Genomic DNA, 71,188 nt, shown 5'->3' with positions numbered 1-71,188 from the left:
AGTATGTTAGTAATTTTTCCAAATATCCTCCTTAGTGATCATGGTTTGACTTTGAACACTATAGTGAATGCTAGACATAAATGAATTTGCATTGATGACCGATTTAATGAGATATAAAATATTTAATTTGTTGTTATTAACTATCGTGATAGTACATGTTTAGATTTGAATGGATGACTAATTTAATGAGACATAATAATTAATTTGTTCTTAATGAGAAAAGCCAAGGTTTGCCTCGAAATATTTATTGCTAGGTAGCGGTTCCCTAGAGATATCGCACTTAAAACAAAACGCCCAGGAAGGTTAGTATGTAGCTTCCTTCCTCACGTGTCCTTGGAAATGACCCTGAACTCTGAAATATATCCTATGCTCCCGGTTCCGAAATTCTGAAACCTAAAACGTCCTCGCGACATTTAGGCGTAAATTTAGGGGTGCATGACAAACCAAAATCTCTATTCCATAAATAATTTTTCTATTCCAGACTTATTTCTGTAATAGAAATCTGTTTGATAAAATTATTTAATTTTTCTATTTCTAAAATATATTTTTGTTCTAGAAATAGGTTTGGAACAGAAATTAAAAGTATTTTTTTTTTCTATTTCTAGAATAGAAATGAGAAATAATTTTTTTCATCATTCGTTCTTGTTACAAATTGGTTGTCTATCCATCGTGATCGACCATTGTCTATCATTCATTGCCGTTGGACGCCAAACACCGGCCTCCACTAGCCGCCGGTTGTCGGTTGCCGGTCGCAACCGCCTCGGTCACTAGTCGTTGTCGCCTCGTCACCGAACGCCATTCGTCAATTGCCGGCTATCGTCGCCACTAACCACTACCGATCACTAGCCACCGATCGTCAGTCGCCACCAACCACTACTAGTCACCGCCATCCGAAAGGAAGAAAGTTTATATCGTTATCAAGCGAATTTCTATTTTGGGAAGATAAATTTTGTATCGTTATTAAATGAATATTTTTGCCTAGAAACCCATTTAGAAATAGAAATAGAAAAATATATTTCTCTTCCATAAATCAATTTTTGACTATAATGGTTATCATTCGCGCCCTTAATAACTATCCGTCATGTCAGTTCTACAGGTTTTGCAGGTAATTTTACACACGCCTAGATATAACAAGCTAATTAGTTACTTGCAAGGACATGAATAAGTAGAATTTTGGTTGCATGACTTGTTTAACTAATGATTTACAATTTTTGTTGTATACGTACTTCTCAATTATTATGTCGCAGTAGGAAATAGATATTGCATACGTTCTTGAATGGTCAAATGAATTTTTAATTGAAATAAAAAGCAACGGAAAAAGTTAGTTTTAAAGTTTGTCACAAAAGTGTAGTTATAATTGAGTCCTATAAAAATTATAATTAAATTCTAAAATTTATTAAATTTGTGCAATCAATTCCTTCTATTAACTATATCCATATGCATAAACAAAAAGTAGCTTTTGAGAATTAATTGTATTTTTGAAAATTTTATAACTCAATAGATAAGTTTTAAGACTTGATAATAAGTTTTGGAATTTTTGGTATATTTATTTTAAAAATTGAAAAGAAAAAATCGAAAGTCCTGTTTTAATCTGAATCATTACACCACGGGATTTCAGCATATGGAAAGAAGAGAAAAAGTTAATAATTTAGGGTGAGGAAGCCTAGAGCTATCTTTTAATGTAAGTGGGCAATTGAGGCGCATAATTAAAACCAGGATCAGTCAAAGATAAACTATAATTTCCTTCTTTAATTGCTTTGACTAGGCCTGCATGGATTGTAGCATGAACCGTAGGAGCCCCTAACCATGTGCCCCCATGAGAGTTTAATTTTCGTGCCATGTGGGAGCCAGTGCAAAGCTGAAAACCAATGATAACCATCAGACCCCCTTAATGACCTATTTGCCCCATGCCTAATGGGACTTATCCTGGCACAATTTGTAATTTTGTTGCCCCGGGTAGGGGGCAATCTTGGGACCCGAATGACCAGTGGAAATTATTATGCAGCTTCTTGGGAAACTAGCCAGCAGAAAGATTTGGGGGGTAGCTCTATAATGATCCAGACAGCTGAATTACGTAGGGCAATGCTAAATCTTTTATTAAATTTTTGTCTGGCACTGTGATTTGATTCTGTAAAATCAGTAACCTAGCATGCTACTATAAAATATATACACATATAAATATATATTATATATGCTGTCTCCGGCTATGTGGGCCTTCCACTGCTCCATCATTGAAGGGGACAAAGTATACTATAATGCTTGAATGGTTAATGTAACGAAGATAAGGTACAGTAGCTTGATCTGGTCATAAATTGATGGAGGTAAACTGAAAGTCTTCCAATTTGATGGGGGGAAAGTGAGTTTTTGAAAGGATAAATGATCTCTCTTTTAATATTAGTGGAGGTAATCTAAAAATATAGATATTGATTAAGATTAAGATTACCATCAATTAAGAATTGTCATGTTCAAAGGAATGGGCATGAGTAGCTAGGTCACACCTTGACTAACCGTACATTATATTTGTGCTATTACTTTGTATGTGCTTGATGCAAAATACCTTGTTCAGATTTAGCTCTCCAATTGTTGATACAACCATACAACATTCCAATCTATAGAGGCACTATTCCAAAGGATTTTGGACAAGCCGATGCCTATCAGGAAACTTTATGATGCAATAAGACAACTTTCAAGAGAATTTTCATTTAAGAGACTGAAATGGTCAATATGTAGTTTCTCTTCTTGTATCTTATTTTTGGATAAGCTTTTTATATCATATATATCATGAGAAAGTTAATTTTGTTTTGGCCAAGTGCTAGTTGAGAATTTCTTTCTTCAAGTAATATTCATAGTATAATTTGAAGTATTGCCAACTCCAAAATGATTCAGTAGGAGAAAAAAATACAAATTTCATATTTAAAAACAAAGAAAAGCCCCAGAATTTTTCTTTAATTCCTGGCTTTCCCAAATTGCCATCATCGTTCATCAAACAATTCGAATCATGCTGTCATTTATTGGAGACTCTTCAACCTGAAGATTTAACATATGGCGTGAAGAGAATTAAGAAGTGTCTACCAATTAGTCTTGAACAATAATTACCTTGCTGCATAATAAACGACTATAAAATTGATTAAACAAACAATTTTTTATGCTTACCCACACGATGGCAACAAAAAAAAGGTACAAACAAGACAAGACACGAGACATCTTGCTTTCCTATTCTTATAACTTCGTTACCCTTTTGATGATTCTATTTCGCTTAGTTTAGGAAAGACTTTCCCTCTAAAGCCCCTTGAGCCAAATTTTAGGTGCCTTGGCAAAATTTTTGAAACAACCTTGAGGAAAAGTGAACATTTGGAAGGCTGAAAATCTAAGGCATGTCTTAGGGTGCCTTGGGCTTTCATCTTTTTTGACATGCTAGTTGTAGGATTTAGTATTTTTTTTTCCCAAAATTACTCTCACTAATTTTTTGGTTTTTCAATTTTGCCCTAGTTATAATTGTTCATCTTCTCTACATGAAAGCAACCGGTGAGGGGTCGGCATTGGTCGATTTGATACTTAGCTAACTCTTTTATCTTTATGTTCCCAATGATATCTAATTGATAACGAACTTGAATGGCTAATGTCTAATTCCATCAATTTTTGTTTAGGCAATTCTTGCTTGTTCATCATCTACTAATCTTGCTCCTGATACTTATGACATTCTTCATCCTTCCTTTGACTAGTCTTCACGGTTGCAATAAAAAATAGATTGTCTCCCCTCTGATGATCTTTTCTATAGGTACAACTACCATGAGCGGTCTGAAGTCTTATTTCTTAAAATTATGTTCTTGTAACCAAATTCTGAAAAATCATCAAGAGTCTTCAGGAGGATAATTTAACACTTATCTCACTAAATCAGTGAGAAAGTGCTCCGCGATGGGTTTCGATCGCAAAAAATGGAAGTTTTTCGGCTTTCCGCTTAGGGGTACTAAGTGCGGTGCCTTTGTAGGAGTTCGAACATCTATTTTTGAGCTTTAAAGATGCTATTTCGGATTAGATCTTCAAGTCCTCACTGGATTCACCTGAGTAGATGTTCTCAGTCTTTTTCCCCCCCAAAAACCGATGTAATTATTGGCTCGACAACCCTTATTAAAATGTTTGATTAGGCCCCGCTAAGCCTCAGATATTCTAATTGAAGCAAAACTTCTACGTTACGCCTGATGGCCTAAGTTGTTGGTAAGCTTCCAAAGCTCATTCCTTTAGCTTGGTGAGCCTTCACTTTGTAGATCATCTTTTGCCCAATGTGTTACCCTCCCGTTTTGTGGTTCCCACTGGGTTTACCTTGCTCAAAGATCAACCTCATTGTAGCAAGAAAAGACGATCATGTGCTATATACTCCAGTGATCTCTTTCCTATTGAGGCACGCAAACTCCCATCATGTCCTGACAGGCCAGGGAGAGAAGCCACAATTGTTTGGGGTTGCATGAACTTTGGTAGCCATTATTGGGGTTGTGTGACACCCGCTAAGGGCTGTTTGGGTTGCACAACCCTAACCGAGGTCGTTGACCCAAGGCGGCCCTTGCTGAGTGTTGTTGCGGGCCACTTGAAATCTTATGACCTCAAATGATAGTCATTGGCACCAAATCTAGGGCGACCTGAGCCTTTCTCCAGCTCTAGCAAAGAGTTTGAGTTTTTTTTTTTTTTTTTTTTAAATAAACAAGGAAAGCCTTGCAAAAATTATTTTTCTAGACACTAGTTTGCCCAAAGTTGCTTTACAATGAACTTTTAAATTACAATTTAACAAACACCATTTATATTTCGGAAAGTCCTTTACATTATTTTAAAGGTTTTTTTCAAAAGTCTAATTAAACGCTACTTTTTTCTTTTGAATAATTTTCCTAGTTATGATAACCCGCGAGTACGGGAGACCACTAATCACTGGGGTAATGACTTATTAGGTACATGTACCTTGTTAGTTCTGACATACACCTTTGGCACCTTGATGGGGTTGACAATGATGGGGCTGGCCTACTTCTAAAGAACGGGTCATGAGCGGTGCTAAGTGCCAAGTGAAGACCAATCTAGGAATGAGAATATCTTATAGCAGAAGCAGAATCCTTAAAAGCAACATCGAGAGAATAACCACGGTGATGGAATCGAAGTCTGGATTGATTCAGTGAGCCTGAGCCGTCAGAGCACCAACAAATACCTGGAAGGACCTGAGCGGTCCTGATTTCACAAGCAGCACGTAAGGTCCCCGTTTCGGGTGGAGCAGATTTACCAAATCGGTCGTCTCGGATGTTTCCGGACCAATACGGACTCAAACAGCAACCGATGCGATATGGCCGGTGATCGCCCTCGAGTCTAGTTCCTATCGGCATTTGGCTCATACATTGATTTAAACTATAGTCTCCAATAAAGCTTTATTTCCGCGACAGTGTTAGACATACGGTCCGACCTGTTCTGTTTTAATCATTAAAACTTCACTTCCAGATACTTTTTCGCCGTCCTTTTTACACACTCAAGATTTCTGTGCCGACATGCTCTCCTCGTTTGCGCAAGACCATGCAACGTGCCGTTTTTTTTTACCTTTCTTTTTCCCGTCTTTTGCGCCATTCTCCCGTACTTTTCTTTACCCGCTCTCTCCCGCTTTTCTCTACCCGCTCTCTCCCGCTTTTCTCTCGAAGGCTCTCATGAAAGTTTCTGGCTCTTTGCCTGCTTGTCCCCGAATCGCCACGTTGTGCGTCCTCCCTCTATTTCAAGCGGTGGAGAAGACCCTATTTCCCCTCAAAAGATGATCTCATCACCCATTCAATCCGCCAGCCAATCTTCCTTCCATTTCTGTGTTGGCCGAGATTGAGCTCCCCGGTCTTCCCTTCCCTTCATTCGTTCACTTTCCTTAGCCTACAAATCCTCAGGGTCTTTCCTGAACTGACGCATCATTTGATTGGAAAGAAAACCAAACTACATATTGCATCATAGCATGCCATTCTCAAATGGATTAATTATACAAATGATACATGAATTTTGACCCATCGTATAACGTGGATCCTGAACTTTTAATTTATATCCTAAACTTTCAATAAATATTCAATCTAGTTCATAAATGATATGAAAATATCAAAAGTTATCCTTCCATTTATATTTTAGTTAATAGTGGAAAAAGAATAACATTATACGTAAATTATCCATGTAAGATATTCAACTTAAATCAAGATATAATAATCAACAACATCAAATAACATGGATAACTTTTTTTTTTGTCCACTGTTCAAATGTACCAGCTTCATAGCCAAATTAAGAAATCCATTAACTTGAATTAATGGAAGGGTGTTATTGAACATTTTCATATGATACAGAGACTAAATTGAACATATATCAAAAGTTCATGCATTACATTAAACAAATAAAAAATTGAGAGACGATATTATGCATTGAGTTAAAGTTTAAGGATCACATTGAATAAATTAAAAATTCATAAACTAATTATATTCGTTGTATTTCCACCCCCTTATTGGCTTTTGACACTCCCATTACATTGAAATGACTATATTATACCTTGTGAGTCATACTCTCAATTAAAGATTATTTCTTACCTCTATTCTTCTTTTTCTTTTTTTCTTTTTAATTTTTATTAAAAGGCAACGCTGCCCACATCCCCTTAAACAACTTTTTTTCACTCTAATCATTCCTTCCACACACATTACATTTCAATGTTTCATTCATGTTTGTCTTTTTCTAAGCCTGTTCTGCCAAGTAATAACTTTATTTCCTCGATAATCCCAATGATCGTAAATTTTTCAACTTTAATTTGCAGTACAAATTTACGAGAATTTACTCAAAGATAAAATATTGTGGTTGACCAATGCATTATACCTAATTTATTCACCTTTCATTATATATATATTGTAGTGTAGCCACTGTGGATGATACTATTGAAGAGGACCCAAATTGCTTAAATTTATCTATTAATGATGAAATTGTGAATGGAGAATAGTAATCAATCATGTCCACAAGTTCATTTGGAGCTTCCTAGTCTAAACAATGAAAATTATTCCTTCATATATATATATATATATATATATATATATATATATATATATATTTGTAGTGGATAATGACTCTCTTAATGATGTAATTGAAACATTTTATTGTTTGATTCCGGCGAAATATTTCTTTTGACAGAGTAACCTTTTTAGGGAGTCAATCAACTTAATAGACAATATCTTTTGTTAAGTTGCATATGCAACTTATTATTGTAGTTCATTTTTACGTTGAGGATAATTTTCTTTTCCATTGATTATTATATAAAAATTTTAAAGCATTTATAATTGATAAAAAAAATGTGTTTGCAAATGGTTCAAATGTGTTGTCTTATAATGTAATTCAATTACCATAATTTATTGTCAACAACTAATTATATCATGTAAACAAGGCATAGATAGTATTTTATGTAATAATATTTTAGAGAGAAATTTCTTTTGCATTTGCTTGATAATAATGGATATTTAGAATTTTTTATATCCTTAACTTTGCTATATATTTTTAATTTTTTAAAGTATGTAAAGTAAATTGAAAGTTGAGCAATTAAAAAACACAAACTACAGCATAATAGCTAATATTAAACTTATAATTAAAAAAAAAAAAAAAAAATTGCATACTAAAACTGGTAAACGGTTCTTCTCACTCTTACTTGTGCTTAGTTTATTTTTAAATAATAGTTTCCTAGTAGAGAGAGAGAGAGAGAGAGAGAGAGAGAGAGAGAGAGAGAGAGAGAGAGAGAGAGAGAATTCATCAACGCAATATTTAGTAAGCTATTCATCAAGTAAACTGGTTTTTAAGGAAAAAGCCTCACCAATTATATTCCAAATGGAGAAAGAAAAGGAAAAAACCAAAAAAAAAAAAAAAAAGAAAAAGAAAGAAGAAAATAAGGCAAGAAATAATCTTAAATCAAGATTGAGCCCCACATTGAACCTTAATAAATGTTATTGAAAGGAGCATATGTAATTTCCTCTCTAATAAAAAATTGAAACAAAAGAGAAAGGAGAAGGAAAAAAGAAAAGAAAAAGAAATCATCTTATATTAAGAGTGAGACTCGTGAGGGATAATGTGTCCAATTCAATATAATAGAGAGTGTCAGGAGCTAATAAGGGAATGGAAATAGTGCGAGCCATTATTCATGTTATTTTCCCCTCTAAAATCGATGGAAGAGAAACAATCAAGAGGGATGGAAAGGTGGCCAACTCAGGCTGAGTTTTACCTAAAGGCCTCGGGCTGAACTTGGATTGGGCTCAGTCTATTTAAATTCAGCACAACAAAAAAAATTGCAAGGGTCGATATCGAGCTGGTTCGCAAAAATTCGTGAGCTTGCCATTTCTTGTACAATGAAAATCGTTCCTAATTTATAAATGCATAGGATTGCGTTAAATTATGAGATGCAAGAGCATGCACTACTAGTATTTTTATTTAGGGGTCAAAATCTGTTATTGTTGGCGGATTGGATCCCTGAATTTCTTTAAATGTGAAGGTGATTTGGAGAAAAAAATTTCATGTCAACAGGTAGCTTGCACAAAGCTATGTAACAGCAAGACAACACTACACTTCAAATCTAACTAGTTATAATAAGCAGGAAAGCGGATTGACTAAAATCACATCACTGGCAACATGATTTTGGAGTGTTTTAATTTCCTTTGTTGACAATACCTGCATGATCATATTATATGAATACCAAACTCACTCATGTGGTGTTTGATATGTTCCCAAGTCATGTTAGAAATTGTTACTCCTTAACTTAGGATAAGAAAAACTCAAAAGTACCCATGAGCTAATTAAACAACCTTTTTTAGGCTCCGTTTATTTCACAAAATATGAATAATTTGGAAAGTATTCTCTAAAAGTGATCGCATATATAGCTTAAAATAATTAATCAATGAAATTCTTTTTAGTACTAACAACAATTTATGTTGAGATATTTTCATGGATGATAAAAATATTTTCATTATTTCTTTTTAATTGATATAAGTGATTACTTTTAGAAAAATATTTTACAAATCATTCATTTTCTACAAATAAATGGAGCCTTAATGTCCTTTGGAGAAATAATTCTCAAATGAGTAGAGATGGAAAGAAATATGAGCCATATTCGGAAAAGTATTACGAGAACAAAAACTGAAATAAAATAAAATAAAGAAAACAAAGGAAAAGAGATTGGGACAAGAGTCAAACGTAATTTAACTAGGTCATTCATTCCAACCTCTTTGGAGAGGGAAAATCTTTCACCTTAATCATTAATGGCGGTAATATTCTTCATCTATCCACGAAAAGGAAAAGAAAATTAAACTAAATAAATAAATAAATAAAGGAAAAACATCTGAGGACGCAAATGCATAGACCTATTCCTAAGGGATAGCCTTAAAATTATATCCACAAATATATCAATAACAATTTCTTCTTGCCTCCGCATTTAGTGAAATGAAGTTTTCTTCCTCTATAAAATGCGATGAGCAATAAAAAAACTCAAGGACGTGAAACTCTCTCTCCCCCTCTCCCCCTCTCTCCCTCTCTCTCGCCCTTTTAGCTCCTTGATAACTCCATTTCTCTTCAGCTCTTGTACTTTTACTCTCCTCCATTTATGCCAATTTATCTTTTGCCCCTCCACTTATTGATTTTTGAGGAGTTTCTTTTCAAGGAGAGGTCAAAATGCCGGCTGCTGTAGTAAGTAGTCCCGGCGGCGATGTCCCGGAGTTTGAGGGCAAGGTCACGGTCTACGTGATCATCTGCGTGATCATCGCCGCCTTCGGAGGACTTATGTTCGGTTATGACATCGGAATTTCAGGTTTAACTTATTTTTTCCCCAATTATTTCATTTGAATTTTTATTCCTCTCTCGAAAAATATTTAAATTGGCGATCTGAAAAGATTGTTCACACGGATTTGATCATGTAACAGGCATAAAGTGCACCTGTTTTTAGCGTTGGCCCTCTAAAAAATATTGTTTTAAAGTACTAGAAATGTCTCTTTTAGCTGGTAAACTAGTCCTATGTTGCTTACAAAGAATAACCGTATTACTGTAATCTTTTCGAGGGAAAAGTTTATTACGTGATTTTCAGAATATAACTTCTAGTAATTGAAAATTTCATTATCTTAAAATATTTATTAGAAAATAATATAGCGCATTCGTCTTTCTTTAATCAAACACAGGAGGTGTGACATCCATGGATGACTTCCTGAAGAAGTTCTTTATAAACGTGTACGAGAAGAAGCAGCATGTCCAAGAGAACAACTACTGCAAATACAACGACACGCTTCTGCAGCTCTTCACGTCGTCGCTCTACATCGCTGCTCTCTTGGCCAGCTTCGTCGCCTCAAGGGTGTGCACAAAGATGGGCCGGAAGCCAACTATGCAGATCGCGTCGGTCCTCTTCCTCATCGGGGTCGGGTTTCAGGCTGGCGGCATCAACAAAGAGATGATTGTGTGCGGACGACTCATGCTCGGAATTGGCGTCGGTTTCGCCAATCAGGTAAATGCTGTGCAGCAATAGCAGTAAAGCTCTGGTTAGCCTTCACATGTGGTTTCTAAGATTTAACCATGTATGTTTCTGATTCTTTGCAGGCAGTGCCTCTATTTCTATCAGAAATAGCACCGGCCAAGATGAGAGGAGCGCTCAACATTTGCTTCCAGCTCTTCATCACCATCGGGATCTTGGTCGCCGGCCTCATTAACTACTTCACCTCCAAAATCCACCCCCATGGGTGGCGCATCTCCCTTGGCCTCGCCGTGGTCCCTGCCTTCATCCTCCTTGTCGGGTCCTTTGCCATCTGCGAGACCCCAACGAGCCTCATCGAGCGCAATATTCTCGACGAGGGCAACGCCACCCTCAAGAAGATCCGGGGCACCGATGACGTCACCGCCGAGTTCGAGTCCCTTGTGGCAGCGAGTGAGATGGCCCGCCTGGTCAAGAACCCCTTCAGCAAGCTCATGCAGCCCTCGAGCCGCCCCCCGCTCGTGATCGCGATCCTGCTCCAGGTGTTCCAGCAGTTCACCGGGATCAACGCCATCATGTTCTACGCGCCCGTCCTCTTCCAGACGGTCGGGTTCGGCAGCAACGCGTCGCTGCTCTCGACAGTCATCACGGGTCTTGTCAACGTGTTCAGCACGCTAGTCTCTATCTACACGGTCGACTGGGCGGGAAGGAGGATCTTGCTCCTCGAAGCTTGTGTCCAGATGTTCCTCACTCAGGTGAAGAAAATCCTACAAGTGATTTATTTCAGTCCTGTGCTCATTCGAGTAGTCTCACGATACCACAGCTGACAGTGACATTGTGCTATGATGCTGCAGATCGTGATTGGCTTGATCCTCCTGATAGACCTGAAGACCACAGGCTCATTGAACCACTCGGAAGCCCTAATCGTGGTCACCCTGGTGTGCATATTCGTGGGGGGATTCGCGTGGTCGTGGGGCCCGCTAGGGTGGCTCATCCCGAGCGAGACGTTCCCCCTCGAGACCCGGACCGCCGGGTTCGCGTTCGCCGTGAGCTCCAACATGCTCTTCACCTTCATCATCGCGCAGGCCTTCCTGTCGATGCTGTGCCACATGAAGGCTGGGATCTTCTTCTTCTTTGCCGCTTGGATCTTGGTCATGGGGCTGTTCACGCTCTTCTTCTTGCCCGAAACGAAGGGCGTCCCCATCGACTCGATGGTGGAGAAGGTATGGAAGCAACACTGGTTTTGGAAGCGGTACATGGTCAATGTGAACGAAGAAGAAATGAAGGAGACAGTGCATCCGCATGTGAAGTAAGCTGCACAAGAGGATTCGCGTGACCATGGGACGGGACGGGAGGCGAAGTTATACTCATCCGACCGTATGTGAAGACTGAACGTACATAGTTGTTGACCTAATTAAACCACACATTTAGCCACAAGCTTAACTTGTAGAACAGGTTCAAGGTCTTATTTACCTCATCAATTACATACTTCCATGGATTGATCTTAGATCAAAGACCAGGTTAAGTATGGGGGAGAGTGGAGTTAACCTATTTCGATCGTGTTTAATTTAATGCAATTTCTTTCGGATGAAAGAAGATGCAAATAGCTACAATTTTGCCGCATTTCTAGAGTACCCAAATATTATAAATGACTGAACAACCGCTCACTTATGTCATTTAACTAGATGTTTTTTCTACTTAGTATTAATTTATTCAAACCGAACGGACGCTCCTATTTATTTAAACATCAAACAGATTTCACTAATATGCATATTTTTAATCGGTAATTCATTAATAGATGTCATGTAAGAGGAAAAAATGACATATTTATATTGATAATGTATTATAATTTTAAAGGAAAATACCATATTGATGCTATAATGTTAATACTTCTAAGCACATAAAATATAAAAAAGATTAATTTTCAGTGTACAATAATCAAAGCTATATCTAAAATATTTCTGTTCAAAAAGTGAAAAACAAAAATAAGTAAAATAAAGTGATGTATGTTTTAGTTAAGTCGTAATTAAATGTTTTCTGTTAAAAGATTTTATTGTGAGTTTGAAGATTTTAGATAATCTCAATGCTTTTTTTCTTTTTTTTGGTTGAAATGTAAGTATCATTTATTAGATGACGTATAGGAGCTTAGGGGCATTCCCCAGCATTACAAAGATATCTAAGAATGTGAAAAAATGGAGTGAGGAAGTCTCCATATAGTAGCTAATATTACATTTGTTTGGAAAGGTATGAAATTTTTATAATATGAAGCTTGCCCTCTAACAAGTTTACGAATTTTAGCTACAATGATGGGGACATTATTTGACTTGTTTTGGAAATGTTTACAGTTACATTCCATCCAAATTCAATACATGGTTGCTAAGAAAGTAACCTTGAGAAGCCTTGCCGCCTGTGTCCTTGCCTTAGGTAACCCTAATCATCCATTGGAGTTCATCATTCCATCCTCCTAAAGAATGACGGATTCCGTATTGTGTGAGGATGATATGCCGTATGCTTCTAGTCCACATGCATTAAAAGAATAGATGATCTCGATTTTCAGACCACCCAAACAAAAATTACAATGGATTCCCATCGTAGGCATCCAACGCGATATTATCTCTGTTGTTGGTAGTCTATCTCTAAAAAACTAACCACCCGATAAAATTATGTTTGCTAACCCTGCCTATCCATATTAGTTGATACTATCCCACAGCCGGTCCCACACTCCTGAGTTCATCATATAACTCTTTGCAACAATAACTTTGCCTAGATATGGCTAAAGATAGAGTTGGTCTGAATTTAAAAATATCGGGCCAACTCTATGCCATAATACGCTTGATTTCCGGCTACATAATTGAAATGCCTCTACATTTGGTATTGTGAACCCACTCACTCCATAAGGAAGACGGCGAAAAATTTATGAGTACCCAAAGCATGTGGCCCAATAAAAATTTGTTTGGGTTAACAGAAGATTAACATTAAAAGACGACGAACAATTTATGAGCCTAGATAATCTCGATGCTTTATTAACATTATAGTAAACATAGTCAGTTATTCCCTTTAATCTCATTATGATTAATAGAAGATTTTAATAAATCGTGTCATCAACAAATAACATATAAAAATTCTTTTTACTCCGTGAAGTTACCTCCTCAGTGTATGTCGTGACCTAATTTTCGCGGGTTCATCACCTAAAACTAGGTTAATGGATTACTAAGTCTTTAAGCTTAGCTCGGGCTCTCCCAAGCCTATATCAATTCGCGACTTAGGTTCAAATTTCTTAACATGCAAATGGATTTTATTTAGGAGTCGCCACTAATCAATTTATGGTAGGTCGATTAGACACCTAAGTAAAATAATAGGAGAATTACTTTACTCCTACGAACCAGAGACTAAAGGTACGGGGACTTGATTACATTAGATTTCTCTAATGCCCTTTCGATACCATTCTTTTTATTTTCAAAAATGTTTTTTTTTTTTTTGCAGGCAACTGATTTATTTTAAACTATCTCTCTAACATGTGAGGTTATTATGCGGGTGCGCAAACCACCAATTTAACACCCAAGAAAACAATTAAATAATGTAGAATTTACCTCAAAGCAACGAAAGCATCTGCAGTGTTAAATTAAAATCCACATCAACAATCCTAGATATGATTTCTAATTAATACGCAATTTCAATTTTTGTTTTCACTTTATTTGATGAAAATCATGCGATGCATGCTAATAATCTAATATGACATGGTAGCATGACCTAAACTATATGACATGAAGAAATGCAATAATTAAATGCAATCTAAATGACCTAATTCTAATGACATGCAATGCGATGCAATGACATACAAAATTATTTAAACTAAGATGACATTCAACATGCAATTTAATATGCGAGCTATATGTCATGCGACATTTATTAAATGACCTAATCTAATGACGGGCAATTTCTAATTAAATGGACCTAACAACAATCAATAAATGACGTGCATTTCATGAACCTAATTCTATGACATTGACATTTTTATTTTCTTAACAAAACATGCAATTTATCTAGGAGAGATTATTTACCAATGATTGATAAACATGCAACCCTAACATGCAATGACGTGCAAAGAATGCCATAATTCAACATGATATATGTATGATGATTTTTTTTTGTGTTTTTATATTAATTTCGAAATTAAAATTTCATATGCAATTCAAATAATGATACAACTAACAACCTAAATGAATGCATTTTTTGTTTTTTTTTTATTTTTCTAAATTCGAAATAAAATCCCTATTCTAGATATGCAAGATAACAAAAGATATTCCAAAACAAACTGAATCCTAATTCAAATATTTTTAGATTTTTTAGTGATTTTCAAAAAAACAAGCAATTATGAACTAAACATTAAATCTAAACAATCAAGATATTCAATCAAATAAATGATTAAAATAATCGAAAAAATAATCATGTTGTCTTAGGTCAAATTAATGATTATCCTAACCCTAATTATCACGACAAAAAGATCAAAATAACTAAAAATCTGACCCAAATTCTTACGGATCAAATTAATAATTATATTGATTCAACACTTAAAATCTTATCGACAAATCCTAAGAATTAATATAATTAAAAAATGACCCGACATCTTACGGAATCAAATTAATAATTACAATAATTTTAGGATAACTCCTGCGAGATATTCATAACCTAAAAGTCAACTTACAATATTCAAACTTAAACAATGATAATAAAACTAACTAAAAGTAAAGTAAAATAATATAAAATAAGAAAAATAAACAACCTAAGGAAAATAGAGGGGCAGCCAATTCGTTGACACCGGGCAGGGGTTTGGGTCGCCGGCGTTCGGGTCTCCGGCGAGGTGAGTCGCCGGTGCGTCTGGACGTCGGGGGAGCGAGCAGCGCGGTTCTGCCTGACTTCGGGCAAAGCAGCAGCGGCAGGTTGGATTGAGCGGCGCGGAGAAGAGAGCTGTGCGGAGGCGGGGCCAGCAGAGGCGACGTCGGGCTTCGGACGAGGCTGGTGCGACGGATCGGAGCGGAGATGCCTGACAGCAAAGATGTCACTCAGACGTGTGGGGGCTCGGATCTGGGCTTGGCGTCGCGGGTCAGCAGCAAGCCGAGGGCGAGATCGGTGCTCCGGTGCGGTTGATCGGGCTCCAAGCGGATGCGGGGACTGAGCAGAGGGCTGTTCGGGTCAGTCAGGCTCGGATCGGCAGCAGCTTCGCCGGACGGAACAGAGGGCCGAACGGCAGCGGACAGGGCGAATCAATTTGGTTTGCAGCGTCAGGTCACCGGACGGAGGTTGCAGTGGTCAGATCTAGCTGCAGGAGCGGAACTCGGGCGCTGGGCTCGCGGTGGTGAGGCGATCAGCTCGAGCTTGGTCGTGGGTCTGTGCGGTTACAGATCTGTTCGGGTTTAGCTCCGGATGGAGGGGACTGCTAGGCGTCGGACCAGAGGCGGCGCGGCGGTGGCTTCAAGTGGCGGCAGCGGTGCGGAGGTGCTGCGACCAGTAGCGACGATAGCAAGGCAGCAGGGGCGTCGTTGCTGCGGTGGCAAGCACTGGACGGCGGCCGCGGTGTGCTTCGGTTCCGGGCGACGTCGGTGTGGTGAGGCGGTGGCGTCCGGCGGGCAGCGAGTGAGGGCAGACAGTAGTCGAGCGCACCGTGGAAGAAGAACACTTCTTCCTTTTTTTTTTTAATTTCTTTCTCTCTCTTCCTGTCTCTTCTCACGTCAGCTTTTCCTTCTCTCTTTTTTTTTGTTTTTTGACCAAGAGAACCCCTGGAAAAAGCCCCCCTCTACCGAAGGCAAAGAAGAGTTTTCTTTCGTGCTTTTATTTTCTCACCAGGAACAAAACGGAAGAAGCCCTCCCCGGAAGCCCTACGTACACACCGTTTTATAGGCCAAGACAAAATGCAATCCTTATGTGAATATTTCATCCGACGAAAAGATTGTCTATAACCTCCTGATCACCCAAAATCCTCTTATTTTCGAATATTCTCCTCGATTTCATCATCTATTGATAAAGATAAGATTACAATACGATTTTTTTTAATTTTCAAAAATCATCATAATATCACATCAAATCTTAATTTTTCGCAAGATAATCAATTAAAAATAACGATGGGCTTGGGTTAATTTTATCCTTTCGTGGGCCTAGCCCGGCCTACCGAACTAGAGCTCATAAACATAAAATTTGAACCCATCCACCACCTGGTCCTAAAAATAAATAAATAAATGCAAAACATGTTAATTAAAAATAAATGCACCTAAAAAATTATATGCTATGCGATTGAATTATAATATTTTTTTAAGGGGTTAAAAATTAATCCCCAATTTTTATGCAATAAATAACTAAACGGGTTGTCCAAAATTTAGGTGTCAACAGTGTATTTTTTTTTTTATTGCACTAAATCAAATTACTCAAATAAAATCATTTATGCTCTAATTAGCAATAAATATATTTTATTCGTAACATGTATATTTATAGGGGATTTGAATGTTTCTTTTTCTTTTTTTCTAGGTTAACTTTGTCTTTAACTAATTTGATTATAATATATAATTCAAGTGAAAATTAGTTGTGTGATTAAATTATTCATACTAAAAATTCAGACTTTCTAATGCTCCGTCCATTTTTCAAGCAATGACGAATGGTATTTTTCAACCATACTTAGGTCAATTCATTCTTGTCTTTTTTATGACATTTTGATCTACAGTAAAGATGCAATGACCCATGCCAAGCATGTGAAAATCGTGTTTGATCTATTCAAAAAACACGGGCTGACCATTAAGCACAGCAAGTGCATCTTCGAGCAGCCTCAAATGAATTATTTAGGCCACATATAGAGTCCATTTGGTTCAACTTTTGGGAAATACCCTTGAGAGAATGCAAATACCTTTGAAGTAAATGGGTTTTCCAAAATATTACATCATTTGGTAGATTGTAGTCTCAAATAGCATTGAAATGCCACTTTAGCCTAAATACTATTTGGCAAAACTAATATTTGTAATGGGCTTTTGCTTTTATTTTATTTTATTTTTTAAAATCTGAAAATCAAATTCGACGGCTGGCTAACTGCCGGCCAACTGCCGGCCAATTGCCGAATGACCAGATCTGGCCGCCTGAGGTCGCGGCAGCAGCCAAATCTGGCCGCTTGAGGTCGCGACGTCAGGCGACACCATTGTCCTGGAGGTATGACCTTAGAGCGCCTGAGGTTGCAGAGGCTAGATCTTGCCTCCAAACCTCCAGATCTGGCGACCTAAGGTTAAGCAGACCCAGGTGGCATCGCCTGGGGTCCGTGGGCACCAAGCGACGCCACATGAGGTCCGTGCAACCCAAGCGATGCCGCCTAGGTCACGGGTCACGCCACCCCGAAGCGATGGTCACTAGGGACACACGACCCTCAGGAGGTAGTGGCAGCTGCCAAAGAAGCTCGATGGGTGAGGAAGAAGAAGATAAATAAGGAAGAAGATGGGCAGGGAAGAGAAGAAGACGATTGCATTTTCAAAATGCCCAATGCTCAAAGCACCTCTTTCCCAACATTTAGCTTTCAGCATTGGAAATGCTCACATTTGGTAAATAAGCTTTCAAAAACATTTGCCAAACACAAAAAAATTTCCCCAAATAGCTTTGGGGGCATGGAGCAAAACAAGGTCATAGACCGAAATGGGGTTAGCATGGAGCAAAACAAGGTCAAGACCATCCTTGATTGGCCTCGCCCTACGAATGTCAAATCAGTCCGTGGATTTTTGGGCCTCGGCAGCCATTACTGCAAATTCATTAAGAGATACGGGCAAATCACAGTGGCCCTTACGGCGTTGCTAAAAAAGGATGCTTTCAAGTGGAGGGATGCCGCTAATCAAGCCTTTAAAATCTCCGATTTGCTATAACCCAAGCATCGGTTCTCGGTCTACCCAATTTTTCCGAACAATTTGTGGTCGTACGCGACGCATCCGGGGTTAGCGTGGGAGCGATATTGATGCAACAAGGGCGTCTCTTAGTGTACTTTAGCAAGGTATGGTCCGGTGCACAACTCACAAAATCCACCTACGAAAAAGAAATCATGGCCCTCGTATTGGCAGTGCAAAAATGGCAAGCATACCTTTTGGGAAGACGATTCATAGTGCGCACCAACCACCGTAGTCTCAAATATCTTTGGGAGCAACAGATTAACACAAACGAGCAACAAAGATAGTTTGTAAAGTTGATGGGATATGACTTTCTCGTTGAATATGAAAAGGGAAAGAAGAACGGTGTGGCCAACGCCTTATCTCGCAAAATCAAAGCAAGTCCATCTGCTATTTCTCGGCCAATTCCGCAATGGCTAGACACAATCAAAGAGGAGAATGGATGGCTGGCCGAGTTACATCAGCTGCACGAGCTGCTTCGATCAGGGGAAATAATTGGTCCGTGGGAAAATATAGACGGCGTGCTATTCTGTAAGGACTGAATTTATATCGGACAAGAGTCAGAATTAATTCCCATCATCACCAAAGAGACACGTGACACCGGACATGAGGGATTCCACAAAACCCTCCAACGTCTCAAGTCGAATTTCTTTTGGAAAGGCATGAGGGCAACATTGAGGAAATGCATCCGAAATTGTGAAGTTTGCCAACGAAATAAAACGGAGCATTGCAAGCCCGCAGGATTGTTCCACCCATTACCGATTCCGAAGCAAATTTGGGAGGACATTTCAATGGACTCTATAAAGGGATTACCGGCTTCCTACAGTAGGACTATTCTATTATTCGGCATTGACCATTTATTAAAGATGGGCCACTTCACCGCACTGAGCCACCCCTACACGGCCCTAACGGTGGGAAGGGCATTTTTTAAAAATGTCTTTCGGCTCCATGGGATGCCTAAATCCATTATTTGTGACCAGTACCCCACTTTCATAAGTTCCTTTTGGCGGGAATCATTCGAACCTCAAGAGACTAAATTCAACATGAGTTCGGCCTACCATCCACAAAAGGATGGACAAACTGAAGCGGTCAACCGGGTCCTTGAAATGTATTTGAAATGCTTTACCGGAGATCGTCCAAAACGTTGGGTAGAATGGTTGCTGTGGGTGGAGTTTTGCTACAACACTAGTACCCACACCACCACCCGTAAAACTCCATTCGAATTGGCGGATGGGAGGCCCATACCAAACCTCTTTACCTATGTGCCCGAGACGGCACAAAGCACCATCGTTGCTAGTGATTTGGAAGCCCGTGACCGGCTACTTACGGACCTTAAACAGCAAATTGTGGATGCACAAGCACGGATGAAAGTCCAACGCAATCGTGGCATCGCATATTGGAATTCTAGGTTAGGATAAGGTTTTCGTTTGCTTACAACCTTATCGCCAAATGACAGCTCGAATCGATAAACGCCACAAGCTATCTCCTTGGTTTTATGGTCCGTTTGAAGTCATTGGTTGCATTGGCTTGGTTGCATACTGGCTCAAGCTTCCTTCAAATGCCCAAATCCATTATGTTTTTCATGTCTCTGCACTGAAGCCCCCACCTTGGAGCACATGACAGGCTCGAGGTCGAGCTACCAAACACGGAGGTCGAAGATGGGCTGTTACAAGTTGAGCCCGAGGCCACGATTTCCAATAGAATCCACCAAAGCCAAAAACAAGTTTGCATTCAATGGAAGGGACTAGAGGAAGCTAACGCCACATGGGAAGACTATGACACAATCTCGGGCCAATTTCCGCACATTTTTGTCCTTGAGGACAAGGACAATTTTGGCGGGGGAAGATGTCACGGTCAAGATACATATCCAAAATGAAAAGAAAGAATTTGGGATAGAGAATGAAGATTTTCGGCCCAAAAATGAAAGGAGGATGATTTCTCGGGATGGAAGAAAAAAATCAAGGGAAGCTCAAAATGGAATCTAGGGCAGAGAATGAAGATATTCAGACCAAAATTAAAGGGATGATGATTTCTCTCGATGAAAGCAAAAATCAAGGGAAGCTAACAATGGAAGAGAATTAGTAGTTGAATCAATAATCATTATAGCCGGGTCAATTTACATTATTAGTATTTCCATTTCGTTTTATAATAAAATTCCTTGGTTGTACGAAAATTATACCTCTTATGAGGAATCATGCATTGAAGAAATGAAATAAAATCAAAGTGTCTGATATTCTGCTTGAATCTTTGGTGGAAACATCCCATAAACGCTTCAAAATTAGGCGTTCACATAGGCGAAGAAACTGCATTAGGAATTCCATTCCTAACACATTGCAAGTGTTCCAGCAGTTCACCGGCATCAACGACCTTAATGTTGTCCTTCGTGATCACCGGGATTGTGATTGTGGCGAGTACATTGGTGTCGATCTATGCTGTCGATAAGAGTGGGAAGGAGAAAGCTTCTCCTTTAAGCCTGCGTCCGAATGTTCATCAGTTAGGTCTCTCTCTCTCTCTCTTTATCTCTCCGTGCCAAATTTTTCGTATTGCTATATCTTGATTTGATGATGAGAAAGTCTGTGTGATTTAGGCCGCTATTGGAGCAATTCTATTAACCTTACTTAAAAGCCACAAACTCACTAGACAAAAGAGAGGCTGCGATCCTGGTCGTGCTTGTTCGTAAAGGCATTTGCATGGCCTTCGGGCCTGCTCGGTTGGCTGATACCGAGCCAGACATTCCCAGTCAAGACCAGGACCACCGTGTTCGCAATCGTGGTCGGCTCCAACTTGCTGTTCACGTTCCTCAAGCTCAAGGGTTGCTCCTGATAATGTGCCCCACGCGTGCCCACGCTTTCTTCTTCGCAGGCTGGATCTTCCTGATGGAGCTGCTCCTGCTGCTCCTGCTGCCTGAGACAAAAACCGTGCCAATGGATGCGATCGTTGACGAGGTGCGGAAGCAGCACCCAGTTTGGAAGAAATTCATGGATTATAGATCATGAAAGATTGAATCTTTGTAGTGTCACTCAACAACAAGGGCATGTATACGTTGGAGCATTTCACTTAACACTTGTGACAGCATTATGAGGCAACATAAAAAGTACTCGGGTAAGATTTTGCCTTTTCAAGCAATCGCGATAACAAGATCGATTTCACATAGGACATCTTGCTCGGAGATGACATAGACTCTGCAACTCAATACAGTAAACATGGAGTCAACCTGAAGATGGTTCGTACTAGCATATGTATCATCACTATATCTTGATGAGTACTAAAAATTTACAGCTGCGAAGCTGAATTACAGTCCATTACTGTGTCCATTCTTGAAGGCGCCCTTGCCGTTCGCCACTGGAATGTCGTCGTCCATGAACCGTTTCCAGAGCCAATGCTGCATCCATACTTTCTCGGTCATCTCCTCGATGGGGACGTTCTTCGTCTCCGGGAGAAGAAACAGGACAAACAGCGACATGACCAAGACCCACCCGGAGAAGAAGAGGAAGATGCCAAACTTGAAGTGGCACAGCATAGAGAGGAAGGCCTGCGCGATCACGAAGGTGAAGAGGAGGTTGATGCAGACCGTCACACTCTGCCCCGCCGAGCGCGTTTCCAGGGGGAACGTCTCGCTCGGGATCAGCCACCCGAGGGGTCCCCATGACCACGCGAAGGCCGAGATGAACGTGCAGACCAGGACGACCACGAAGATCGCGAACCCGTGACTGAGATTCTCCGAGTGGTCCTTGACTTTGATCCCGAGTACAATGGCGATCGCGGTCTGGGACAAGAACATCTGCACGCCGGCCTCTAGCAAGAGCATCCGGCGACCGACCTTGTCGACCGAGTAAATGGACACGCAAGTGGATAGGACATTGACAGCCCCGATGATAACGGCCGAGTAGAGCGAAGCGTCGCCCCCGAATCCCACCGTGTTGAAGAGGACCGGCGCGTAGAACATGATGGCGTTGATGCCGGTGCATTGCTGGAAAAGCTGTTGCAATGCAAGAGAAATGTCCTTTGTAAGAAATTGAAAACTGCTATCATCACTGGATGATTGCCCTTTTATAAGCTATATAATGCACGATCTTGAGATCAAATTGGCTTACCTGCAAGGACATGGCAATGACTAGCTGAGGCCTGTTCCTCCTCTGGAGGAGGTTTCGGAACGGGTGCTTCACTTCTTTGGCGATCCGGCTCGCCTCGACGAGCTCCAAGAACTCGGGCTCGATGTTGTCGGTCCCTCTGATCTTTCGGAGGACCGCTTTGCCTTCTTCATGGTGGCCGCGCTCGATGAGACTGTTGGGAGTGTCGACAACCATGAGAGCCCCCACGGTTAGGAGAACGGCCGGAATGCCCGCTAGTCCCAGGGACAGCCTCCAGCCCCATCCCCCTTTGATCCTGTCACATAATTTTCACGGTTATGTTAGGACAATCGAATCGAATTGAATCGAATCAGTTTAATGGAACGATTAGAAGTTTGATTGATTGAGATATCAACTCAAAATGCCTTGCATCAAATCAAGAAGAAGGGAAGAACAAGTTCTCAGGAGTAAACAAGATGCATCAGAGAACTACACTAAATCTGTGTATCATGCTAGAGATTAGTGTGGTTAATTGATTATTGGCAAAAATAGATTAATCTGCACCAAAACCTCTGGCAATTTGGTTCAAATTTAATCCTTTGGTTGCTAAATATCATCTCCTATTAGTAAGACTTGTCATAGGCTCATAAAGAGAGAGAATAAATCCATATAATATTACACTGTTACTCTTTTAATAACGCTCAATCCAATCTGATCTCCTATTAACAAAGGAAGTAATCCTTTCATTGGCTTATTTAATGCTAGAGAGTCGTTTACATCTCAGGATTGAAGTACTCAATTTGCCGAACAATCTGCATATGAGTTTTCTTTTTTAAAAATATTTACAATATTAATCCGTTGGAAATATTCTAACAGTTTCTAATCCAAGAATGGAGAAATGAGGGTGGGAAAATTATCGAGCTCACTAGTGACACACACTAAATGTTCAGGCCCAATATTTATGAGAAAGCCCATTAATGCCAAAAGCCCTAAAAGCTTTCATTTCTCCCTTTCATATAGACAGAATTTGACTTAGGGCATGTTTGACGACTCAAAATGCCGAAAATTATATCTATTCAATACTAAATGGAAAAAAAAAAAAAAAGCACGCTCGGCATGTACAACTGGTTTTGACTTAAAAGATTTAACTAATTCAAGAAATCACTAAATTAGCTAAGTAAGGATGGATTTACTTGAATAATTTAAATAGAAAGACATCCAAATTAAACATAGAATCCCGTCGTTGTATTGCTTAAAGCCTAAAACTACCGATAATATTCACGATTCTATATTCTGCAAGATAAAATAATGAGACAATACTTGATATTTAGCTTTATCAATTATTATATTTTAATCTTTAACACTTAAAATGGTCGACATGCATCATATATTTGGAGAAAACCTCACCTACCTCTTTACAAAATCGGTGCAATTTATCCTCGCAACCTCCATGGAACGACTCTATTCGATTCCAATCATCCGATTGCCAGATTTTATTATCCGGAAACTTTATTATAAACAAAGAAGATCACTTTGTTCTTTATTATTTCTTTGGTTCTAAATTATTAATATTTCTTCTTTTTAGGTAGCTTGCTCCGTTGCGTGTCGAATCAGTCAACAGTGTGAACCCCACACAATCAATTTCAGCATCTTAGCAAAGACGACGTGTGGGTTGCACTTTCTATTCACACTTAAAAAGAAGGAATTAAAAAAAAAAAATGGTAGGCGCTTTAGCAGGATCAACAGGTGTCATTCAGAAGATCTGAATTTTTTTAAAAAAGATATATAATAAAAAAAGAGAAAGAAAAAATATATTTAATTAGCAATCATAGGGAAATTGACTTACTTATTAGTGCCGTAGTTGACTAGATTTGCGAAGAGAATGCCGATGGTAACGTTGAGCTGGAACAGGATGTTGAGCCCTCCTCGGATCCTCGTCGGCGCGATCTCCGATAGAAACAAGGGGACCGCCTTAAAAAAAATTATCGCATTCACATGTTTGGTAAGTACAAGGAATCAATTCCTAGCCAAAAAAAAAGGTACTAGGAATCAAGGCAAAAATTGTAAAAATTTACTGTTTTTCCCATTACTTTTCTCAGCTTTACTCTTACTCGGAATAATCCAAAAATTTCAGTAATAACACAAATATTTTGGACGTTACATGCTCGAAAATCAAATCCAAAATTTGGATTTTTCAATACTCCTCTCAAGTACAAACCAAATTAAGAACAACCCGTGAATTTAGATATACTAAAAAATGACACGTAGAATTAAACGAACAAAATGAACACATATATCATGTTAGAAGATTTAATCCAAATGTTTAATACTAGATGAAGAGATATGTCGTATATATAAATAATTTATGGATCTCATAATTAAACGACATGGATATTTTAATACAAGAAACTTAATCAATGCGAAACGAAGAAAACCTTTTTAAGGAAATTAATTAATTAATAGGTATGCCAAGTGTTATCTTTGATGTTTATTTCCAACCCCAAATACCTGCGAACCACATTACGTGGTCTAATTGGGACTCACCGCGTCATTTTTTCATTAGATTAAATAATTTATATTTGTTCTTGACTCGCATGGCGTGCAAGGTTAAACAAGTTTATCCTAGAAGTAGGAGAAGAAATTCTTCGGGGGCAGTTGAAATTTGAATTTGAATTTAAGTGAAAAGATGATAAAGAAAAAATAAAAATAAAAATTTTAAAAAGGAGTATTAAACATCAGATTGGACTCAAAAGATGCACAAGAAGGAAGTTTCCCAATAACCACTCTAATTCAGAACAAAAAAATGGCTAAAAGACTTGTCGAAAGGCCAAGTGGTGCAAGAAACATATAGTAATGAGGTGTTGTCGGCATCATTGGGATGACTCCAAGATGGACGATGTCGAGCATGATGTTATCTTTGAACTATCAACCAGAAAAGTATACCTAAATGAATTGTCGCAATCACAAGGAACAAACTGCCAATTCACAGAATATATCTCCATCTTTATGAAATTATTGGCAGATTAAGTTTAAAGAACTAGTAATCAGGATTACGGTATCTGTTATAATATTTAAATATTAAATCAAACTTCACGGATCTCTTATTCAAAAAGGGTGATTAAGATTTTGAGGAAGGTGGACACTTAAATTTAAAATGAGCAATTTTATCAACCGATCAACAAGAAGTGGGTAATGTAACCCACTTTAGTTTTCAATAATTCGGAAAGCCACCGAAAAATAAATTTAATTTATATAATGTTAGAAACTAGTAACTTTATTTCCAAACGAAATTAAGAAAAGAAATGGAATAATTGAGGTACTCCATGTTATCGTGGCTCAAAAATTAGGTGGAGTTTAAGTTAGGTTTATCAAGAGGAGAATAATTTCACATGATTGAATGTGCAAGAGCATGTTTTTCTTCTTTTCTTCGTTTCAAGGAACTCCTAGAAGAAAAAACAAAGAGCCCTTTTCCTTACCGGATGGTCAAATCTCACCTTATGTTCTTCCTTAGCTACAAGACAGGCTTGTCCTTATAAACAAATCGTCCTTTGCTCGGCGAGAATCCAATTGCGGCGACGAAAGTATCGCATAACGACACCCTTTCCGGACCACATTTCAAAACACAATCGCAACACACATGCCATACACTAAAATTACGATCTTTTCGGTACGCGACATGCATGTATTTGGACGGATTACCTGATTGGCGAAGCCGACGCCACATCCGAGCAAGATCCGCCCGATGATGAGCATGGCCAGGTCCTGGGCGGCAACATTGAACACGACTCCGAGGATGAAGAAGACCCCGGCGATGAGCATGGTGAGCCTCCTCCCGAGCCGCCTCGTGGTGTAGGACGCGAAGAACGTCGCGGTCAGCCCGGCGAGGTACAGTGACGACGTGAAGAGCTGGAGCCCTTGGTTGTCGTACTTGCAGTAGTTGCTGTCGAGCTCCGGCTCCTGGGTCCTCCGGTACACCACCGGGAAGAACTTCTTCAGGAAATCGGGCATCGATGTGACTCCTCCTGTGTAAAATTTAGTAAGATGAATTCCATTAGCAATATAGAAAGGTAACAAGTTGCACATCACGTGACCAAAAATGTCATCAAAAAGAGAGAAATCACATAAAATAAGGGGAAAAGTCATAACTTTCGTCTCTCAAAAAGACAAGTTATTCGCTAATTTATCGATTAAAATTAGCGTGAAAAAGTTGACTAATGATGAGAGAAAATCAGAATTAATGATATCTAATTCTAATTTTTCATGGTGGTGCGTCAGTGGTTGGGAGAGACCGGCAACTGCCCCCTCCATCACAACCCACCTAACGAACGCTCGCTGTTTCTCTCAAACTCATGAAGCTTTCGTATAGATTACTTCGATCTGCACTCTCTCTCTCTCTCTCTCTTTTCTCTCTCTCTCTCTCTAAGATCGGTGGAGCCAAAGGATGAAACTGGACCGACCCGGAACAAGACCGGCGTCGCCGGACAAACAATCGCAGCCTGTCGGAACATGAACTTCTCTACACACACAAAGGTTTCTGTTTGGCTTTTATCGATGAGCGAACGAATGGTATGTTTACCTGAAACCCCAACGTCGTAGCCGAACATGAGGCCACCGGTCGCGGCCATTATGCAGGAGATGATGACGATCGGCGTTATCTTTGCCTCGAACTGGCTCGCCCCCGGTGCCGCCACCGCGAAGCCTCCCCCCGCCATCTTGTACTCCGACGGTCACAGAGCTAATTCTTCTGTTGATAACAAGTAATAATCAAACTCGGAGCTCTCTTGTGCTTTGAGAACGAAGAAGAAGAAGAGGGGCTGAGAGCTTATGTGGTCATTGTACTTCCATAATAGAGCCAAGAAGATATTATATATATAGTACTTGAGACTTAAAGTACTGTTAAATGGAGTGCACTTGTGGGGACACATAATACAAACTTCTAATCCCGAGATTTGGAGGACATCCAAATTTAATTATATGCAATTATTGGTTGGTCCATGTTGCTCAAGTGATTCATTCCTGACACAAAAACTTGAATATTTTGTGTGATTTCATGCCAAAAAAAAAAAATTTGAAATAACGCTCATCCTACCCTCTTTTTTAATGTAATTCAATCGGAGCTTTTCGAATTATCTTAATCTGCAGGACGAATTCTCTAATTCTTCAATTTCAATGGAATCAATATGGCATCCCTTAGTCATTGTATTCATATGTTTTTCATTCAATTTAATTATTGACAACAAATTATTAGTTAGGTGCGTTGTCCTATTGATGCATTTCGGATAAAGTTAGATTTGATGGAGTCCTCAACTTGTGAGTCCACATGAGATACATAAAATCTGATAGTCCAAATTTATTTCAACGTATGATACACTTGGTAAGGTATGAGTAAACTGCTCTAAATCAGAATTAACTGCAAAGGTCAACGAACTGAGCTTAATTGATTTATGAGGTTCGCAGGATAGATAGCTTGGCCACCGCCATCGGATGTCTTTTAATTAATAAAAAGAAGAGACATCATTATTTCCGGTTTCAAAAAGATGCTGGCTTATCCAATTACCAAGTCAAGTAAAACCCTAGCCTCATCATAGTCGCTCTTTATCCTTTTTGCTTTGAACTTTCGACCAACACAGATTCCAAATGAAAGCGTCGCACGTGTCGGATGTCGTTCCGATCAAGCAAATGGTCTCGTGGAATTTTCATGTAACTTGGTCACTTTCTTTGCTAATAGGAAAAGGGAATTCCACGGGGTTTGAATTTGGCGAATTACAAGATAAGCGTCTGCGTCAGCTATAACATTTGAGAGGTGCCACGTTACGATATTGCGCATGGAAATTCGTCGGGATTTATGTTCAAGGTCAAAGGGGGTGGGAGGGAAGATTTATCCAAATTAGAAAAGGCGTCCGGAGAACGTGTGAGGTCGGTCGGCCTTCAGATTCAGATTCGTGATGGTGGAAAAGTTGAAAGCCTGTAGCACGGGTGTGATTCGGTGTACGCAGTATATTGATTTTGACTTAGCTACAACCTAGCTTGATTTCTAAAGAGGATTGCGTATGTATCAGCGTAAATGGTCATCTGGATACCTTTTGACGTGGTAGAGATGATGAAAACGAGAATAATCCAATCGCACAAATCCACGGGAAATTCGCTTACAATGGAAGATCCAGGGAAATTCCTCTCTGGAGGCATGTGTTCTGAATTGATATGATGAAAGGTGTCTCCAAAAAGAACAAATAAATGCTCTACGCAACCAGCAATTAACCCTAAGCAACGAAGAAACTAGGAAAATATAATTAGTGGATTAGCATAGTGCAGAAAATAGACCTAGAAAACTCAAAGGTGGCTTCAAACCTGTGAAAATGATGGATTTCGAGTCCTGAAACGATAACAAATGAGTTCAAAGCATAGTGCTTGGAACGAATATTCCAGATTGGTATTACGGGCCTAATCAAGAGTTGCGATCCTAGTGGACACTACGCCAATTCTTGGTGTGATCCCTTCTTTTAATTTTCTACTTATCCAAATGCTCCAGAAAGTCCAACAATAGCGTCCGTATCTTTGTTTTTTTTTTCAAAGATAAATAGAGCTCGAACTCATGAAATTTCCCACTGACCTCATCCTCGAAACAGAGGATCGATAACCTATAAGTCAATTAGGATATCTAGACGCTCTCATATTCTCCGGTGAATATGGCCCAGTGCACTTATATATTAAACCAAAGTCCATGTACGCATCATATTAACAAAAATGGCCCTTCAATGTAACTTATGTTTTAGTCATTACGTGACATAAAATATCATTAAAACCCTAGATTTTGGAGAGGTCATAAGTTTAACTAGTTAAAACATTTAAAATACGTTTTTACAAATTCTGTTTAAAATTTCTTTTTTAATAAAATTTAATTAGAGATAGCTCAAGGTCGCATAAGAATGGAAATTTATCCATACCTCCGGTGGGAGAGAATATCTAAGTGCTCTCTTTTTTTCTTTTTTCTTTTTATAGGATGCTTTTTGTTTCCATCGCTAAATTAGAAAATGTCACGAAAATGGACCAAATACAAACTCTCATCTTCGACGCTTGTAATTCGAGAGGCATAAAATACATACATACATATATATATATTAAAAAAGTATATCAAGACAAATTTCGAAAAGTTTGAGGATAAGAGATGTGAAGTGGCGTCACGTCACGGCGGCTTCGGAGTTTAGATAGTGATACTATAGTAATGATACCCAGAAGAACATGGAAAATTAGATAAGCTGGTCCGCCCCCAAAAGCAAAAGAGAATCGATTAATAATAAATAAAAAAAAATAAGGCAGAGGAGAGGAGAGATTGATGTGTGGGAAAAAGGATCTAGTGCCGTGTGCTGAAAGTAAAGACATTTGAAAGATTGAGAATAAGATTCCGATGGGGAATAATACGAGATCCCACAACAAAACGTGTCAATTCTTCAAACTTCCTTTTCACTAGGGGAATCGCATTTGGATATCATTAATATTTGCTATTTGTTAAGTTTACATATGAATAATATCCGCTTCTTCTTATCTATCATTTACAGAGAGGAAAACATGACTCCATATTAATTATAGTCGAAAGTTTGATGGGCGGCTACATAGTCCCTTTTAAGCAATTAAAACTTGTAAAGATCTCAAATGATAATAAATCTGATTGTGGAAGAGAAGATATCATTACCAAACACTATATCTATTTCTTACCACAACGTTGCTTACCATTAGTGTAGGCCATGTGACGATCTAACACCTGCTAATAGGAAACCCTAGTCCTCTCTCCCTCTCGTTTGCTCAACCTTGCCCAAGACATCACACCTCCGCCACTATCACCGTTGCTCGCCCATGACATGTTTTGTGACCCGGAGTTTGAAACCTCATACAGTGACAATCTCTCTCTCTCTCTCTCTCTCTCTCTCTCTCTCTCTCTCTCTAACCTCGGTTGGTCTGTCTTGAGGGCAGCCGTTGACCTCTAGGATTCTAGCCACGGCCATGGCCAATCACCGGCCAAGGTCGAGTTGAGCCCTAGTCTCATATCTAGGGCTCTGGTCTGAGTTATCCACCCAAATAGAGATATAAAGATTGGCTCGATCCAAACATTTGATCTAGGTTAGTTGGCGCCTCATCTTTATTTGCGGCAGAGCCTCAAGGATTAGTTGTGGACATCTAGGATTAGGTTCATTAATCTAGTTATTGCAAGTCATCTTACATGGCAAGCCATCATGTTAGCGATTTCTCGAGAAAATTGTCCAAAATGACTATATTAAAATTTCACTCAAAGATTTATGACTCAACTAGCAAAACCTAAAAATTTAAGACTAAATTGACATCCGTATAATAAGTTTAAAATTGACTGGGTAATTTTCTCTAAAATTTCCTTCAATTCTAGTATTCCCACAAAAATGATTGAGTAAAACATTTCGATTCGATTCCGAGTTAGGGAAAAGAATTGTTACCCATACTCAATATCTGCTATTATTAAAACGTGAAACAGCAATCGTATAGAGGAGCCACCTAAGACGAAGGAAATATTTTGTTATGCATCACGTTCTCGGCGATTTTATAGTCAATTATATCTCGTGGCCCTCGTTGGAACTTTATGAATGATATGACTCTTGAGCATGCTTCAATGAGACATGGACGGTGACCTCTGACACGCCAAACCTTTTCTTCGAAACCAAAAATTATAAAACAACTAATCTCTAGCTGATATCTAGCGCCATTGCATTTAGTCTACAATACTCAGAAAAGTTTGGTTTGAAGGCCCAACGTTTACTATATCAGTCGTGATGTCTCAATTACATTTCAGTCCAAAGTGTCTTTTCTTTCTAAGAAAGATCTCACCTTCTAGAACCGAGTCAATCCAAGTCAGTTGGCACTCAATTAAAGCATGAAGCTGATGGAACCCAGAACCTCTTCTTTCTCGTAAGGGGGCCCAAAAAACATCATGGACAACATCATTGTGAACACGGAAAAACTCACGTATGACGCGGAAATCTCCTTTGGACATGCTCCACTAAAGCAGGGCATGTCACATCCGACACACTTTAAGAAGATGACTTGAAGAAATATCGGCATAGACGTGCGGGGCGCTATTATGCCAACCAGAGATCATTAAATATGCAAGAGAAAGATGATCGGTGCTTGCATTCCGAAAGAATAATAGTAACCTTTCATCATCCGAACTTCAACAGTTGAGAATAGGGTCAAAAACCCACCCAAAACAATGTTTGCCCCGTCTATAATGGAGATTGCAGAGCCCCGGATTCCTATGGTTGTCCCGTTCCTAGATCTATACAAGCTTTGTAAGAGGACTCCTCTAATTCCCGGAGATCTTCGGGGGAACCTATATAGTGACCTATGAAGAGCCGTCACTATAAATCAATAGCTCTAGTTCCGTAAGGGAAAGATAAGGGGAAAGAAAGAAAATGGGAAATATAAAGGTGGCAAATTATCGAGTCGCTTCATCAGACAAATCAGTTTGAGTTCATTGCTGAGGATAAGCGGATTCTCAAGTCATTGAGCTCCTTTTCTTGCTGTTTCTTCAGATTACTTTGAGCAGTCGAAGTTACTATCTTAATGAAGAAGTTCAGGAGTACAAGCCATACGATGCTGTTCCATATTGAAGCAAAGGACAAGTCCCATTTCTTCACCTGCAAAGCATACCATTCTGTGAGTTGCAACAAGATGCACGCACGCGGGAGAGAGAGAGAGTGAGTCTACAATATTGAATACGTAAATGTTTCTTAGAAAGAGGCCATACCTTTACTTTTGAGGGCACAGGAGGTGCCGTGAGATACTTATCTCTGACAGCATTGAGTTTGGTAATGAGGTTAGTAAGGACTGAAGAAAGACCAGGGATAAAGCTAAGCGCCCAAATCAACTCATTCTCCATCCAATTTAGAAGTTGATTGTTGCAAACTGATATAATGAAAACCGTCTGCAGAAGATAAAGGATCAAAGATAGAATGTCCTATAGTATTAGTGCTTAAAGACATTGGCGAAATCTGGAAACATTGTGAGTATTGTTCATATCATTATAAGTTGATTGTAGCAAAGATATATAGCCACAATATAAAATGCAAAGGACGCCTAAAACTAGAGAAAAGTTAGACAGGAAATGAGGAAGTTCTGTTCTTAAAGAAGCATGCATTGGAATGGATAAACAGCCTGAAAGAGCACAGTAAAAAAGATTCTGAATACCTGAATGTGAGTTTTGATAACAGCCTTTCCAATCAACGTAGCAAGAAAGAACTTCCAAAATGAAATCCCAAATTGTCCGCACATGATGCCAGCAAGGTCAAAGAGAGGATTTGGAACCTAAACCAATATCCAGACTAGCAATATTAAATAGCTGTCACTTACAAAAGAGGGTCATGTCACTACATCAGGCAACCGAGTGGTAATAGCACAAATAAATAGCTTGATGAAGTTGTCAACGCTTGGAAGAAATCCCACTGAAGTAGAGATCATAACAATCAAAAGATGACTTGCTATATATTTTGACAGATCTCGGTTAGGTAATCCTACAGGACACCAACCATTCTCCAGGATTTTCCAAAGGCACGTGCCCATTACCAAACTAGTGACATTAGCTACTGAATGTCACAATAATCCCTCACTTAACCTGTTAATGCCAGTCATTTATTTGCATTAGGAAAAAATGCCCCCTCCCCACTAAATAATCACAAAGGCAAGAATCCTTACTTGAATGGAATGCAAATAAATGTGATCATATAGCAACAACTAGTAACCTAATACACAACTAGAACAGAATACAGATGTGTCAAGTTCAATGAGATATGTACGTAGATAGTTCAGATTCCATAATAAGATAGTATTCAAATAGGAGAAATTAACTTTGAACAGTGAAATCACAAGGAGTTGAGCTAACCGAGGCAAGCACTAAAATTGTGAAGAAATTCAAGTGTTGAGAATGTGAGAGGAGCCATCGTTTGATTCGTCCAAGGTAACGAGCTATAAATCCACCACCTTCACCAGCGGAAACATCCAATTCTTCCATGGCATCTACTCTGCCGCCTGACAGCTGTGCTGCAAACATTATCAAATTTGTTTGAACTCATACTACTCTGGTATAATACTTTAAGCACAAGATTAGCTACCATTTGGCCAACCTAACCAAAGGATTAACACTACGGTAGCAAAGGCAAATGGTACATAAGACACGTACTATCATCATAATGGAAATTTCATCAAACTTCGCGCAAACTGAGGATGATTTTTTACATGATTCAGCAGACTTTTCAAAAGAAAGAATAACAGTAAGTTCTCTACATAATTCAGAGGGTTTCTGTCCTTTCAATCAGAACTGAAAATTCTGGGAAGCAGAAGTGTTGGAAAAGTCCCCTATTGCATGTGCAATGAACCATCTCCTAGATTGGTTTTACTCATTCAACAGTAACCACCAAGCAGTTGAGAGCTTCAGGATGACAAGCTTCAAAGCAAAAAATATTGTTTTAAAACTATAAAATTCATGGTCCACACACCTGCCCTTGATATAAAATATGGAGGAAGCTCTCCAAGTGCAGTACCAATTCCCCACAAGACAGCCTCTACCTGGACCTGTGGTAAAATGCTGCTGAGGGGAACCCGCAAACCATGAACAGGCATAAACATAGCAGGTCCAAATTCAGAACAATCCTTGTCAAGCCAAGAAGGAGCCCTTTTCAGTTGTATTGTATCGTAAGGAGCAGTTTTCAGATCAACTCTCCCACATTGCATTGCTTTAATGGTGAACAGAGCGATATGAGGACCAAGATATAGGACAAAAGTGTGCAAACCAGATCCTGAAAATAAATAAATAAATAAATAAATAAAAGGGCGTCATCAGAGATAAGCAGGCAAAATGCACCAGTCATCTTTGTCTGACACGTGAAATGACAATAGTAATGAGAGTTATCAAGCCATAGGATGAGGTATAACCAAGTCATTTATGTTTAATATAAATAGAACAGGCACAAAGTAGAACTGATTAGAAAGCTATTCAACAAAAAATGGAATAGCAAAGCCCAGATAGGGTCCAAGCAGCAGCAGGTAATTTTGACTATAAAATACATTCCTAAACAACCACATATTTTGGTTTTAAGATTCTCAAATGAAAAGGTAAAAGCACAATGACCTATCAACAAATGCTTGATCAGATCTTCACAAATTTGACCTTCAACAAGAAAAAATCCCAGCTGCACTATTGTGGAGATGTACCACCATTGACTAATAGAAAAACAAATGAAACCGACAATCTTAATTGGGTGATATTGGCACCTTGGTGTAGTTGTGCCCTATGGGTACTGCTCCAATTCTTGCGAGTTTCACCCTTATCTACTACATTTCATCTTAATACAGGTCATGGGAAGGGTGAATACCACTCACAAGCCTAGAGTTACACAGATTCTTTTCTAAATCAAACAATGCAGAGCTATTCAGGATCCTTTATAAGGCACACCTCTCAAATTATTAAAAAATCTCAAGACTCATCCATCTTATATCCAGGATACACGGCATAGAAAACACTTGCAGTTATCCGGGATTATTTCATTGAGGATGCGGAGGATAGCTCAAACATTCTGTTAGAAAGCAGCTGAAACTTTATATCTCCCAATCTTTACCACAACCAACTTAGATTATTTGTGAACTCATCCTCTCATCCATTTAGTTCTAAGATAAGACAAGATAATAGTGTTTTTATTGTGATGCACAAATATAGTGATGATTAAAAGAAATGCTTGAGGACCACTGCTAATGTACATCATAAACATGACACAGCAGGATCAGCTCTTATGAGACTTCATCACTCATATCAGATCACATCTAATGCATGCATGACTTGATGCTTATTTTAAAAAATAACAATGACAAAATATATGAAATGCCATCAATCACTCAAAAGAAGAACGAGAGAAAATGAAAAGGAGTGGGAGAAAACACATGCAGGAAACTCTCACACATCTCACATATGTAAAAATATACTAAATGATGAAAAGACAGTGATATCAAATCTTCCACAAAGAACAAACAAACTCCCATAAATTGATGCATATACTGTGACCAAATTAAACACCTAAAACTGTTCTTCCCAAATGTTTCCTTTTCCTTTACGAGGGACTCAGCAACAATGTTCTACAGCACACAAGCTTTCTTTCAGAGTGTTTAAGGGGAACCCAATGTGTTCCATTGCCACCAGTAGCAGCAGTGGATCACATTTTCTCCAAATAAATTTTCCTTACCCAAACCGATTGAAGATGCTACACCAAGTGCTATCCACCATAAACCAAACTGAATATATTCAGAGAGCTCCTCGACATGCTGTATACACAAAGCAGAAAAACTCAGAACAAAGGAGGCACAACCAAGATATTTAAAAGAATTGATAGTAGCTGTCTGGGAAAAATCAAAAGATCAAAAGATCTTTAGAAAGCTTCAATCTAATCTCCCCCCCCCCAACAAAAAAAAAAAAAAAAAAAAAATTAAGGAGAAGGAGAAGAAGAAATTAATACTAAAAATTCGCCATGCAATTACCAAATTGGTCCAACATGATGATGGAGAATTCCTGCTGCATAACGTAAAAAGGGGAGAAAAACAAAGAGGAGCAGCAAGGGAAGAAAGCTGACACAGGCAGGATTTATATTCTAAAAATGAACTCCAAAATTACTAGTCATGGCACATAATTAATTATAAGATATAAAACCTCTACATGATAGTATTTTATCCCAAAGTGAAACACAACAAAGATGTCTCATGTTTGAGCCTACCACCTCTGTATCACACATAAGCAGACAAACAGATGCACAATGAAATGAACATGACACCACAGATGAACAAACTACAAAGAGATACCTTTTCATGGGGGCCATCAAAAGTCACAAGCAGAACTCCAATAGCCACTGCCAGAGTACTTAAAAGCATAAGCCAACCACCTCTTCTGAGAAGATAAAACATTGATCTTTGAACACATTGGATTACAGCCAAAATAAAGAACTTCAACGTTTTGAAGGGCTGTGCTGTTAGTGTCAAGTTCTCCAGATCATGCTGATGCTTCTGCTGGAGTCCTGAAAAAACTATCATTCTTATTTTAATTGGAGAGGCGTCACAGTCTAACATGTTAGAGCATAGGATATTTTAAAGTACCATTGTTCCAGTATTCATGCAATGAAAGAACAAGGAGCTTCAAAACTTCCCACTAAGAGAATTTTGAGGACAAAAAAGCACTACAAACATCCTATTCAACTGCAAAGACAATATTCAACAACATAAGGTAATATTTTCTGGTACTTCCAATTGAAAATCTAGTCAAAGAAAAAACAACTGCCTGAGTTTTTTGCCCTTTAGTTGATTGATTTATTGCTGATTCAAACATTTTCTAAAATACCCTCTTCTTTTTGTTTCCCCAAGGTTTATTAGCTTTCAAAGCACAACTAATGGAAGCACTGAATAATGCATCATCAGTTCTTTCCAAATGACCACTAGAATCTACGAAGTAAAGAAAGGAAAAAAAAAGTGCACAACCCGGGTACTTCAGGAAACACAAAACTTCTCCACAAGGATTTTAATTTACTATGAAATCGATCAACACTGACCCGATCCAAAACGAACTACAACCCAAAAATTCACATAAGATCGTCAACCTTGTTCTTTCATTGTTACAATCAATCATTTGACAGTGATAACAGGTTCAACGAATTCTTGGTTTGTCTTAAACCTTCTAGACCTACAAAGACTAGGAGTCAGTAACTCCTCCAGGTGAAAATGATAATTTTCCACGTGTCTTCCTAGGCCTCCATCGGCCCTGTATTGCTAAGTCATATTCTCCCACCTGACCACCTTGTGATTGGCACATTACTTCTATGCACTACCTTCAATTTTTCTCTTGCTTTAGTTGCAATGAGAGCAACACTAGCCTTTATTCTGAATTCCTTTTTATATACTGCGTCGCCTCCAGAGACCATACAAGCACTAGACTCTACACAAACTAAAACTTCCAAAGCGAGAAACAACACCACAAAGTCAACGACACCCATCCCTCTTGCACCTGATCTAAAGATTTCACAAGAACAAGAAGGTTAATAACAAGTGCACAATGATAGAGCGCATTCCCCATATTCCATAGCTAATTCCTAAGCTCAATTATCAAAACATTCAATTACACAGCCTGCCCAAGAATTAGGTCGGCTCTATAATCCAGAGGAAACAAGACCCAATCCGAAACTCCGTTCGTCATCGGAAAACTTGCTCGGCGTACCCAAAGAGTATAGGTCGCAACCGTTCATTTCGCATCAAACCCACGTTAATATTCCGCGAAAAGCACCACCTAATCAATAAAATTAATCTAACTATCCACAGATTCATACAACATCTCTACAGGAGATCCAGAAATGCTCGATCCCTAACTTCCATTCCGTGCTCACAGGCTAGGCTCCCTTCGAAGTTCCCCCATAAAGAACAGAAAACAAAACCCACCCGAGGATTCGGGAAACGAAACAAGAACGCGAATTCCGAAAGCGAACAACATTTGCGAAAATCTAGGAAAAGCTCGCCTGCAATGGACGCATCCATGCGCTGAGACGCAGCGCCTCCTCCGGCGGACCCCATTCCCGCCTGCAACAGCACCGCCGCCGCCGCCGCCGCTCTCACGAATCCGATCGAATATCACGCGCGCGCTCCCCGCCGACGCATCGGCCGCCGCGGCGGCGGAATCGGCAGTCCGACGATGTGGGTCTTCGGGAGAGGACCAGGATCGGTGATGGGGTGGTCGTGGGATCTCTTCTAAGGAAGCGGAGGCGTGCGGAGAGGAGGAGGAGCTAGTGAAGATCTGCTGCTGCGGCTAATGGAGTCTCTCTCTCTCTCTCCCTTCGCGTGAAGAATCTCCATTTCAGATTTCTCCTTTGTTTTTGTAGGCTGGGCTCTGCTTTCTCTGTTTTTTTTTTTTTTTTTCCTTTTGTTTTTTGTTTTACTTTCGTTGTCTTGCCGTTTTCGGTTGTCTACAGAACGCCCCCCGCATTTCCGTCCCCAATGTCTCGTTTCTCGTTTTCATTTAAAATATTACTCATCGTGCATATGACTATATGAGACAGTTAAATATGTTTAATTTATATTATATGATTTCTGAATTTTAACCCAATATGTAATATATTTCCTAAACTCTTGATTTATTTAGTGTAATCCTTAAACTTTTAGTACATATCTAATATAATCCATGGATTAATGTGAAAATATTCAATATTGTTATTCTATTAATTCAAATTCAAAGATCACATTAAGCATTTTTTTATGTCGTTTAGGAATTATATTTAATATACACAAAAAAAATCAAGAATGACATTGCATGTTAGTCTAAAGTTCAAGGACTCCGTTGAACAAATTAAAAATTTATAGATTATATTGTACATTGAATCAAAATTCATTAATTAGTCATGTCGTTTTCCCTATTTATTCTTACTTTTACTACACTCACGATTACAATGGTTAATCAAATTTGGCTAACTTGATCGTGCACACTAAGTTCATGAATATGAAATTTTCAAAATATATCAAATAGATGCGTCATTATTTGCCTTAAATACCAAAAATACCAATTACATAACGATATTTCTAAAAATATAACCTTCCCTTCCTATTAGATTGTCCACCTATCTGCAATTTTGCATTTCCGTAATATTAGGGCTTCTGAAAGGTGAATTTTACTTATGCAATAAATTTTAAAATTAGGTTAAATGGGTGCAACCTCCGAGCTCAACCTTGCCGTAATGGCCGGGCTAAATCTGAGTTAGAGGCATGGTCACTCGAGTTGAGCTCGTGGCCATGGCATCCAAATCTAGATTGAGCAGCAAGAGGGAGGTTGATGGCAGTAACAAAGGGGCGTGACGGTTCCGACGGCGGTGGCGGAGCGGGGAATTGACGGCGACGCCGAAGGCGCTGTGCGGTGGAGGAGAGATGGCAATACGTGAGCGACAAAGGATAAGAATTGTGGGAGAATTTTAGGAGGGCGAAGATTTGCAAAAGAGAGTAATTTGGTGTTTTCTTGATAGGAGCTCTATCTAGAGGTAGCAAACTAATATTCTAAATAGAAGATGATACTAATAATATCTAAGCTATGATAAAATATTTGATATGGTCCGTTTATTTGATCAAACAAGAAAGGAAGTCACCACAAGTCCCTAAATTATTATTGAATGTGCAATCTAGTAATTGAATTTTCAATTTATTCAATCTAATCTATCAGCTTTTCATTACAATATCAAATAAGCCCTTTGGTGCTATTTACAAGTTTTCATATTTATACTATTGCCTAAATTTTGGAAAGTCTTTTCATTTCAATTCATACCCTAAATCAACAAAAAAAACAAGTAGGCTTCCTTTTTTTTTTTTATATATATATATACATATATATATATATATATATGGCTTATTATCTCTATAACAATAAAATTATAAGCTTATCTAAAGTTGTACCGGATTGATGTTCCTTCAATTTTAAGATCAAGTGTTTTCATAAGAATCAGAAAACGATATCTAAATTTTTTCATAAGATCAAGTCCCGAGAATAATCGGAGGGTTTCATTCTCAGGGACAAAGGAATATCCATTCTCGAAGTTACTGGTCCTCAATCTTTTCAGGATTTAATCTAAGTCCTTGAATTTTTCAATAATTACTTATGGCAGCCTCCATTAAAGTCAACATCCAAGAGTAGGATTTTTCACAGGTGTAATCATTACACGCCAACGTGAAACATGGGAAGCTATCGTAAAGAGTGGCCATGACCAAGCATTTATCCATATGCTTCCAAAAGGCTCCGGATATAAGAAAAAATAAAGCATACATCATCAGTATATGCGAAATTTAAATAAAAGAGAATATAATTTCACTTGATTTATCTATATGCATCCAAAAGGCTTTGGATATAAAGAAAAATAAAAGCATACATCATCAGTATAAGCGAAATTTAAATAAAAGAGAACATAATTTCACTTGATTTCACTTCATGCCCAACTTTTTGATAACCCATTAATAATTTACACATTCTTGATCAACAAACTCAATTCAGATAACAACACAGTGTACCGTTTAGAATAAAGTAAATTTGGAGTTATCAAATTGGGAAAGTCCAAACAGAATTATTGTAAGGATAAAAAAAACATGCAAAGCAGAGAAAAGGCCAAAAATGGTGGAACGCCATAATTGAAATTTGAAGTAGCATTAGGACGAGGAAGGTGGAGTTCGCAATCTTAGGAAGCCCACTCTCATGTCTTCATCGTTGAAAGCCAAGGTGGTACGTTCTGGTCCAATTCGTATTTTGTCCTTCGCTTCCTCTGAGAAACATTGCCTTTTTGCTCCTTTCTTATCACAATCTGAAACTCTTAAAGTCTAACGAATTGAAAGCCAAAAGACAACAAGAGGAATCATAATGCTCTTTTTGGTTTCTGCATTGTTTTGGATTTTTTTGTTAGGTTCGCCATTGCATACACCTCCAAGGGTCGGATTGCGAACTTAGCCCGGCGTTCGCAATAGGCCTATTTCCGAGTCAATGTTTTGAACATGTTGTTGTTTGAAAATTTGATTTTAACACGAAATCTGATGTTGGTGACTGCTCTCGGCTATTTATGATAATTATTGTTCTCATCTCAAGTACTTGGTTTTCACTACAGGTCTAATTTTAATAATTGTTTTACCTAACTTACGCCTCTAGTTTACATATTTCCAATTAATATTCAGAAGTCGAACTCGATGCTCTTCTATATACATTCTTTGAAAGTGGACGCTTATTGATCTGGGCTCCACACAAACCACATGTTGTAATACTTAGGCCTTGTTTCGTTCAACATGTAGAAAGGGCTTTGGGGCTCTAAAGGGGTTTGGGTAAAAGCGAAGGTGTTTGGTTCAATTTTTTGAGCACTTTGGGGAGATGCAATTGCATCTCCAAGGGGGTTGAAAGGGCTTTGGGGGAATGGAGGGGTAGAGGTCCATTGAGAAGTTGCATTTTCGGAATACAACTTCTACTATTCATCTCTCCGGTGGAGAAGCCGATCGGTGACCGCCGGCCAAGGGTCGCCCGACCCCGGCAACCCTCGCCAGACCTCAAGCAATGACTGGGTCGCGCGACCCAAGCAACCGTCGCCTGAATCGCGCGACCCAAGTAGCCGTCTAAAGTCGCGTAACCCAGGCGGCCAAATTCGGCCATCCGGCCGCCAAATCCGATGGTCCGGCTGCCAAATCCGATGATCCAGTAGCCGAACTTCAAAAAAGAAAATATAATTTTTTTGTTTTTTTAATTTAATAAAAGTCATTTACAAATGCAAATTTTACCAAACGGTATTTTAACCAAAGTTGTATCTCAGTACAAATTTTACCAAACGATATTTGCATTTTAGAAAACCCCATTCACCCAAAGGTATTTGCATTTTGGCAAATGCATTCCCCAAAAGCCGAACAAAACGAGCCCTTACTCGGTTTAACTTTGACTTTTGTGAAATTCATTTGATCTTGATACTCTCTAGCCAGCCTTTACTAGATAGTCAATACATAGTCATTGACATCAACTTCTCTACAAGGCATTAGTTCTTGGGTATTTGGATTGAGGACAGGGATTGTTTATGGTTTGACAGGAGGATTGATCATGTAAAAGCAAGTCGTCTAATGTCAATGCGTGCGATTCTATAATTCTATTGAATATTATTTGTTATTGATGATCATCTCTCCTTCTTTTCCAAGAAAACCTTCACATTCATTAGGTGATTTTCTTCATAATTTCACGCCTTCTTGGTTGAGTGGCGTATAAACCCTAGAAAGAGAGCTGGGATTAAGGCTCTGAAATAGAAAATCCGAGCAAGAAAATTGAAGACTGAACCTTCCAGCTAAGCTGCAAAGGAACTCATTCTTCACGTGTTTGTGACTTTCATCCGAACTAGCTCAACCCTTATTGATTTGACAATGTTTAACATCATTTCCAAATCAAACAATAGAAGATGTCATATCAACAACCAAGCTAATATCTACCATGGACAAAGGGGAAGTATCTCTCCATTGGGTGCCTATATGCACCAAAAAGTGACTAGGCTGTCAATATGAGTAGACATATGACCAGAATATTAAATATTGATGAGCATGTGACCCATTATTGACGACTAAAATTGGTATCGATATTGGCACACATCGATGATTTGTTCTCGACATATGACAAGGTTTGGTCGAAGACGGTCAACAAGAGTATCAATAAGTAGGGATCGGAAAGTGGTCAAGATGTTAGAAGGAAGTTTGAATACACAAGGAGCATTGGGATATGATTGCCATTTCAAAGTTATTGCGAAGTGAAATAAATCTAGACATACAATTCCTAAATGACATGGCATACAATGATGATGTGGCATAATGCAATGATGTGGCAAGGCGACATTGCATTTATGCACCAACTCTATATGAGATGCATTTGATATTTTTTTTATTATCATTAAAATTTGAATAATAAAATCATGAAAATAAATGAACTAGATTAAGATACTATCCAATTCAATTTGGGAATTAAATTAGGCCAAGTCTTAATTTAAGTCGGAACATTATTTTAACTAGATAAATCTTATACTTGCATACAATCTATCTAGAAAAGCTATCTAATTTTATCTTAATGGATGTTGAAATTGTATCCAAACATGCAATCTTATCTATACATGCGATGTTATCTATAAATATATACCCTAATCTTATCTAATATGTACTCTAATCCTACCTAATGTTTTTGGATGAGAATCAATTAAACCAGATTAGATCAACCAAAGATAGCATCAAATTGTCAAAACGCATCTATTCCAATCAAGTTTGGTGACAAATAAAACCAACAATTGTATCCAATAGCTTGAGGATAGAATTGATCAATTTTTCATGTGGCCAAGAATCATATGTTGGGCATGAGATCAGATTACCAACCTATGCATGTTGTCAAATTAGGAAATTCCCAATTTGGAGGTTCACAATGGATATGTATATCAATCAAATTTTCAAACTTGATATTGATGAGAAAGATTAAGTCAGTTCGTTTCGCGAAAAATATCATGTTTCCGAAAAACATTTTCCTAGAAGTCACTATCCAGGAAAATGACTCTATTTTCCTAGGTGTTCGACCAAAACCTAAATTTCAAGTGGAAAATATTTTCCACCATTCGTTAGCTAATTTAATTGTTTGGGAAAAATTATCAGAAATTGAATTTTAATATTTTTAATTGACCAAAAAATTAGTTTTTTTATATATTTTTTAAAAAATGAATTTTTAATTATTTATATTTTTAAAAATCAAAATTTTTATTATTATTTATTATTTCTTTCTTTTTCTTTTTCTTTTTCCCTTTTCTTTTCCTTCCTTCCTCCTCCTTCCTCCACTACCTCCTTCCTCCTCCTTCTTCCTCCTCCTTCCTCCACCACCGCATGCCCCGACGACGGCCAGTTGCCTAGTGGTCGCCAAATCCGGTGAGCTAGGCGAGGCTCGGCCAATCTCGCCCAAGCTTGCCGGATTTAGCAGCGAGCTCGAGCTCCCGATCCGGGCGAGCGAAGCTCCACCGCCAAATCCAACGAGCTCAAGCGAGGCCCGAGCCCGACCTAGCTCACTAAATCGGCCGGGCCGAGCTCCGCCTCGGGCCGGTAGGACTCGCCTTGCATGATCGGCAAGGCCCGAGCTCGTCGGGCTTGGGCGAGCTTGGCTTCGCCAAATCAGGCTAGGCGGAGCCTTGCCGACCTGGGGCAAGGCTCGAGCTGGCAACCGGCCACCAAGGAAGAAGATGAAATGGAAAAAAAAGAAAAGGAAAATAATTAAAACTTGATTTTAAAAAAAAAAAGACAAAAAGAAAAAGAAAGCATAAATGTGTTGGTGAAAAGAAACAAGTGAAAGAAGTTATGGAAAATGTTTTCCTCTTCTCAAAAGAGGAAATCATTTTCCACAATCTTAAAAGGAGATTTTTCATTGATCAGAAAACATTTCTTTGACCATATATTCTCCACCATCCAAACACCGGAAATTTCGGAAAATGTTTTCTCGGAAGTTGTTTTCCATAAAACGAACAAACCCTATAATGAATTAGGATGTGATTTTAACCTAAATCGAATAAAACGTTGCCAAACTTGACTCGATGGACGGTGTCGCGACCAATTTTTCGGGTGTAAACTGTTTAGCTAATGGATTGTTAAGCCTAAACTTAACTCGGGCTCTTCCAAGTCCATACCAATTCACAACTTAGGTTTGAATTGTTAACATGCAATTGAATTTTAACTACGAGTCGCCACTAATCTATTTTTGGTGGGTCGATTAGAAACCCTAGTAAAGTAACGGGAGATTTACTTTACTCCTACGAACCAGAGATTTGGGTACGGGGACTTGGTTACGTTAGATTTCTCTAACTTCTTTCGGTACCTTTCTTCTTTGAAAAAAAATGTTTAGCAGGCAGCTTGAATTGATTTTAAATTATCTCCCTAACATGTGAGGTGTTCATGCAGGTGCGCAAACCACCAATTTAACACCCAAGAAAGCAATTAAATAATGCATGACTTACCTCCAAAGCTACGAAAGCATCTGTAATGTTAAATTAAAATTCATATCAACAACCCTAGATATGGTTTCTAATTAACAAGCAATTACTCAATTTTTGTTTCCTCTTTTTCAATGAAGATATAGTCCATATGCAATACAATACTTCTAATCTAATATGAAATGATATGGCATGGCAATATGTCATAAACTATATGAATGAATAAGAATTTTTGTAATTTCTTAATGAACATGCAATAATTAAATATGCAATCTAAATTAACCAAAATGATTTAATTCTAATGACGTGCAATGCAATACAATGACGTACAAAATTATTTCAACTATAATGACATGCAACATGCAATTTAATATGCAGGGTATATGTCATGCGATATTTATTAAATGACCTAATCTAATGACGGGCAATTTCTAATTAGAAATGAACCTAACAATATTCACTAAAATGACGTGCATTTCATGGACTTAATTCTATATGACATGCAAATGACATTTTTTATTTTAAAAATGCAATCTATCCTAGAAATTGCAACTACTTTATCCTAAGACGAATTTTATGAAATTTCAAATGATCTAGCTAGATTAAGATTCTATCTAATTTAAACTAGGTATTAAGTCATAGTAAATCCTAATTTAAACTAAGACATTATCTAAATCTAAAATGCCATTTATCTTTAAAAGATGATCTAAAATGAAACATGCAATTCTAATCTAATATGCACAATGATTTTTTTTGTGTTTTTCTTTAATCTCGAAATTAAAATCAATACATAATTAACATGCAATTCAAATAAAAAACTTTTTGGATTTTTTATTTAAAATTCATAATAAGATTGCAATCCTAAATATGCAAGATGACAACAAACCTAATCCTAATTAAGATTTTTTTATTTTTTATTTTACGAAAATAAGATTTGACTCAATCAACTTGACGATAGAAAATCAAACAAAAGATAAGATTAATATTCAAAAATTGACGAACCATATCTCGCCCATGAGATCGGCAGCTAATTTTAAATTAAATCGTGAATCGAATCTCGAGCCGAGATTGGATTGTCGATTTTTGTAAGAAGATTGCGAGTCGGATTTCGAGCGCGAAAATCGGACTGTCAATCCCTAACTTGAGGGACTATTTCATATTGGGATCTCAATCACATATTTAAGGAACAATTCTACTAAAAACAAGCTATAGGAGAAAATAAACAAAATAATAAATCAATCAATCAAAGGACTACCTAATCTTTTTTTTCCTTTTTTTCTCTTTTTCCCAAAAGTGGGCTTGCTCGTGCGGCTAGTCACCGGGCAGCGAATTCCGATCGTCGGAGGGCATCACGGTCGGAGCTCCGGCGAGGGGGATATGTGGCGAGCAGACTGGCGGGTCAATCGGACTCAGGCAGAACAGCGTCGGATCGGAAGTGGTGCATGGTAGGGCTGCAGTGAGTCAGTCGGTTCGGGTAGAAGACTCCGAGTCGCGGCACGGCAGAGCAGCAGGTCGACGCGGCGTTGCTGGAGCTGTCGTCGGGTGCAGTGGACAACGACTCGCGAGAGCAGAGGAGCGGAGCAGGAGGTGGAATCGGGTCTGGCAAAGGCTCTGGGCAACGTTGGCGCAGGAATCAGGTGGTGGCGTCGAGTCGCGAGCGCAGGGCAGGGTGATCAGCGGCGGTGAAGACGGTCTCCGGCGGCAACGAACAGCAGGATCTTGGGTCGGCGCGGCACGGGCAGGCGTTGGGCGGCAACGGGTCACCGAAATCGTGGGTCGGCGCGGCACGAACGGGAGAGCTCGGGCGGACAACGGCGGGGCTTCGAGCGAGGTGGCCGCGGCTGGCTTCGGCTTCCAGGCGGCGTCGGTGTGGCAAGACTGCAGCGTCCGGCGGGCTTCGTGGCTGCGGGTGGAAGGCAAAACAGAGCCGGCGAGCGTGAGGTAGACGATGAACAGTGAACGTCCCCTCACCTCTGCCTTTTTACTTTTTACCTTTTCTCTCTCTCTCTCTGTTGCTGTCAGCACTTTTCTCTATCTTTTCACCTTTTGATTTTTTTCTTCCTTTCTTTTCGACGAAGAAAACCTAGAAAAGCCCCCCTAAGGTCCTCGTACTCTATTGCTTTTATAGGGGGTAGAAGATAGGTTTTCGATTCTTCCTTCAAATCTACATCCGCGATATATTTTTTACCAACCGATCACTATTGATAAGAATTCAAGATTACAATAAATATTTTTCGAAATCGCAATATCGCAAAGATAAATCGCAATATCGCAATATTTTTTCACACATATGCCTTATCCAAAAGATTTATATTTCGAAAAAATTTCAAAATTTCTCTTTTTCCACGAGATAATTAAAAACATGGGCTTGGGCCAACCTATTCGCTTCATGGGTCTGATCCATCTAATTTGAATATATCCGCCACCGGCCCAATAAAATGCAAAAAATGCAAATAACAAAATAAATGCAACTTAAATTTATATGCTATGCAATTAATATTTTTTCAGGAATTAAATTAACCCCTAATTTTTAATCTGATAAATGACTATACGGGTAACCAAAATTTAGGTGTCAACAGACGGCGGATTGGATAGTGACCAGCTCGATAGTTCATGACTGAGGGAAAGGAGGTGCTCAGTCAAACAGAACAGTTAACTGGCCAAGGGGTTGCTCAGCTAGGCTAGCGTGACGAGGTGATGCGTCACGGCAATGACAGCCGCTTGGTGGTGCTCGCAGTGGTGGCTCAACAATGCCTAGCCGGTTGGCTGGCGAATCACGGCTAAGGATGGTACATTATTGGGCCTTTCTCGGTGAAGCTATTCGGAAAGGAACTTGGGCATGACTCGTGGCTCATCTAGTTTGATGCATGCTGCATATTGCGGCGAGACCAATGGTAGCAGCTCAAGCAGGCATCAGTGACAGCCAAGAGGCGCAACAATGCTGCTTAGTAGGTTGATCGAAGCAGCATAATGGAGTTAGTGCAAGATAGCGGCTTGTCACGGTTAGTATCGTGTCTCGATGGCTTGAAACTGCAAGTCGTTGGCAGCGTAAAGGGAGGACTAGCACGTCATCATCGATGGAGGAACGTAAAAAAAAGCAACAATCTCATCATCATTGGGCAGTAGTGCCGATAAAGCAGCTTCATCAAGGGGCTCGACAACCATTGTGGTCAACAGTGAGGGGCAGTGACAATTGTTGTCGTGAGGAATCTCGGCCAAGGGCTTGGCCAAGAGTCTCCTTTTGTTCTCGCTCTCTCTCTATTTCATGTGTCGCTAAATGTATCTTCTGAATTATGAATTGCTTACCTCTAATTATAAGTGTTGGTTATAGCAGATTCCCTAAAACAGGTTCCGATACTTAATCGAACCCCTAAAACGAACACGGAAGACAAGCCCATAAATCACATGTATCACCAATCAAATATACACCACGGAATTAAACGTACTTTATTGTCCACAGATTAAACACCAATGCTGAAGTTCGAGGAAGAATCTGATCCCGTTCTATCAAAGAGCGTGCTGTCGTTATTAGGGGAGAAAAAACATTGTTTTAAGGGTACTGTTCTCTTACGTTTCTTAGAGGGAGAGTGTAAGTTGAAGGGGTACGCTCCCTTTTTCTTTCCCCCTTATGTTTTCTCTAACAAACGTAACTCTTCAACGTAAAACGTAGCCTTTCACATCGAATCCGTTCCTCCATGGGCCCTTATCTTGTAGGCCAGGCTTTTAAGCCCAACATGGGCGGACAGGCCCACTTGGGCTCATCAACGCATAGATAAAACCATCAATAGGGCATGGCAAAGTTTATATATAGTTAATTTAGGTTAATTGGCCAATCTTTGATGTTTGGCCTTTCTGGAGCAACGAGCTCAATTAACTTATAGTCACTCTCTAGCTAGACTCTTGATGGGCAGAAACTTGACTGAGTTGGCTCAATCTAGCCTATCTCTGTGATGATTTTCTGCCAGCCCTTAGTTTGCATGGGTTTGGCCGAATGGCACTTCTTATGGGCTTAATTGATGATAGGTTTAATCTCTTTGCAGCTTATTCTGATTAAACCCAAAGCCTTTTGATTTTGAGGGCTAAACCCGAGTCAATTAAAACTAAGAACTTAATCCACACAACTAACTTAGGTCCATTCTCAACTACCGATCCGACACAAATTCAATTAATGAACTAAATTATGTGATGAATGCTCTTAAAATATTTTTGCTTTAAAATTTGATTATAATATTTTTTTATTATGAGCTAAAGATTAATCCCTAATTTTCTATGCGATTAATCCCTAATTTTCTATGCAATTAATTCCTAAATAATTAGTCAAAATTTTTAGGCATTAACAATGTGAAACCTCCAATTCAGTGTTTCGCTTTGGGGGAATTGATCATCTTTAAATAAACGACGTGCGGACCCCTCAAGTGTCATAACTTTGGCCAAATGGACACTTAAGTGCCATAACTTACGAAATGTACATTTAAGTGCCAAAATCGGAGTAAAAGAAATCACTTCGCCAATCCGACCAAAATGCCGACGTGGCATTTTTCTGGCAAAGCACATCCAAAACGACGCCGTTTTGCACGCTGACGTGACAAAATAATACAAAAACGGCGTCGTTTTGGCCTGACGTGGTAAAAAAATAAATAAATAATTGATTAATTAAATTTAAAATTAAATTTAGTTAAAATATTAAAAATTAAAAAAAAAATTAAAAAAAAATCTAAAAAACTTTAAAATTTAAAATTAAAAAAAAAAAAAAAAGGAATGATGCCGTTTTAAAGTTTTTTAGAGTTTTTAAATTTTTTTTTTAAAGTTTTTAAGTTTTTAGAGTATTTTAGAGTATTTTAGAGTTTTTAAGTTTTTAAGTTTTTAAGTTTTTAGAGTTTTTTAGAGTTTTTTTTTTAAGTTTTTAAGTTTTAAGTTTTTAGATTTTTTTTAATTGTTTTAATTATTATTTTTTAACATTTTAACTAAATTTAATTTTAAAATTATTATTTTTAATATTTTAACTAAAATTAATTTTAAATTTAATTAATTAATTTAATTATTTATTTTTTTATCACGTCAGCCCAAAATGACACCGTTTTAGCATTATTTCGCCATGTTAGTGTGCAAAATAGCATCGTTTTGGGTGACCTTCGCCGGAAAAATGCTACGTTGGTGTTTTGACCGGACTTTAGCTGAAGTGACACGATCCGTTTTTTCGAATATGACACTTAAGTGTACCTTTTATAAGTTATGGCACTTAAGTGTCCCTTTAGCCAAAGTTATGGCACTTGAAACGTTCTTTTGCCTTAAATAAACTAGAATACATCTTTAGGTATAAGTATGAGTACCTATTAGAAAGGCAAGTACATATTTTATTTCCTTCTTTATTGATTTGACCTACTCCTACTTAATTGAAACTCCGCTGACTCATTATCCTTATCTTTCCAACAGAGTCAATACACAAAACAGATTTGATTTCCTTCTTTATCAATTTGACCTAAATCTCCTACTTAATTGAGACTCCGCTCACTAATTATCCTTATCTTTCCAAGCAAAGTCAATTCACAAATCCTACGAATGGACCTTTCATAAATGTTCATGATGGACAAAGAATGTTCATTATAAATTAACCCAAATGTCACTACTTATCAAAATACGTCACATAAATGAAGTCCCTAAGCCAATTCACGCTCGTCCTTTTCCTGTCACTTTTCTTAATATCCTCTCTTCCACCATCACAGGCCTTCTTCAGCGAGGTCTGGATAAAGCGCCATGTCCACATCATCAACAACTTGCCTGGTGACATGATGCTGCATTGCAAATCTGGGGACGACGATCTCGGGGCCCGAACCCTCCACCAGGGCGAGGAGCAAGTGATTATTTTTAAGATGAACTTCTTTGGCTCGACCCTCTTCTTCTGCTCCGCCCGATGGGAGTGGCGGTTCAGGAGTTTCGACGTGTTCACGGAGGAGCGGGATAAATATCGTTGTCGTGGGGATTGTAAGTGGTCTCTGCGAAATGATGGGATTTACTTTAGCAATAATGGCACCGCGTGGGACCGTGAGTATATGTGGGAATATGGCATGCCATAATGTGTAATTGAGCATTGTTTCAGTCGAATAAAATTTGCTTGAACTAAGTGGACATAGACTATATTTTTCATTTTTTTCCTGCTTAAACCGCTATGTCTAAACGCTGCGGTCGAAGAAAAGTTTGAGCCCTCGTTGTCAACATAATTTAAAGTAATCAAGGACCAATTTCATTGAGGTCGAACGAGATTTGTCGAAAAGCCAAGGATAAGACACTAAAAAAAGTCGTAAATAATTTTTTTTATGTATCTTTAGAGTAATATTCCATGGCGCCTCAAGAAGCTTATAAAATCAACAACTAGTCTAGATGGCATTTTTTCCAAAATTCAAGTATATATTTATTCATTGACTATGAAAAGATTTTTTGTCAACTCATTTTCCTAAGCAATTCAAGTGCTGGAAAATGAAAAAGAAAAATTATGAGAATTGATTTTCCATTGAAGAAATGGAGACGAAATTTGATGTGACCAATAAACCCGGGCATCGAAGGGCAGTGTGATCCCGTAAGGGGTCTCCGATTTAAGCGGTTCCTCGGTCACAAAAATATATAATAATAATAATAATAATAATAATAATAATAATAATAATAATTAATTTCTTGAATGAAGCAGAAGGACGGACTAGTTTGTTAGATCTCGAAGAGTCCAAGCACTTGTGGGCTTCATTGGCCCAAATAAAAAAGTGCTTGCGGGCTTCTTATCTGACTCTGATGTTGCCTCCATAATTAGGTGGATCTGCGGGAGGTGAAAGCGCTGAACGTTGCAAAATTAAATTTATGTCTATTACAAAACCCGTAGTATGTGCAATTTCTTGACCCTTTCATCACGGTTTAAACCTTTTCGGGTAATAAAACTTGCCAAATACAGTGTCAAAGCATATATCATGGGTACAAATCTTTACACTTGCTCTTATATTTATTCCAGGAATAAATACATTGAAAATCCTAAAATCTATCACAAAAGTACAACTACGTTCTAAAACTAATATATATACAACTTGTCAAATTTGTACAGTTAAGTCTTAAAATTTTTCATTTATCAAATTGGACGGAGTTAGTGGAATAACTTAATCACACCAACTTAACAAATCTTAAGACTTGATTATAGTTTTTGAAAATATTAGGGGTTAAAATTGCACTTCCATGATGAGTTTTAAGATTTAATTGCACTTTTTTAAAGTTTTAAAATTTAATTGCACTTTCGTGACGAATTTTAGGATATCCAGTACACTTATCCCTCTATTCTATGTACGGTGCATACTCTTGTTATTTCACTTTTTTTCCTGTCTCCGATGATGATCGGACTAGGCGGTCACGTGAATATCCTGTTCTTCACATATAAGGCTTGCAACAATGGGTAATTGATAAATAAATAATGCGATATGTATCCGTTGTTCGTCTGTGTCTTAAAAATGATTTTTCTAATGATGTTAATGCTAATATTTACGTGACATCTCTAATTTATAAGATGAGTCATAGTTTTGATCATTTATTAATTCTTTGTGTAACCTCTTGCCGGACATAAAGATCACCTTTTGGTATTTAGTATAATTTACAGCACAATATGTTGCGAACAATTACTATACTTGAAAAATTGTGAGACTCTCATTATAATATAGATCACCATTCCTTATGACAATTTAAGTACGCTAAGCTTGCCGTAATAAGAGGATTTATCTTACTTTTATCCACCTTTAAGTGAAGTTTATTTATTTTCATTGGGATAATCATAGAAACGGGACTTTGAGGTTTTGACCGATCCTCATTTAAGGATTTGAAGTTTCATCTTGATCAATCAAGAACTTCAGATTTTCAAAAGTTAGATAAAGATATGAAGATATCCGTTGATATAACAATGATATCACACTAACACCATTTGTACTTAAGGTCAAGGACTAAGAAAAGTATCAAAAAAGTCTTAAATCGCTTGTACCAATTCAGTCTCAAACCTTTTAATTATGACAATTTAATTTTAAATCTTCTCACGATTTATTAATTGAGTCTTTCTCGTCAAATTTAGCCGGAAATCATTGATGTGTACGCCAACCTTTAAATGTAACACGACCAACTCTAACGTGGATAGTTTCATAATTTGAAAAAAAAAATGAATTTATAATTATTGCTTTCTTTCTTTCTTTCTTTCTTTCCTTTTTATTTTGGCCAGCAACAGTCGCGACTATTGCCTTAGCCCTTACTTAGATCTGGGCTAGGGCCACCTCGCTAATGGCTGGCAACGTCACAATGGCCTCACCCAGGGCCATCTAGGCCGCACCAATGACCCTGTAAGCTTTGGATGAGGCAGCTCTTACCTAGATTCGACGAGGGCAACAACCCTTACCAATAGCTAGCAAGGGCTTGTTGGTCCTTGCCTAATGGCCAACGAGGGCTTGTTGGCCTCGACCGGCTGTTGACAAGCATTGCTAGCCAAAATGAAAGAAAAAAAAAAAAAATATAATATAATAAAAATTTCAAAAAATATTAAACTATTATTGAAAAAAATCCATGTTAATTAATCAAAATTAGTCGAATAGGCTCAATTGGTAAAATGTGAAAAATATTTATGATTAAATTGATAAAATTTCCGAAAAATCATATAATTAAAAGTCCATGATTGAAGTGACATAATAATAATATGTTTATGATTTTTTTTTTTTTTTTGGTATTTTTCCTGTGAAGGATTCATATGAGTCATCTAAGTCCTAACACAACGAATATATGACTGCAAACTGTTTCGATTAATTAGGCTCCCAACAAAATAAATCTAAAGCATAAACTCACTTGGGATGGTAGAACTACAAATATTTAAAGGAATCGGCACCATATTTTCGCAGGAGAAATTACTCAGTAAATCTAATGCGTGGATTGAAACATGAATTGAGCACTCAATCGATGAGATTCAGGTGCAATCCGCCGAGTTCAAGAGTCCAGATACATTGAATTCGCTGGAAAAATTGCCCTGTCATAATATTGGATTAGAACAATTACCTAATAATAAAATTTCCATATATATAAATCTTTCTTTGGGGCAGAGAAAAGAAAAGAAAAAGAAAATGTTTGTGCAGGTGTTGCGGGACCCGGAACGTATCAAAATCGACCCTCCTCATTGGCCCAACATACATCCACCTTATCCACATCCAGTTCCACACACCATCCATCCTTCCACGGAATCCCCAACCTTGATCACATTCTCTATCTCCCCAAATTCCATAAGACCGCTCAGCCCTTCATTTCTCTCCCTCTCTTCATCTCCATAGCTTCAAGGCCCTTGGCTATTCTTTTCGTCAAGTCCTCCATGGCCATGGCTACTCAAGCTTCCCTCTTCACCCCAGCCCTCGCCGCCCCGAAGTCCGGCGTCGACCGCGTGATTGCACCGTGGAAGCAGTCGGCATCCTCCCTGGCCTTCGCCGCCACCCCTAAGGCTGCCAAGTCCTCGCCAAGGACTGTCATTAGGGCTGCTGCTGCGGAGGGCAAGGCCGAGGCCCCGGTCAAGGAGGAGGCACCCGTCGGGTTCACGCCACCCGAGTTGGACCCCAACACCCCGTCCCCGATCTTCGGCGGCAGCACTGGCGGGCTACTCCGCAAGGCTCAGGTAAAATTAGTAGCCACCAGATTTTTTGTGGACATGATATAATGGCACGTCTTGATTCTAGAACATTGACTAATTAATCATTAAACCAATTATATTTATACTTAAACGTCCATTTCATTAATCAAGATGCTGACATTTCAACATGAATAATCATGTTTTAACTATGCCAAGAACTATTTACAAACCCATCGCGCAGTGTCTCTTTTAGGGCATCATACATAGTAGACTTGGACCGACTAGGATTATGTACAAATTATTTTTGTAGTTGATTGATTGAGTCGGCCGTGCCGGTTCTTAAACGATGATATGATACACCGGGTGTGCCAGGTCGAAGAGTTCTACGTGATCACCTGGGAGTCGCCCAAGGAGCAGATCTTCGAGATGCCGACCGGAGGCGCGGCGATCATGAGGGAAGGCCCGAACTTGCTCAAGCTAGCTAGGAAGGAGCAGTGCCTGGCGCTCGGGACCCGACTGAGGTCCAAGTACAAGATCAAGTACCAATTCTACAGGGTCTTCCCCAACGGCGAAGTTCAGTACCTGCACCCCAAGGACGGCGTCTACCCGGAGAAGGTGAACAAGGGCCGTCAAGGGGTCGGCCAGAACTTCAGGTCGATCGGGAAGAACGTCAGCCCCATCGAGGTCAAGTTCACCGGAAAGCAACCGTATGATTTGTGAGGCGGAGAAATAGGTTTTACTTGGGTTCGGAGTACTTGCTTCCTGATGTATTTTATCTGTCATTTAATGTGAGCATCGTGTGAAATGCTTGTTCCCTTATTGATTATACTTTTTCAATGTTGAAAGATCAAAATAGTATATGCTTGGCAAAAGGGAAATTTAAAAATCAGCAGTGTTTGAAGTTGCGAGCTCACCCATATTAATCACAGGGACGATTCGCTCGAGACGACTTAGAAACTAGTTCAAAGTGCTAGAGTGGCACTGAAATGGATGTCCTACGAAGTTGCACGATTCATGCTACCCCTAGTTACCGAGATTGTGTCGCAAGGATAATGTAACGAATCGTGCCAAACGATTAAGATGTGCAACTACAATTTCCCAACTTCACTGTATGAAATGCTATGCTTGTTTCTGGTTATTAACTAAACTTTCTCTAATGTTGAAAAATCAAATAGCACATACTAAAATGTGACTAAAAAATTCAGCAGTGGGTCCTCACTGGTATTAATCGGAGCGATGGTTCTCTCGAGACAATTCAAGAAAACTTGTTCAAAGCGGTAGTAGAATGGCCTGGAAATGGATCTGCTAACCCTAAATACCGAGATCATGTTGTAAGCATAATCTAGTGAATCCTGCCGAACGATTAAGATGTGCAATTACAACTTCCCAACTTCACTATATGAAATGCGTGATCCCAGTTATTAATTTTTCAATGTGGAAAGATCAAAATATTACATGCTTAGCAAACGAGTGACTCAAAATTCAGGTGTTTCGAGTTGGTTGCTCACTCGTATTAATCGGAGGGACGGGTCTCTTGAGGCTATTCGGAAAACTCATTCTAAGTGCTGGAATGGCATGGAAATGGATCTGTCACGTGCCGTAGTATCCCTCGACGATCATGCCACAAGCATAGCGTAGCGAAAACCACTTCTTCCTAAAACAGGCAAGGCCACCTATGTTCAACAAGGCACTGAAAAATTTCCATTTCCTGATGATTACACGACTTGTTTGGCTTGAGTAGGCGGCGTTCTCCACGCAGTGAGAAAGTTCTTGAACCACTGCATGATGATTATTTCCCCTCACGGAAAGGCCTTGGCAACGATAAGACGACATTCCCAAAAAAGCACTCTTTTACGATATGCCAAATCTGCATATAATAAGAGTGACACACTTTAAAGGCACTGCAAGGGACAGATGGACGGACGGGAGGCAGGGCCTTGTAGAAGACTCACTTGCGTTAGGGTGAAACTTGATACTTTCTTAGAAGACAAGGGGTGCTGACCCAGAAATTGGTAAAGCATGAGTAGTAGACCCAGTGACGCTGCTCCTCGTGTATTTTGCCAAAAGGGAGAACATACAAGGGGAAGAAAAGAGAGGACTTTTAAGCTGAGGCTTGAAAAACAAGGCATGTTTTGTGACTTGCATTGAGTGTGGAAAATAAGTTATAAAAATGATCTGTGGGGGGTGGCTTCTCTTTTTTGGGACAGTGACATCTCACCAAAAGATCATCTGGTGTGCATAAAACTTTGGCCCTGCAAAGGGATGTTTAAATTGCCTGAGCCAAACCCGCGATCTCTCTCGGCTCTCGACGCCATTGTTCTTTTGGGCTCCTTGGTTGCTGCCTCGGTTTACATGAGCGGCCGCGGACGCAGTGCCACATGAGGTGGTATCGGACCCTTGTCGCTCCACTGAAGAAGCTATGGCTGCGTCTGCATTCAGCTACGAAGAAGAGTATGTACTGCATTTTGATGGAAGCTTTATCTGCATTTGATATGCAGTTTTCTAATCGTTCTCTCGTTTATAGCCTATCTTGCATCTGCATTTTCTGCTTGAAACCAAGATTCAGCACATTTTTTTTTGCATCTGCATGTCGTTGGACTCTGATATTGATCAACGCTAATTTATCATGCTCATCCTTCCAATTTCCAATTGCACCATAAACTCTATTAGGAAACAGTACGAAACTCAGAGCGCTCGCTTGCTAGTATAAACCATCTTATGGCTGAAAGCATGTTACAGGAATCGATTTCCCCATGGGTGTGCGTGAGCATGCCCCATTTCAGACCAGTTTTGCTATTTAGCTTTGCATGTGTCCTCCCTGGTTCGAAAAGTTTCATACAAACAAAAGCAGATAGCGACTGATTCCATGCTCCTGTTTCGATCTTTTGTTTCCCAGGAAGAAGAGGGATCTACATTCTGTACGACGACGTTAAATCATGCCCGTATGAGGATGTTCACGTCCTCTGGTCCATCCTTGTAGAATCACATCCCGCACTACCATCGGAACACTGAAGAAGACAGCAGCTCTGGGAGTTGCTCAAGAGATCAATGACATCATGCACATACAATATTTATAATGTCTTATTCTTGTGTGAAGCATTGCACAATTACAATATTTATAATGTCTTAATCTTGTGTGAAGCATTGCACAATTTGTTTTCTTCTTTTCTCCCCTTTCTCTCCCAGCCCTTGATCTTCACGTGCTCTACTTCCTCCTTTCCCTTTCACTTGAGCTCCAAGTTATGCAACCGATCTGAAGAAGCACTAGAAACTAATTAAGAGATGGTGGAGATTGCTGTTTTGTCTGCGTCAGCTTGAAGGTGGTAGCCACTCTCTCTCTCTCTCTCTCTCTCTCTCTCTCTCTCTCTCATATATATTAAAGTGGGAAGGACTGAAGGGAAGGCAATGCATGGGACAACTGGACGCGGTTTCTATGCTATTCACACAATCATTCACAATCTCAACAGTGATTTCACTTTTGACGTCGGCTCCGGAAAGCAATTTAGGAACTGTAAAGTAAGATTAACCACAGACAATCCGCACGAGAGAAAACAAGTGAAAGAAGATAATTGGCATGACAGATTGTAAAGTAGTTGCATAATTTGGGACCATCGTGAAAATTCCGTGCTTTATATGAGTTCAAAAAGCTTATGGTAGGACAGCCAATGTTATAGTGCTATCACAAGCAATACTAAATTGATGAGACTTGAACGTTAGACCACCTCTCCTGAGTACCACCATGATCTTGCATTACCGCAACACTCATGACAGTAAACTGGGAATTCTCAACAATTCCAGTCGGCATCTGAATCTGGCAGCCTACAAGTCTTTGCGATAGCTGGTGCAATTAAAGCAGGTGAAAAGGCTTCAGAAGTTGCTATCTAGTTTGGGGGAGGTTTTTGCCCTACTGGGATCCTAGATCAAATGTAATCACAGCCGTTGGATTTTTACGGAATGCACAATCGATAGGTGTGATTAACTCGATCCATTATACACCAGGTCCTTTTCCCAAGTTAGGGAAAAGAAGCTTGTCAATCTAAACTTGCTCAGTTAAGGAAAGTTACATCACAATGCATGAAAGGTCTGTTTGCACAATCTATATGGAACCTATGAAAGAGAAATTTTCTCCCATCACTATCATGTGCTTCAATTCATCGATTATATACAAGAGCATGCAGATTAGGCAAAACAAGATCTTGAACAAGAAGCACTTCTGTTTATGTGATGTAGACGGGCCAACAGTGAAGAAAAGTAGAATAAGCGTTGTGATTTGAGGTGATTACCGAGGTGTTAAAACAGCCTATACTATGTCACAGGCAAAAGTTGGAGAAGCAACCACACAAGATGAGTCAATTTTGAGGAATAGTAGCTATTGCATTATTCCAAATAAAAAGGTAGTTATTACACCGATCAGTATCATCCACAAACATCATATGAAAATGAAGATGGTTTCCTTGCATAATGATAGTGTTCTAAATAACAATTTAGGTAGACATTCTTGACTATTGTTCTCCCAGAAATGATAATGAGATGAAGCAGAATAAGATGATTATAGAGCTTCAGAGTGCTTTCAATGGGAACCACCAAACCTATCGGCCATGATCCATTTTTAGGAATATAATATACTTCTAGGAGAAATCAGCTATATCTGCCGAAACAAAAAAGAGGGCATCAGAATTTATAGTACCTTTTGTTAAATTCATTCTCATTACACAGCTACAATATGGCAGACCGGGAAATTGAGCATGGGGGACAAGGCAAAAATTACTAGTTAAATACCATACATGTAAACTTCCCAAAAATTTGTCAACATAGAATTATTTGGACCTAAAGGTCTGCCATTGCAGCTATAGCGTTTGTACTATTAATTAACTACCAATGACAATTTATAGATTATTGCAGGACATTAGATTCCAAATACAGCAGAAACATTCTATCAGGTTTATCAATATAGAAATATTCAAAAGCATTTTCAATTGAATATAAACTTAACTACTTTAGATAAAAGTTTTTGGCCCCTATTTGAAAGCTGATGCTTCCAACTCGTGTATAACAAGTAATATAGCAACTCACATGAAAATTGGAGAACTATAAGGCTGATGAACAGACGCGATCAGATAAACTAGGCAGCCAATCTTTGAAGAAGGCCTGAAAGTCTTTCTCGGGAGGAGCAAGGCCACCCAGAGGAGTGACAGTAATCTGAAAAATAATGAAGTTTAGTAAGTTACAACTCATATAAATTATGCAAACAGGTTAGCAGAAACACATACATATCCTTCTTGAAGACATTGGTGGTCCATATAGCTGTCATCAACTTGAGATTTCCTTACCTAATAATGTTCAATTATAGGTTTAGAATAGAGACAATCTACAATCACGCTCGACCACAAAAACCCCATAATTTCGCTCCCCAATATTGTTTCAAAATACATTAAAAACAGGAACTTTGATGGCGTATCTTGTTACAGGAAAATGTTTCAGACATCTTGAAAATGCGATCCCCTAAATTCTATCATTCTGTTCCCCAACTTTTCCTGCTGATAAAATATATGCAGCTAATTAGAAGAGACCCTATATTCTGTGCATGACACTTTGCATAAATTTTATTTAGTCCATGAAAATACTATAACCTTTTATAGACTGATGGAAAATTAATTTAATCAGAATGCATTTCACTTTGCAATGTAGAGTCACTGTCAAAGATCAAGATGACAAGTGCAAGAATAGTTTTTCGACAACAAAGATTTCTCCAAGAAGTAACCTGAGAATTATATAATCAGACACAAAAAAGGACAGAATTCAGTGAGAAATCATTAACCACAAATAGTGGAAGATTACAATAACTAGGACACAACAGGAGGACAGATTGACAAAGAAACTCACTTCTCTCTTGAACAGACGATGTTCTGCTGACATAGTTGATGCATCCATATCAGGCAATTCTGCTACATCTTTATCCATAGTCATTGTTGATAACATTTGTCCACCTTGCATTTCTGAGGACACCAGTCTCCATCCCATCACAAAAAAACTTCTACCCTGCTCGGTCAGCTTATAGCCCTTTCAAGGAAATAAAAGAACTAGTCAGATATCATTACATCCTCCTCACTGCAACAAAACTCTGGCTAGATATTCCAGGGTAGTCGTGAGATAGATAGTTAGGACTCCAACAGCAAAGTTTCAAATTCCAATTGTGGTCAAAGTCACAAAGGAAAAGTTCCAGATTCCAATACACGTAAAGTTGCAAGCATTCTATTCAGTATTCATGGATGACGTGCTTTAGAGCTCATTGGGCATTATGAGGTCATTCAACTGAAATTTAATGAAATAGAGATGACTACGTCCCATGTCAATCAAGGAGGTTGTAGTTCAACAGGCTGATTGTAATTGTTGTTAAGCTAATCAATTATCCATGCTCTCCCCAAGGAGTGCTGGCATGAGCCTCTAACAGCTGGTTAGAAGAGAAGTAAAAAATGAAAATGCAAGGGCACTTGACGGCACTTTTGGAGTAATGCATATCACAACCCTTCCACTTGTATGTCTATAATAGTTCAATCTAGTCACAGCCTAAAGAAAATGGCAAAGGATAACAGCACATGATCATTTGAATAATGACAGGAATCATCCCATAATCAATTCTAATAGAAATGTTCTAAAAAGAACAGGTCAAAATTGGCTAGTGAAGACTCTGAGGTGCTTCAACTGATTTCAGTAAAGCATGTGTCATTAGACAGCTTGACCTGTCTGGGTCCACTTTAAAAAAATCTCTGGTTTTTAAATTATCCAAAAAGTTAGAATCAATTACTTTGCAATATGATTCCTCAATTTCAAGTTATAAATGCGCAATAGCATCTTTATTTTAACTGAGACCAGTTCCCCCCTTATTTAAGTTCTATGATTCCCCAAAATAGACATAAAAAGAAATAAAAAATAAAAATAAAAAAATAGAATATTAAATGGAGACAAGTGTGGGGTCTACTGCACATGAAAGACTGGAATTGAGTCGACACCAGATCTCCCCAAGAGATGAGGGTGTCTTCTTGTGAAAAAAAGACTGAAGCTATTATTATAAAGAAGAAAATTCTTAAGGACAAGGGAGCCTGACAAGTTGAAAGTATGAACAGTAAAGAGGGAAGAGATCGGAATGCATGTACATGGATTCAAGTGCATGCCTGTGTAAAAACAAAAAAACTTCGATCAGATAAAGCTTTCTCTTTTTCAGGGACCAACAAACACTTCACTGTTTAAAAGGTACATCGCCAATGGCAAATAGAAGAAGTTGAAAGTATGCCTCCAGGAGACACCTACATGAAGAATACATATATGTCCATAGTGATAGTGATTGCCTAGATTATTATCCTAACTATGCCATACTACCTGCCTGTCAGAGCAATTTTGAAATTTACCTTGTGGTTTGCAATATCTGTTGGTAGATCTACATTCAGGAAAGAACCATTAGGATAACTGTGGTTTCTGATCCTATCGAGTATTGCACCAATTATAGGTAGACAAGCCTCAGCAGCAAGTGTGTAGTCTTCAACCTTGCTTTTACCTCCAACCCTGAAAGGCCATTACTGAAATCAGGCCTAAGCAACAGAGGCAAGTTTTGGAGATAGCAACTCTGTGGCAGTTATATGCAAGGCTGTCCCGTATTCTGCACAAATGTGTACTTTCTACCAAGCTATTATAAATCAATCATACTGAAACATTTTGATGACATCTGTAAATGAATATTAGAGTATTCCAACAGTACCCTTGGTCAAAATCTTAGCAATATGTTTCCTGCATTCTTTGGTACAATCCTTTAAAAATGGACTGCATCCTATTTTTCTAATTTGATATGTTGGGTCCAAACTCCAAACCATGAGAACCTAACGCTGGTAACATGATATATTCAAGTGAATTGGAGGAATTTCCAAAGTGTGCGTAGAAAACCATCTTGGCTTTACATTTGTTCAACAAGTTCATCATAGTAGAATTGCTGGAGACTAAACTTATATGGCAGATAGGTGCATGTGCACCAATTCATATTATGAGTCTTTCAAGTTTGGCTTGGCTAGAGAACCAAGAAATAGACAGGTCAATGTTATAAATTGAACACACAGTCCAACCCTACAGATGTCTGCCACATATTCCTAATTTACAAAATCAAATGTACGTAAACATAATAATAAGAAAATATATTAGAAGTGACTATTTCTATTATCTGATCATTGTATAAAATGAATAACTAGAAACTAGTATTAATTTGACTAGTTAATTGAGTTTGTAACAAACTTATAAGACATCACTTTCTCAATTCGCAAGTGTTAATTTTACCTCTATATATCGATTTTTATTTTATTTGTTTCTGATTTGTATTTCTTTCTCAGATAAACATTCCGTAAACCAATTCAGCTGGTTCATCAAGATAACGTGATTCAGCTAAGTCAGCCAAATTCTGGCCATGCCTCCTCTTCAGGGTTGAACAGGCTTGGAAAGGTTTGTGGCCCATTTAAACCAATCAAATGAAGCAGCCTCTCATAATCTCTAGTACACATCCTTGCACGAGCTTTGACAAGCAAGGACACACAGAACTGGGAAAGAGGATGGAAGACTGCATCCTCATGCCGATCATGCTAATGGACATTAGGATGGAAGGTGGAGGTTTCTAAGTACATGCTGGAGAGGGAGTATTAACAGAACAAAATTTTGAAACTAAGCCCATGAACGCCAAGTAAAGATGACGTAAAATTTAATATAATGCAGCTATACTTGACTGCTCTTTATAGTTAAATTTAAAGATTTTACTACCTGTTTATGTTTGCAAACATTTCGCCTCAATGCAGCTCATGTCGCAAAAGAAATAATGTTGTTAGCAGTAGTGTGCAAAACATCAAGAATTTGCAAACCTAAAGATCAAACTGCAGGAAGAACCATCTTCGTTGTATTAAATTCGAGATTATTCTCTCATCGGCCAATAAAAGATTATCCAAAAACGTAAATCACTAAGTTAGTCTAAGGAAGAACTTGAGACTGCCTCGAGAAAGGATCATAACAAAGTCTTGGGTTTTCTCTATGAACCAAGCTGTCAATGGGGTAAAATAGCATGTGGAGAATGGTTAGTGGCCCATACCAGTCATATGACATTGAGACAGAAGGGACACCATTAAAGAAGGCCTCACGAGCACCGGCTACAGTTCCAGAGTAAACTCTGTAATGTAACAAACAGGCATACATTTATGTCAGCAGGCAATAGCATATTACACAGTATTACATCGTGACTACAAAGGCACTAGCTACAGAATCACAGAAGTCACAGTACAGCAGATTTAACGCTATGCTTGCATCTATTTTGATACTCAAGTCAAATTTGTAATATCTTTCCTGTACTTTAAGAATGAAAAATTTCTCAAGTTTTAATGTACGCCTGAACTGGTCATGATCTTATGATAAAATGTCAGACTTAGCATGAGAAAACAAAAAACGACAATGAAAATGTCTGACTTAAACTGCATAGGTCCACGATGAAAAGAGTCCTTTCTTCCACCTCCCTCCCAAGACAAGGTACAACAAAAGTATGACCACTTGTAAGTCAAGATCCCTCATTAATGTACTGTAACAAGAAATCTAAATATGCTCGCTTGAACTTTTCGCTATTTATTGTAAAAATATATTCAATGGACATATCGAGCAGTTGAATTTTCTTCTTGTGGAAAACTAAAGATGTTTAAGTCTAAATTTGTGTTCCCTCAGAGTTCAGAGAGTAAATTATTCCAACACCTTTATTTCAACCAATTAGTAGGAGCACCACCTGTGCTTTTGCAAAACCATCTCAAGATGCCCCCACTAAAATCTGTTACATCCACCAAATCCATAAACAATGCGGACTTCATGAGCTTTCTTATTTTTACAGTGTTTAAAATACGGAGAGTCACACAATTTTGCCAAAACAAGGGATGTGGGAGTAATCTGATATGGAAATAAAATAATTTCAAATAATGTTGGCTGATTGAGTATTTAGTGGATTTTGAGGCTCTACTATGCATTTGAGATACCAAAAAATATGGCAAGCATACTCTATGAATAGACCAAAGGAAATAGTTTACTGACGTGTGATAACCACAGTTGCTGCCCTTGTTAATACCACTAAGTACCTGTGCATGTAAGAAGTGATTAAGAAATCAGAAAGCAAAAATTCTACCGGTAGATAGGAATAAAAATGCACAGAAAGAATGGAAATAAGGGCTCCGCACATTTTGAATTAACATGTGTAAAATGTTCTGACAGACTAACATAGATAAAGTCCCATAGAGGGCTCATAGCTAGCTACTGCATTGTCCTAGCATAGAAGAGTTGGACTTTGACACTTTGAAAAGAAAGGGGTAAAAGAAGGAGAACAATCTCCAAATAAATCCTCAAAAGATGTTAATCATCTATTCTGTCGATTGCCCAAAAGCCAGATATACCAGGTCAGGAACCGAAGAAAAGATTGCATTAGAGATTCCCAAAGAAGTACAATCTGCTGGAGTTCCTGCAAAGTACATAAGAGACGTGAAAAGGCTAAGATAACAAAGCACAGCACTTCTTTACACTGTCATAATAAATTAATATCCTGCTCGATGGTTGTGGCATGTCCCAATGCATGTGCTTTAGCATAAGGAGAGCAATTAGTTGGTTCATGATTAACCCAAAAAATTAACTAGAAAAAGAAGTCACAGGTTAGCAACTCATAAAAGAAAAGGAAGAAAAACAAATATTTCAATGGTCGTTGAAGAACCAACAGGACACTTCAACGGGAAAGGCAATTTTAACTATGAGAACAAATTCTAGAAAGTTTAAATAATATCCTTACATAAAGGTATAGATTTTCTAGTTTCATCTATATTCGTTCCTTCTACAACACAACTCAGCCCGAACACACACGACTTTTGAGGAGGAAAACAATGATGAAAAGATGGTCGGTTCCTCCCGAAGAAAGGTTAAAAAGCTTCTATTGTACCGACATTTAGGTAGACGTAATGGTCCATTTGGACTGTAACATATATATCTCTATACACAGTGGTCAGCCACAATATTTTTTCTATTGCCATTTTCAAGAATCACCTTCAAAATGACAAATAACGTTAAGAGTTTTATACAAAGCTATCTTGGCTTTAGAGAGTACAATCATGGGTGGAAAACAAGTCCACAGGAGAATTCAGGACTGGACTATCTGCCAGACTCTGACCAATCTTTTGAGATAGAAGACAGTCAGTGTTGACTTACTTATGACCCCATATGGACATCTAGTTCACAAGTGACGTTCTCTTTTCTTTTCCTCTGTTTCTGTAAGTTCCTCAAGCGTCTTAAGAATATTAGAGAACCACCTAAAGTGGAAATGCTGTTCCATCCAATAAACTATGTAAAGGGATGGAAGCTTGATCTAGACAATAATAAAAGTTCGAAATTAAATATCCACTGAATGGTGATGATATCAAACCAGAGACCGCGAAGGCTTCTGCTCCATCGATATCTACTCGCTTAACAGCTACAGGATGACGCCATGTGATGCTATGACTGACAGCAGACTTTTCCCTGCCAACAGTGTAACTCAGAATGAGAAAAGCATTCCATTAAATCTATGAAACATTTGAATTTTAAAGGGACTGCAAAAAGGAAATAGAAATCATGCCAATGAAAATAATTCCTGTGGGAAGCTTGCAAGCAAAGGAATGCATATTCTGAAAAAATTAACAACGCCATCTCCCAACCCCAACACCCCTCTACCATGCAAAGAATGAAAGTGGGCTGCTCGAGATTTGTACCTGCATGTCAACTATGATCCAATTCATGCATTGACAGAGCAAAAGAGAATCTTTCATCAGAAACAAACAACTACCAAAGTTTCGAAATCAAGACTTTAGAGAACTAACCTTGACCCTGAGGATTTCTCTCTCTCTCTCTCTCTATCAAAACAGAAGGGTTTTGTCCCGACAAAACGTCCAGCGCTAATTTCCATTGAACCGAGGACCGAAGAGTTTTTTTTCTTCCCATCTACCAAGAAAAGATGGATAACAAGAGTACAGCTCTATGGAGTATGGACAACCGAAAACTGTGCCGGACGAAATAAAAACCAGAAGCTCAAACATACCCTCACTGATAAGTGTTCCAGATCCTCCTAACAAATACGTTATGCGGACTATTTCCAGGCCGATCATTTTCTTTTTCCTTCATTTCCTGAGTTCTTACGCAGTTCGACATCATATCATTCGTAAATTACGCGTTCAGCTGAAGTGCACTGAAATTCTATACACAGATATCCAGAAGATCAAGCAAAAGCAGCTCGAACATCACAAGTTGAAAAGACCGCCGGACTCGAAGAACACCGGAACAGAGCGACGCCACTCAAACACACCAAAACTCGAACGGAGACTCCGCACCAGATTCCTACGGTCCGATCATCCAAGCGCCGCGCAAAACTCACGGCTAAAATCGAACACAAGGACCTCCACGGACCGGGATCATCGAGTGCACGAGTCAAAAAGCCTGTGCGATCAGTGAAAACTTACGAATCAGGAGCGCAGACTCGGACGCGGTATCTGTCGGCGGCGACGAGGGCGCGAACCAGGGCGCGCAGGCCGGGGGCGTCGATGCCGTCGTCGTTGGTGACCAGGACCGTCGGCCGCTCGTCGGAGCTCCGGCCGGTGACGCCGTCCATCGCCGGGAAAAAGAGAGAGAGTGGGGGAACGGGGCGGCCGGCGAGCTGATCGGCGGTCGGAGGGCAGTGCTGATGAATGAAGCGATTTTCAAAGATTCGAGCAGGGAACGGCATCAAAGTTCAAAGCAATAGCCCAACTTGGACGTGCATCGGATTCGAGTCATCGGAATTAAGTTCCGGTAAAATGTTCGTTTTTTTTTTTTCACGTTTTTTTTTATTGATTGATACTAGTAAAAATGTACATTTACCTAAAATTAATTTTTATCTCATAAAAAAAAAAATCTCGAAGTGTTGTCCTGTGAGATATTTCTTCTGAACTAAGTTTCCTCCAGCGAAATGTCGAATTGAATCTCCTCCATTATCTCACTAAAATACACACATGCTGCCTCCTAAAGTAATTAACAATGCCAAAGAATTGTCGTACTTGCTTGGGGTACAACTTCTTATCAAGAAATTTAACATGGTCGCTTAGATGGTAAGACTACAAGACTAGAGGTGTATAATGATAGATTTGATGTGGAAAATTCAAGTATTTTGACATGCATCCATTTAAATATTTAGTAAGATTTTGGTTTGGGATACTAATTTGAAATTTGTTGTGAAGCAAGAATTAGTTTAAGATGAATGTGTCATGGGTATCAATTTGGAATTTTTAATAGTACTCTATATAGCTTCATAAATTTAAGTATAACGGATTATATTATAAAGTAAAAATTCCTTAACAAACAAATTTTTGTTAAAAATCATTGACGCAACTATATATACCATGTGGAATGGCTAGCCAAAAGACTATCACATAAGTGATTTCTAGACAAAAATTGAATGGAATAATCACAATTGAAATTTTCACGCAAAGTTTAAAATTAATTTGATAAAATTGAAAAATTTAGGACCATAATGGTATCCATATAATAAGTTTAAGATATATTGGTAAATTTTCCTTTTTTAATCTAGATGGTAAGAAACATGTACTTTTTTTTTTTTTTGGTTGAAAAGAAACATGTACTTGAAAAGGACAAGTTGAATGGCAGCAATAACGTGAGAATGTAGTCCAAACGTTACGCATCAATCATGTAAGGTCACTCTTGCAGGTATGCTCCAATGTCATCGAAATTCTCATTATCTAAAATAGATATAAGCGACAAGTAGATGGGATTTAGGCCATTCAAGCAGATGTCCTGAAGAGAGAATCCCCTTGATTTCTCACGTTCTACATAAACAATAGAAAGAATGCAATCTTTTAAATGCGACAATGAAATTACAGATTTGTTACATGTGCTATTACAACAGCTAACTCATGAATTTCATCAAAGATTTTTTTAAATAAGTGTATTGAAAGTCTTACAATTTGTTACGAATATATACTTAAGTCCTAAAACTTTCAAAAGATATAATTAAATTCTAAAACTTATCAAATTGATCCAATCAAGTCATTTCATTGATTGCACATTTTAAAAAGTTTGGAACTTGATTGCATTTTTCGAATGTCTTGGAATCCCCATCATGGTTCAAGAACTGGGACACGAACTACATGGGGAACCATGCAGGGTGGCCATCGTCGATCCATAAGGTGGCTTCATAATGGATGAAGGTGCGGCCTTGGTCAACATCATTTACATCATGGAAGGAGATCTCCACATGCGCTTATGCACCATAAGTAGCTATTGGGAGCATATCCTTGCTAGTTATCCGAAAAAATATTAAGAAATAAGCTATGCCAGTAGAGGATATAAATCACATATTAAATTGCAAAAATTCATTCACAACTCGAAAGACAAATCACTCCATAACCTAAAACACATTCAATTTAATTTGCAAGGCCTACCGTTTCATAAGGTAAGCATGTATGAACTTACTACGCTAACTTCAAAGAATGAATTGATATGATACAGCATATTTATAGCAACCCATCCAGAACCCACCAAGCAATTTAATGCATCAATGAAACGTCACCTTTGAGCCATGGCACCACCTCTAAGGTCCAAGTCAACTTACCTATTTCCAGTTTCTCAGTTCCATTAAAGTTCACAAAATAACAAGAAGTCACTGGTTGGTCTTTCATGGGATGCTAGCCATGGGCATCTCACTCTGAGATTTCCCTTAGATATCCCAAATCCAAGGGTCGCTAGCCCCGAGATTTTAAACCGAGGCATCCCAAACACATAGGAGGGGCATCCCAACTCCCCAAGGGTATTAAATTCCGTTCAACAACAAGATCTCATTCTCAATTCCTTTTTATTACAATTGCAACTTTAGCCACAATTCACAACAACCTAGGCACAGGAAACAGGCTCAAATAGTAGCATAATGAACGCAGTTCACATCATTTATAGACCATGAATCAGAATTCCATCGTCTTCCCCTTGAATTCTATAAAATTCGCAATGAGGGCATGGAAAGTCAAAATCGCACCGTTTCAGGAATTTAATTGATAAATATATTAAATGAGCTCTAAAAATTCTAAAAATTCTGACTTTTTAATATGTTGTAAATAAGACTCTAACAAACATCTTTCACGAGGAAGTTAAACTCAATTCTATCCATATAAAGAGCAATAACTCACGCGAAATAGTACAAAATCAAACCCGCAAGGCAAAATCACTGACCAGAAGAGAAAACCTATTTCAATGCGCAGACATCACCAACCAACCTGCCTGAAATTTTAGTATGTTATACATAAGGATGTGCCAAACAACTTTGATTCTAGTTAGAACATTTTATATTAAATCGAGAAATCACTGAGGTCACGGGAATCGCGGTTTTGCGCAGAACAGCTACAACAGAGAATTAGGCCTATATGTCGACCATGCCAACCCAGGAAAATTTGAATTAAATATATGTTATAGGCTAAGATATTTGGAACAACTTTCATGAAGGAGACCTCTATAGAGTCGCACCACAAACCACACTATAAAATCGACAAGTCTAGGAGGTCTAGTATAGTCGACTCCTGGAAAACATCTATAACCTCACGAATTCATGCACCATACTAGTCCTTGAGTCAAGAACACACAAGATCTTCCCATGCATGGACCATCACAAACCCCAACACACATTCATAAAAGATTTCTATCCAAAACAAAAACCTACGATTAGAAACTACCCCACACCGAACCAGCTGTTTCATAGAGTAGCTGGAGGATGACATGAATTAGCACCTAGTAACTTCCCTTGCCTCAGAACTTCTCTGAACCATGCACTACACAACTCCTTGCCTAAACCCATAAATTTTCCCCTCGCCATGGCTCGACTAACCTGTCCATATGTTCTCGCACTAGCAAGCCAAGGAATGCACCATTTCTTTTACACGAATCAAGCGAACTAACCCTCAAGCCACAAGAGGTAGTATTGCACCAATATACACCCACATGGCCACTACCAGCTCTGGCATTAGCCTAACACAGTTGGTCACCCATTCATAGCTCGTCAATCGCACTTAGGACGGTCTATAGCCATGCTACACGCGAACGACCAGCAACATAGACCAGCGAGAGCAGAAACCCAGTAGCTCGAGACCCTATATCTCAACTAAAAACCACCCCTCTCATCCTCCGGGCCTAGCTTAGCCATGAGTTGCAACATGCACAGGCATTTCAGGCCTCATCTTGCCCCCCACGAGCCCTTCCGATACTAAACTTAGGTCGACCAGACGTCCCGAGCTCCGAAAGATTTTAAGCACTCTAAAACGTGACAATTTCCCCTACTTTTGAAGTGTGGAACGTCCTCCCCACCTTGGATCAGCCTCACCGAGAATTTTGAGCTCTCTTGGCTTTACTCAAATAGCAAATAGCAAGAGAAATGAAGAGTGCTTGCTGCCGAGGGAAAGAGAGAGAAAAGAGTGGGTTCGGGAGAGGGAATGTGAGGGAGATGAAGAGGATGAAGGAAAAACGGGTTTTGGGGTTTTTGAAGGAAATCTCATGCAAATGATGGTGTC

At 38.7% G+C, this 71,188-nt stretch overlaps 5 protein-coding genes and 1 long non-coding RNA gene across 9 annotated transcripts; 3 read left to right on the top strand and 3 right to left on the bottom strand.

Moving 5' to 3' along the window:
- The first annotated feature begins 9,678 nt into the window (after window positions 1-9,678).
- Window positions 9,679-11,775, top strand: LOC104434655 (sugar transport protein 8). The gene is made up of 4 exons (XM_010047540.2): window positions 9,679-9,814; window positions 10,179-10,498; window positions 10,591-11,217; window positions 11,317-11,775. The coding sequence occupies exons 1-4, from the start codon at window positions 9,679-9,681 to the stop codon at window positions 11,773-11,775; spliced, it is 1,542 nt and encodes a 513-aa protein (XP_010045842.2).
- Window positions 11,776-21,399: 9,624 nt separating this feature from the next.
- LOC104424513 (sugar transport protein 13) lies at window positions 21,400-27,285 on the bottom strand. Its single transcript, XM_010036971.3, has 5 exons — window positions 27,013-27,285; window positions 26,136-26,458; window positions 24,283-24,407; window positions 22,461-22,752; window positions 21,400-22,345 (listed from the first exon to the last, which is right to left on the bottom strand). The coding sequence occupies exons 1-5, from the start codon at window positions 27,146-27,148 to the stop codon at window positions 21,659-21,661; spliced, it is 1,563 nt and encodes a 520-aa protein (XP_010035273.2). The 5' UTR covers window positions 27,149-27,285; the 3' UTR covers window positions 21,400-21,658.
- A 4,278-nt stretch (window positions 27,286-31,563) lies between these two features.
- Window positions 31,564-38,332, bottom strand: LOC104424507 (vacuole membrane protein KMS1). The gene is made up of 8 exons (XM_010036959.3): window positions 37,994-38,332; window positions 36,297-36,508; window positions 35,687-35,765; window positions 33,950-34,249; window positions 33,337-33,494; window positions 32,646-32,762; window positions 32,206-32,382; window positions 31,564-32,095 (listed from the first exon to the last, which is right to left on the bottom strand). The coding sequence occupies exons 1-8, from the start codon at window positions 38,046-38,048 to the stop codon at window positions 31,919-31,921; spliced, it is 1,275 nt and encodes a 424-aa protein (XP_010035261.2). The 5' UTR covers window positions 38,049-38,332; the 3' UTR covers window positions 31,564-31,918.
- Window positions 38,333-54,219: 15,887 nt separating this feature from the next.
- LOC104424499 (photosystem I reaction center subunit II, chloroplastic) lies at window positions 54,220-55,464 on the top strand. The gene is made up of 2 exons (XM_010036946.3): window positions 54,220-54,620; window positions 54,948-55,464. The coding sequence occupies exons 1-2, from the start codon at window positions 54,324-54,326 to the stop codon at window positions 55,293-55,295; spliced, it is 645 nt and encodes a 214-aa protein (XP_010035248.2). The 5' UTR covers window positions 54,220-54,323; the 3' UTR covers window positions 55,296-55,464.
- Window positions 55,465-56,833: 1,369 nt separating this feature from the next.
- Window positions 56,834-57,735, top strand: LOC120290848. Its single transcript, XR_005548526.1, has 2 exons — window positions 56,834-57,026; window positions 57,472-57,735. It is a non-coding gene; the product is annotated as an uncharacterized LOC120290848 (long non-coding RNA).
- LOC104424482 (5'-nucleotidase SurE) lies at window positions 57,618-67,346 on the bottom strand. 4 transcript variants are annotated; one of them, XM_010036935.3, is made up of 10 exons: window positions 67,106-67,345; window positions 66,037-66,131; window positions 65,024-65,088; window positions 64,668-64,711; window positions 63,691-63,768; window positions 61,982-62,135; window positions 60,459-60,635; window positions 59,846-59,905; window positions 59,649-59,774; window positions 57,618-57,828 (listed from the first exon to the last, which is right to left on the bottom strand). In XM_010036935.3, the coding sequence occupies exons 1-9, from the start codon at window positions 67,252-67,254 to the stop codon at window positions 59,664-59,666; spliced, it is 933 nt and encodes a 310-aa protein (XP_010035237.2). In that variant the 5' UTR covers window positions 67,255-67,345; the 3' UTR covers window positions 57,618-57,828; window positions 59,649-59,663. The 4 variants fall into 4 exon arrangements, with proteins under 4 accessions (XP_010035237.2, XP_010035232.2, XP_039163288.1 ...); XM_010036930.3 differs by lacking the exon at window positions 57,618-57,828 and adding an exon at window positions 58,908-59,226 and having other exon boundaries at window positions 67,106-67,344; XM_010036926.3 differs by lacking the exon at window positions 57,618-57,828 and adding an exon at window positions 58,921-59,223 and having other exon boundaries at window positions 67,106-67,344.
- Between the last annotated feature and the right edge of the window lie 3,842 nt (window positions 67,347-71,188).

The sequence above is a fragment of the Eucalyptus grandis genome, chromosome 2, assembly GCF_016545825.1.
Source record: "Eucalyptus grandis isolate ANBG69807.140 chromosome 2, ASM1654582v1, whole genome shotgun sequence".
Taxonomy (NCBI): Eukaryota; Viridiplantae; Streptophyta; class Magnoliopsida; order Myrtales; family Myrtaceae; genus Eucalyptus; species Eucalyptus grandis.
This window is presented reverse-complemented; position numbering and strand designations above follow the sequence as displayed.

What these genes read in the sequence shown, in the direction of transcription:
- LOC104434655 (XM_010047540.2), top strand. Translation starts at nt 9,679, where the DNA reads ATGCCGGCTGCTGTAGTAAGTAGTCCCGGCGGCGATGTCCCGGAGTTT. An exon ending in TTATGACATCGGAATTTCAG is followed by an intron (nt 9,815 to 10,178) that starts GTTTAACTTATT and finishes AATCAAACACAG; the next exon opens with GAGGTGTGACATCCATGGAT. An exon ending in GCGTCGGTTTCGCCAATCAG is followed by an intron (nt 10,499 to 10,590) that starts GTAAATGCTGTG and finishes GATTCTTTGCAG; the next exon opens with GCAGTGCCTCTATTTCTATC.
- LOC104424513 (XM_010036971.3), bottom strand. Translation starts at nt 27,148, where the DNA reads ATGGCGGGGGGAGGCTTCGCGGTGGCGGCACCGGGGGCGAGCCAGTTC. An exon ending in GCGTCGGCTTCGCCAATCAG is followed by an intron (nt 24,408 to 26,135) that starts GTAATCCGTCCA and finishes ATTTTTTTTAAG; the next exon opens with GCGGTCCCCTTGTTTCTATC. An exon ending in GTCAACTACGGCACTAATAA is followed by an intron (nt 22,753 to 24,282) that starts GTAAGTCAATTT and finishes ATTATGTGACAG; the next exon opens with GATCAAAGGGGGATGGGGCT.
- LOC104424507 (XM_010036959.3), bottom strand. Translation starts at nt 38,048, where the DNA reads ATGGGGTCCGCCGGAGGAGGCGCTGCGTCTCAGCGCATGGATGCGTCC. An exon ending in CATGGATGCGTCCATTGCAG is followed by an intron (nt 36,509 to 37,993) that starts GCGAGCTTTTCC and finishes TAGTTTTTTCAG; the next exon opens with GACTCCAGCAGAAGCATCAG. An exon ending in ATATTTTATATCAAGGGCAG is followed by an intron (nt 33,495 to 33,949) that starts GTGTGTGGACCA and finishes TAATGTTTGCAG; the next exon opens with CACAGCTGTCAGGCGGCAGA.
- LOC104424499 (XM_010036946.3), top strand. Translation starts at nt 54,324, where the DNA reads ATGGCCATGGCTACTCAAGCTTCCCTCTTCACCCCAGCCCTCGCCGCC. An exon ending in GGCTACTCCGCAAGGCTCAG is followed by an intron (nt 54,621 to 54,947) that starts GTAAAATTAGTA and finishes CGGGTGTGCCAG; the next exon opens with GTCGAAGAGTTCTACGTGAT.
- LOC104424482 (XM_010036935.3), bottom strand. Translation starts at nt 67,254, where the DNA reads ATGGACGGCGTCACCGGCCGGAGCTCCGACGAGCGGCCGACGGTCCTG. An exon ending in TTTCTTCGGTTCCTGACCTG is followed by an intron (nt 64,712 to 65,023) that starts GTATATCTGGCT and finishes TTACATGCACAG; the next exon opens with GTACTTAGTGGTATTAACAA. An exon ending in ATCGTCTGTTCAAGAGAGAA is followed by an intron (nt 59,906 to 60,458) that starts GTGAGTTTCTTT and finishes GAACATTATTAG; the next exon opens with GTAAGGAAATCTCAAGTTGA.